Genomic DNA, 65,981 nt, shown 5'->3' with positions numbered 1-65,981 from the left:
TAACTGAAAGAGATACAGACACAATAAAAACATTCAAAAGAACAGTGAATCAAGTATCTGGGTTTTTTTTCTTTTTTTTTTTTTGAAAAAAAATAAAATAGACTCCTAGCTGGAATAATAAAGAAAAAAGAGAGAGAAGATTCAAATAAACACAATCAGAAATGACAAGGAGGAGATTAGCACAGACTTGACATAAATAAAAACAACCATCAGAGAATATTATGAACACCTGTATGCACAAGAACTACAAAATATAGAAGAAAGGATTCCTGGAATTTTACACCCTCCCAAGACTAAACCCAGAAGAAATTGAATTGCTGAATAGACCAATAACAAGTTCTAAAATGGAGGTGATAATAAATAGCCTACCACCCAAACAAATCCTAGGACCAGATAGATTCACAACTAAATGGTGCCCGACATAAAAAAGAAGACCTGGTATTATTTCTACTGAACCTATTTCAAAGAATTCTGGAAAAGGGACTCCTCCTCAAGTCATTTTATGAGGTCAGCATCATCCTAACACCAAAACCTGTCAGAGATATAACAAAAAATGAAAACTTTAAGCCAATGTCCTCGGTAAACCTCAAAGCAAATATCCTCAACAACACACTGGCAAACTGAATGCAGCAGCATATCAAAAAGCTTATCCACCTTGATCAAGTAGGCATTATCCCCAGGATGCAAGGTTGGCTCAGCCTATGGAAATAAATAAATGTGACTCTTCATATAAACAGAACTAAATACAAAAACTACATGATTATCTCAATAGATGCAGAAGAGGCCTTCGATAAAATTCAGCATGAATTTTTGTTAAAAAGTCTCAATGAACTAGGTATAGAAGGAACATTCTTCAAAATAAGAGACATCTAGGACAAACCCACAGTCAACATCTTACTGAATGGGCAAAAGCTGGAAAGATTTCCCTTGAAAACCTACACAAGACAAGGATGCCCTCTTACCACTCCTAGTCAACATAGTATTGGAAGTTCTGGTCAGGGCCATCAGGCAAGAGAAAGAAATAAAGTGTATTCAAATAGGAAGAGAGGAAATAAAATTATCTTTATTTGCAGATGACATAATCCTATATCTAGAAAACTCCAGCGTCTCGGGGCAAAAGCTTCTTAAGGTGACAATTTGAGCAAAGTCTCAGGATGAAAATTCAATGCGCAGAAATCAGTAGCATTTCTATACACCAGCAAGAGCCAAGCCAAGATCCAAATCAGAAACAAACACTTATTCACAATTGCCACAAAAAGAATGAAATACAAAGGAATACAGATAGGTGAAAGATTTCCAAAGACAAACAAACAAACAAACAAACAACAACAACAACAAAAACTACTGCCCAAAGAAATTAGAGATGACACAAACAAATGGAAAAACATTCCATGCTTACGAATAGGAAGTCAATCTTGTTAAGATGGCCATACTGTACAAAGCCATATGCAGAAAACTAGAACTGGACCCCGTCCTTATACCATATACAAAAATCAAGATGCATTAAAGACTTAAATGCAAAACCCAAAACTATCAAAACCCTGGAAGACAGACTCTACAACAGCATTCAGAACATAGACATGGGCAAATATTTCATGACGAAACGCCAAATGCAATTGCAATAAAAGCAAAAATTGACAAATGACATCTAACTAAACTAAAGAACTTTTGCACAGCAAAAGAAAATATCAACAGATTAAACACACAACCTACAGAGTGGAAGAAAATTTTTTGCAAACTATGCATCTGGCTAAAGTCTAACATTCATCATCTATAAGATACCTAAACATATTTACAAGGAAAAAAATTAAAAAGTGGTCAAAGGATATAAACAGGTACTTTTCAAAAGAAGATATACATGCATCCATCAGTCATTTGAAAAAATAGCTGAGCATCACTGATTATTAGACAAATGCAAATTTAAACCACAATGAGATACCATCTCACACCAGTTAGAATGACTATTATTAAAAAATAAAAAATAAATTAAAAAACAGATGTTGGAGAGGTTGGGGAGAAAAAGGAACACTTATATCTTTTGGGGAGTATAAATTAATTCAGTCATCATGGAAGACAGTGTGGTGATTCCTCAAAGGCCTAAATACAGAAATACCATTTGACTCAGCAATCCCATTACTAAGCATATGGCCAAAGAAATGTAAACAATTCTATGACAAAGAAACATGCATACACATGTTCATTGCGGCACTGTTCACAATAGCAAAGACATGGAATCAATCTAAACTCCCATCAGTGATAGACTGGATAAAGAATATGTGGTACCTATAGACTACAGAATTCAATGCAGCCAGAAAAAAAAAGATGAGATTATGTCATTTGCAGGGACATGGATGGATCTGGATGTCATTATTCTTAGCAAACTAACACAGGAACAGAAAACCAAATACCGCAGGTCCTTATTTGTAAGTAGGAGCTAAATGATGAGAACACATGGACACATAGAGGGAAACAAAAGACACTGGGGTCTATTTGAGGCGGAAGAGTGGGAGGAAGGAGAGGATCAGAAAAACTAACTACAGGGCACTAGGCTTAATACCCGGGTGATAAAATGTTCTGCACAGCAAAGCCCCATGACATAAGTTTACCTATATAAACCTGTACATGCACCCCTGAACTTAAAATAAAAAACATATTTTTAAGTGTAAAATACAATACTGTTAACTAGAGCCACAACACTGTGCAGCAGATCTCTAGAACTTATGCGTCTTGTTTCATTAAAACTTTATACCTATTGAACAGCAACTCCCAATTTCTCTCTTTCCCCAGTCACTGGGAGCCACCATGCTACTCTCTGATTCTATGAGTCTGACAGTTTTAGATGCCTTACAGAAGTGGAAGTGTGAAGTGTTTGCTTCTGTGTTATTTCACTTAATATTATTTTCTAAAGGTTTTTCTATGTTGTCACATATGCCAGGATTGTTAGGTCATACAGAAGATATATATATATATATATATATATATGAAATTATTATTATTATTATTTTTTGAAACAGAGTCTCACTCTGTTTCCTAGACTGCCATGCAGTGCCAGGATCTCGGCTCACCGCAACCTCCGTCTCCCAGGCTGAAGCGATTCTCCTGCTTCAGCCTCCGGAGTAGCTGAGATTACAGGCTCATGCCACTACCGCCTGGCTAATTTGTATATTTTTAGTAGAGGTGGGGTTCACCATGTGGTTTTAATTTCTTAAAACCTCTACATTGTTTCCATAGTGTCTGCAATATTTTATGTTCTCACCTACAGTGTACAAGAGTTTCAATTTCTCCATATCCAAGCCAACAATTGTTGTGTGTGTGTGCTTATGTGCATCTGTGCTAATAAATACATCCTAAGAGTTGTGAATTGACATATCATTACAGTTCTGATTTTTCTGATGATTAATTATATTGAGCATTTCATCATACAGCTGATGGCCTTGTGTGTAACTTCTTTGGAGAAATGTTTTTTTTCAAGTATTTTTCCATTTATTTTTTCATTTATTAATCAGAGTTCTTTTATCTTTTTTATTTTATTTTTTTGCTTCTTGTTATTAAGTTTTCACAGTTACATAAATATTTTGGTTTTTAACCCCTTATCAGATACATATTTTGACAGTATGTCTCCTGTTTCATATAATTACCTTTATACACTGTTGATTATTTTCTTTGTTGTGTAGAATATTTTTATTTGTTTGTTTCATACAATTCCACCTCTTTGTATTTTCTTTCTTGTCTGTGCTTTTCAGGTCATATTCAAAAATATTGTCCAGACCAATGTTATGAAGCTTTTGCTTTATATTTTCTTCTGGAAATTCTCTAGTTTCAAGTCCTATGATTAAGACTTGTACCCATTTTGAGTAGATTTTTGTGTAGTGAATAGTAAGGATAAAATTTTATTTTTCTGTTTGTGGATATCCAGTGTTCATAGTACCATTTATTTAAGAGGCTGATGTTTCTTCATTGAATGTACTTGGCACACTTGTTGAAGATCAGTTGATTATATAGTTGTGGCTTTATTTTGGGGTCTAAAACAGACTATTTTAATTACGGTAGCACTTAATATATTTTGAAATAAGAAAACGTGATGCCTCCAGCTTTGTTAGACTTTCTCCTCAACATTGTTTTGGCTCCTTCATGAGTCTTTAATGAGTATTCATGGCTCATTATGAATTTAAAAATAATGTCTACTTTTATAAAAAAATGTCATGGGTCTTTAATAGGAATTATATTGAATCCTTGAATTGCTTTAGATGGCACGAATGTTTAAACAGTATTGTTTCTCAGTCAACATATCTTTCCAAATTAGTGTATTCTTTAATTGCATTCATCAATGTTTTGTAGTTTTTGATACACAACACTTTCACCTACTTGTTTATTTCTATGTATTGTTTCTCTATAGGATATTTTTTCTTAATTTCTTTTTCTAATTGTTTTTTGTTAGTATACAGAAAGATAACTGAATTTTGTATGTTGATTTCATATTCTACAAATTTACTGAATTATTAGTTTTAAGAGTATTTTGGGGAGTACTTAGGGTTTTTCACATACAGTATCATGTTATCTTCAAACAGAGGTGATTTTCCTTTCTGTGTTATAGACTTTTATCTATTTTTAATTGTCTAATGGTTTCAGCTGGTACTCCAGTACTATGTGGAATAGAAGTAGCAAGAGTGGGGTCCTTGCCTTGTCATGATAAGAACATTTCAGTTTGTTTTTGTTGTTCTTGTTTACCATTGAATGTGATAAGCTGTGGGCTTTTCATAAGTGTTCTTTCATTTCTTTTATTTTATTTTTTTTGAGACAAGCCTTGCTCTGTCTTCCAGGCTGGCGTGCAGTGGCATGGACTAGATAGGCTCACTGCAACCTCTGCCTCCCAGGTTCAAGCAATTCTCCTCCTTTACCCTCCCGAGTAGCTGGTATTACAAGTGCATACCACCACGCCAGCTAATTTTTGTGTTTTAATAGACACGGGGTTTCACCATCTTGGCCAGGCTGGTCTTCAACTCCTGAACTGAGGTGATCCACCTGCCTAGGCCTCCTAAAGGGCTGGGATTACAGGTGTGAGCCACCACGCTCAGCCTGTTATTTCTTATTTTAAGGTAATTTACTTCTATTTCTATTTTGTCGAGAGACTTTTTTCTTTTTTATTCATAAACAATTTTTCAACTGTGTCAAATGCTCTATCTGCATCTAATGAGATGTACGTGTGGTCTTCATTCATCATTCTGTTACTGTGTATCACATTTGTTGATTTTTGTAATTTCAACAATCCATCATTCTAGGGATAAATTTCGTTTAGTCATGACGAATGAACCTCTTAATATGCTACGGAATTAAGCTTCCCAATTTTCTGTTGAGGAATTTTTCATCTATGTTTATTAACAATATTGGACTTTTTTCTCTTCTTCTTCTTCTCCTTATTCTTCTATTTCTGTCATGTGTTTGTCGGGTTTGTTATCAGTATAATGCTGTCCTCATAAAATGAGTTTGAAAGTGTCTTTTCTTTTCAGATTTTGGAAAGGATTGCAAAGAAAAGGCATTAATTATTTTTCAAGTATTTGGTAGTGCAGCCATCTGATGCTGGCTTTTCTTTGTTGGGAAGTTTGACTACTAATTCAATCTCCTTATTCATTATTGTTAGGTTCTGAAAATATATTAGTAGGTTTTATGATCTTATGAATTTATAAATTTCTTCTAAGTTGTCCAATTTGTTGGTTAATAATTGTTCATAGTAGGCTCTTATAATCTTTTCTCTTCTGAGGCATTACTTGCAATGCCACTTTCATTTTTTATTTTATTTGATTATTCAATTTTTAATTTTAGTCTAGCTATTTGACAATTTGTTTATCTTTTAAAAAAACTCATATCTTAGATTTGCTGATTTATTTTCCATTTTTCCATTCTTAATTACATGCATTTCAGCTCAAATATATATTGTTTCTTTTTTTCTGCAAACGTTGGGCTTAGTTTGTTCTTTCTTAGCTCTTTTATGTGTAATGTTAGCCTGACAATTTGGACATTCTTTTTTAATATAGTTGTGATTACTATAAACTTCTCTCTTAGGGGTGCTTTTGCTGCATCCCGTACATTTTGGTAGGTTGTATTTTTATTTTCACTTGTCTCAAATTTTTTATCTAATTTTCTTTTTCACTTGCTCTTTTATATATTGCTTATTCCACAGTGTGTTGGTAATTTTTAAAATAAGTTTGATTATCCTATTTTTGTTTCTATTATTGACTTTGAATTTTATTCCAGATGTCTAGAAAACATAGTTGATATGATTTCAATCTTAAATTCATTGACATTTGTTTTATTACTTAACATGTATATACCCAGTAAGAAAATTGCTGGCTCAACAGTGTAAAACCATTAGTTTATCTCTGCAGCTTCACCAGCATCTGTTTTTGTTTATTTGTTGGTTTGTTTGTTTTTTGTTTTGTTTTGAATTTCGAATAGTAGCGATTTGAACTGGTATGAAATGATGTCTCATTGTGGTTTTAATTTGTGTTTCTTTAATGATCAGCAAAGTTGATCTTTTTTCATGTTTGTTGGCCCTATATATATCTTCTTTTGAAAGTGTCTGTTCATGTTCTTTGCCCACTTCTTACTGGGGTTGTTTGATTTTTTTCTTATAAATTTATTTAAGTTCCTTGTAGAATCTGGATATTAGACCTTTGTCAGGTGGATAGATTGCAAAAACTTTCTCCCATTCTGTAGATCGTGTGTTCACTCTGATGGTAGTTTCTTTTGCTGTGCAAAAGATATTTAGTTTAATTAGATTCCGTTTGCCAGTTTTTGCTTTTGTTTTGGTCATAAAATCTTTACATGTGCCTGTTTCTTGAGTGTTATTCCCTAGATTTTCTTCTAGGGATTTTGCAATTTGGGGTTTTACATTTAAATCTTTAATCCATCTTCATTTGATTTTTGTAAACGATGTAAAGAAGGTGTCCAGTCTCAATTTTCTACTTATGGCTAGCCAGCACTCCCCACACCATTTATTAAATAGGGAGTCCCTTCTTTGTTATTTTATTTTGTCAAGTTTGTTGAAGATCAGTTGGTTGTAGGTGTGTAGTCTTATTTCTGACTTCTCTATTCTGTTCTATTGGTCTATGTGTCTGTTCTTGTACCAGTACAATGCTGTGCTGGTTACTGTAGCCTTGTAGCATAGTTTGAAGTCAGGTAGTGTGATGCCTCCAGCTTTGCTCTTTGTGCTTAAGATTGCTTTGTTATCTTTTTCCTTTTCATATAAATTTCAAAATAGGTTTTTTTCTAGTTCTGTGTACAGTACAAATGACAGTTTAATGCAAATAGCATTGAATCTCTAAATTACTTTGGGCAATATGGCCTTTTCCAAAATACTGATCTTCCTATCCATGACCATGGAATGTTTTTCTATTTGTTTGTTTCCTCTCTGATTTATTTGAAGCAGTGGTTTGTAGTTCTCCTTGAAGAGTTCCTTTGCTCTCCTAGTTAACTATATTGCTAGGTATTTTATTCTTTTTTGTGGGAATTGTGAATGGGAGTTCATTAATAATGTGACTCTCTGCTTCCCTGCTGTTGCTGTATAAGAATGCCAGCGATTTTCCCACATTGATTTCATATCCTGAGACTGCTGAATTTACTCATCACCTTAAGAAGTTTTGGGGCTGAGATGATGGGGTTTTATAGATATAGAATTATGTCATGTGTAAACATATGACTTCCCCTCTTCCTATTGGAATACCTTTTATTTCTTTCTATCCTCTGATTGCCGTGGCCAGAACTGCCAATACTATGTTGTATAGGAATGGTGAGAGAGGGTATCCTTGTCTTGTGCTGGTTTTCAGTGGAAAGACTTCCAGTTTTCACCCATTCGGTATGATGTTAGCTGTGGGTTTGTCATATATATCTCTTCTTATTTTGAGAAAGGTTCCCTCAATACTTGTTTTATTGAAAGTTTTTAACATGAATAAGTGTTGAAATTTATTAAAGGTCTTTTCTGGATTTATTCAGTTAAACATGTGGTTTTGTCTTAATTTCTGTTTATGTGATGAATCACATTTATTGATTTGCATATGTTGAACCAAACCCACAGACACATCTCACGTGCAAAGACACATATAGGCTTAAAGTAAAGGGATGGAAGAAAATCTAGAAACAAATGGAAAACAGAAAAAAAGCAAGGGTTACAATTCTAGTTTAAACCAACAAAGATCGTTAAGGAAAAAGAAAGTCATTACTTAATGGGGAAGAGTTCAATTCAACAAGAAGATCTATCTATCCTAAATACATATGCATCCAACACAGGAGCACCCAGATTAATAATGCAAGTGTTTAGAGACTTACAGAGAGTCTCAGATTCCCACACAATAACAGTAGGACACTCTAACACCCTACTGACAGTACTAGAAGATCATTGGGACAGAAAATTAACAAATGTATTAAGGGCCTTAATTTAGCTTTGGATCAAGTGAACCTGATAGATATCTGCAGAACTCTACCAAATTTAATAGAATATACATTCTTATCACCACATGGCACTTTCTCTAAAATTTATTCATAATCAGAAGTAAAACAATCCTCAGCAAACACAAAAACTGAATTCATGACAAACAGTCTCTTAGATCACAGCACACACAAATTAAAACTAAATATTAAGAAATTCACTAAAAGCCACATCAACATATGGAAACTGAAGAACCTGCTCCTGAGTGACTTTTTGGTAAACAATAAAATTAAGGCAGAAATTAATAAATTCTTTAACTAATGAGAACAAAGGGGCAATGCACCGGAATCTGGGACACAGCTAAAGCAGTATGAAGAGGGAAATCTATAGTACTAAACACCCACACCAGAAAGCTAGAAAAAATCTCAAGTTCATAATCTAACATCGCAACTAAAAGAACTGGAGAACCAAAAGCAAACAAACCCCAAAGCTCACAAAAGACAAGAAATTACCAAGATTAGAACTGAACTGAAGGAGATACAAACATCAAAAAACACGTGAAAATTCAATGAATTCAGGACCTCATTTTTTGAAACACCTAATAAAATAGATACACCACTAGCTAGACTAATAAAGAAGAAAAGAGAAAAGAATTTAAAAAATTAAAAACAAAAGAGCCAAACAAGGAAACCACTATTATTACTGGAGATAATTTAAAACATGTGGTACAAGTGCATTATGTGCAGGTTTGTTACATAGGTAAACATGTGCCGTGATGATTTGCTGCACAGATCAACCGATCACCTAGGTATTGAGCCCAGCATTCATTAGCTATTTTTTTTTTTTTTCTGATGCTCTCCCTCCCCCTGTTTCTCCTTCAGGTCCCAGTGTGTGTTGTTCCTTGCCATATGTCAATGTCTTCTCATCGTTCAGCTCCCATTTATAAGTGAGAATATGTGGTGTTTGGTTTTCTGTTCCAACATTAGTTTGCTGAGGGTAAGGGCTTCCAGCTGCATCCATATCCCTGAAAATGACATGATCTTGTTCCTGTTTATGGCTTCACAGTATTCCATGTGTGTATGTACTACATTTTCTTTATGCAGTCTATCATTGATGAACATCCATGTTTTGCCATTATGAATTGTACTGCAGTGAACATACATGGGCATGTATCTTTGTAATAAAATCATATGCATCCCTTTGGGTATATACCCAGTAATGGAAATGCTGAGTCAAGTGGTATTTTTGGTTTCATGTCTTTGAGGAATTGCCTCACTGTCTTCCACAATAGTTGAACTAATTTACATTCCCATCAGCAGCGTAAAAGTGTTCCTTTTTCTCTGCACCCTTGTCAGCAACTGCTGTTTTTTGACTTTTTAATAATTGCCATTCTGACTGGTGTGAGATGGTGTCTCATGGTGGTTTTGATTTGCATTTCTCTAATGATCAATGATGTGGACAGTTCATATTTACTTATTTATTTATGTATTTATTTAAGATTGGGTCTTGTTCTGTCACCCAGGCTGGAGTGCAGTGGGGTGATCTCAGCTCACTGCAACTCCCATATCTTAGGTTCAGGGGATTTTCGTGTCTCAGCCTCCCTGAGTAGCTGGAAGTACAGGCACCCACCACCACGCCTGGCAAATTTTTGTATTTTTAGTAGAGATGGGGTTTTGCCATGTTGGCCAGGCTGGTTTCGAACTCCTGACCTCAGGTAATCTGCTGCCTTGGGCTCCCAAAGGCTTTCTTTTTAACATATTTTTGTTGGCTGTATGTCTTCATTAGAGACATATCTTTTCATGTCCTTCGCCCAATTTCTAATGGAGTTGTTTGTTTTTTCTTCATAATTGCTTTAAATTCCTTATAGATTGTGACTATTAGAACTTTGTCGGATAGGTTTCAAAAATTTTCTCCCGTTTTGTATGTGTTCTGTGGGGAAAACCAAAATCATTTTCACCTGAAGTGGAAAATAATTATAAAGAAGAAAAATGTGTACATCAGTGAAGTAAATATCCTACTATATTTTGCTCCTGTAGAACCAAAGTCTTTTAGAGTTTTCTAATATTTTCTAAAGTTTTTATTTAGCACTCCCCCCAAGAAGTATAAAGCATCCTGGGAAATATTTCAATATAGCCAGCAATAATACAAGTATCAAGAAAGGGTTATCTGAAAATTCTTCCAAAATTTATGACAGATATAAGAATGGTGACCATCTTATTTTAATAGAAATGGAATGAAATTGAGAGTAATAATCAGTAATTCTCAATGCTCTGTGGTGCACTCAGTAGACTAATTAAAGAAACAACCAAGTTAAATCTCTGTATTAATGCTGAATATTTCAGTTTATTATTGATATCAGAAAAGTTGGCTGTTCAACTCTTAAAACAAACATTATACTCACCTTAGCAAGAGGAGCTACAACATTTTCTAAAATAAAACCTTACTATACTAAACATATATGTCATATGCTAAATATGACAATTTTATTCTATTTTGTGATTCTTAAGCTAAAAATAAAGAGTTTCTTACTTAATTATTTCCTGTAAAACTGTTCTAAAATCTGAAAGTAATAATCTTGGAGCCACAAGTTAAAGAAGATGGACAGCACTGTATTTTTTACTCTTTCCAGAAAGGTCTTTATGTCCGTTTGTTGTGTCATAGGCACAGATACAAAGGAAGGTGGAGGTGGAAGTTTCCCAGAGCTTCACTCAAGATTGTCACCTATAGAAGCTCTAAGTTTGAGCACAGAAGAAACTGCAAGAAACTCAGCAATCAGCTCCCCACAGGGAATGGCAGAGTCTATAAGCATTACAATTTAGTTGGGTTCCTGTCGTGTCTTCACGAGTGTCTGATTGTAGACAAAACTCTCACACAGACTTTTAAAAATTTCTCTGGATTCAAAAAAATTATTCAGTTCTTTTGCTGACTGCCAGGAGGTCAAGCTTGATAAGATATTCAGGACTAGATCCAGAAATTCATTATGTACATTCTCAAAGTTCACTTTGTCATGTGGCACTTGGACCACCTCGAAGTTCAATGCAGAAGGCTTCCTGTAGACAATGAAAAATCCTGTATGTGTGAGTCAACAGTCACCTGTCAGCCCTTCTCTGTGAGTTCCTCCAAAATATTCTTGATATTAAGCCAACGGCTCATGTTACGGTGCTGCCCCAGTACCTTCTCGTAGAATCCACAGCCAGCACAGCAGAGCTGAGGTAGCAGAATTGTGAAAACCCACTTCTCAGACACCATGATGGCAGCTCCTGCACACACTGCTCTAGAGGGTTTGAGTGTTTACTGAGCAGAGATAGAATGACAATTTAGGCACACAAGTTAAAAGTTAATTTTAAGTATTAAAGATTATTAACTTTTGTGAGTTGAATATTTATGGAGGAAATGAAACAGAAATACAATATGTCAATGAAAATTTTAAGAACTGTCTAGAAGTTGGAATTAAAATACATAAAATAGAGATAATTTTGTTACCTAGATTGGTGTCAAGAAAAATTAAATAATAACTTTTAGAGTTAATGTTTTACATACTGAAGCATGCACACATAAACAAATTTACTACCAGTACACAATAAGCTCAAGGTTCCAGATGGTTTAGGGGAATACTGTTTCACATTAGTTGCTCACATTGACTACCCAAAGATTTAATAATAAAAATACATTTCAAGACCCATAAGAACCATTTTGATAAATTATATATATTTAGTACAGGGTGTTCAGAATTCCAGAGAAAAAATACAGTAAGTTTTCTATGGAACAACTAAGAAAAGCTTTAGCAATGCTGTTGACTTATGAAGTGAGATGAAAGGTTTGGTAGGATTTACACAATGTTTCCCCCCCAAAAAAGGATTTCATAACAATTAGAAGAAATAGAAAATAACTAGACAAGATATTTGGAAACCTTTCCAATGGGTATGGATCACAGAGAAAGTTGAGAGCAGAAAACTACATAAGAAAGCTAACTTGAAACAGGAGAATGTAGTCTTAGATGACAAATTATGGATTTGAATTCTAGTTTATAGGTAAAAAAAAAAAAATTACTCAAATTTTAAAGGATGGTCATAAGCTCAAGCTTTTAGCAAGCAATTCTAACAGATAAACATGAATTGGCATATAAAGGCAAAATTTTAAAATGACAGAAAGATTAAAAATGTACCTTAGTAACCTAAGTATGCCATCCAAATGACCTTATCAAACATGAACTGATTATACTAAATGTGAGAAACTGATTGGATTTGTGATTATTTATTATATCTGAGATCAGAAAAAAATAAGAAAAAAACACACATGTTGATTTCTGTGAATAAGCAAAAGTTTGATAATGTCATTTGGAAAAATATTATGTCCACAATTAGCAGGAAGTTTTAGAAGAAATATAACCTTTCTGGCATTTTTTTTTTCTGCACTGATTGATTTAGTGATTAAAACCAACTCGATATAAATGTCTTTCTGGACTATGAATATGCAGATTTAGGTACATAAACAATGTTTATGGACCTTCAATATTCAGGGTTAGGCAAACAGGCAGCGTTTTCAGATAGGGAATGAGTAGCATTCCTCTGTCTACTCAGATAGCTATCTTTCTGTGAAAGGAAAATAAATCTCAGAGCCCCAAAATCACTACCATGGAGCTACCCACGGGTCTCCTCGAATGTTGGGCGCTCAGTGGGATGACCTACCTGTGGAAAAGAGCTGCCCACTTAGGGTCTCCTGAGAGCTATTATGTCACTCACTGAAGCTCTTCTCTGCTTTGCTCATCCACAATTTGATGTGTACCTAATTCTTCCTGGACATGGGACAAGAACTCAGGAATCAGCTAATGGTGGGACTGAAACATCAGTAACACAAGCACAGAAGCCTGGAACGAAGTTAGAGTGAAGAGCCAAGCTGGGAGCTGTATCATGCAAACCTGCCTCCCAATTTATTCCTAAATAAGACAGCTATGAAAATAAAATATCTAAATAACTCCCTCACAATTTTCTCACTAGGGTCTTCTTTGTGTGCAGCAAGATTTTTACCCTAAAATAGTTCTGTTGAATTTCACCCCAGCAATGTAAATTAAGAGTTAATCTTCACAGGTATGGGACAAAGGACAGAACTCAAAGTAATTCCTCTACTCACCTGAGACAAAAATGTGTACCTTACTGCTTCCTCTGCTCTTTCAATATTATCATATGTAAAATTGCAGATTCACTGAGCTAGGTGAATGCATAAATTAATATTGCTCTGCGCCATTCTCACAAAAGAAAGATGAGGAAATATAATCAGAAAAGTGGAAAGTCTTTTAAAAGATATTAAAAATGAAATATAGCATCTCACAAATAAACACAAGTAGCTATAAATTTTATGTTTAGAAACTACACGTAAAACAATAGATTTTTTTTAAAGTCTACTTATTTCCTATCAAAACCACACATGTAAAACATTAAATTATAAAACATTTGAAGTAAACTTAAGAAAATATAACACATATATTTTCACACATATATCACAATATATCACATATACTTGAGAAAATTACAGACATTAGAAAATGATTGATTTTATTTCAAAACATTAACAAAATAAAAAAATTAATGAAAACTAATAAAATATTTAATTCACTAGTGGTGACAGCAGCAGCAGCCCATAGGAAACAGCCACTGCAAAGATGCCGGCTGGAGTTGGAAGGCGCTGCTGAGGTTGCCTGTTCCACGGACTCAACAGGAGACAAGAACAGGCAGGAGCCCCATCCTTTTTTGAGTTAGCAGCATGGTAGCACCATGCTCCCACATGCTGCTGCAGCTGCCCAGTCGTAGCTGTGGACTTGGGCATCCCTGTATTTATGGGGGCTCAGGAAGCCCCCCTGCCCCTGAAAGCTCAGAAGTGCCAGTTACTGCTTCTCCCTATTCCCGGAACCTGCTCTGGTATGGAACAAAGTTGTGTCCAAGCCTGGGCACTATCACGAAGTGGCTGGGCATGTACATGCCTGGGGGAAGGCTGACACACCAGCCCCATGCCACCTCCAGACTTTGAGCACAGATGAACATAGGAAGGCAGCCAAGTGGGGACTGAGGGTGGCTCAGCAGCATCCTGCAAGTGCCCCTTGGCATTAACAGCCTGAGTGCCATATATGACTTGTTCATGGCACAGGAGACAGACAGGTTCTTGGGCAGTAAGAGGCAGATCCCTGAGAAGTCCCACCTTCGAGCTAGGGGCACCCTAAGGCCTAGGGGTTGATATGTCAGCTCAGGATGAAGGCTGCTGCTGGGAGAAACAACTTATGGTGCCCTTTCCATGCTCACCCATGTCACCCTATGGACCAATCAGCAAGCAGTTCCCCCCTTCTAATCCCACAAAAACCTCCAGACACAGTCAGACTCTAACAGACATTGGGATGACCTGCCAGTGCAAAGGAGCTAACCACAGGTCTCCTTGAGTGTTGGGCACTCATTGGGATGACCTGACTGTGGAAAGGAGCTACTCACTTAGGGTCTCCTGAGAGGAGTTATGTCACTCAAAGAAGCTCTTCTCTGCTTTGCTCACCCACCATTTGACTGTGTACCTAATTCTTCCTGAACATGGGACAAGAACTCAGGAACTACCTAATGGTGGGAGTGAAACATCTGTAACATAAACAGGCCTGAAACATGCTCCCCTACTTGCCATATTGCAGGTGGCAAGACAGAGAGAAGAGCTGTAGCCCTTTGGGGATCCCAGACCTAAGGTCTCCCTAGCCAGGGACGTGACACCCTATTTGGGGCTCTGTAGTTCCTGATGTCTCCAAGCTTCTGGGTGCCACCACATTCCACTCATCTAGATGTGGATTACTGCAGCAGAAGCTGTGTGCACTATGTCTGATCCAGCTGCAGCCTCGCACAGAACTGATACATGTGCTGGTGCCTGGAGCTGCCCACCTCTCTGCAGCAGTCAGCATGCCTGGCTGTGCACAGTAGCTGGACCTTGCACTCACTCTTCCACACACTCCTCACCACTTCATGACTAGCTTGATGTTGGCAGGTGTGGGATCCAGGCTAGTAGCAAGAGCCAAGCGCAGCCTGACAGGCCAAGTGGGTGGAATATGCCCAGCCGGTGCAAGCAATAGTTAGGCAGAAAGTGCCACCAGACCCAGAGGGTTCTGGCTGGTAAGCGACATCTCGAGAATCCCACGACACTAGGAAACTATAATAATTTGCTATATGAAGGTAGCCAAAATGATCACCTTAAATTCTATGAAGCAAGAATTTTCTCAATTATAAGCAGAATATAAAAATTAGTCATCATCGCAGAAATTTTGTCACTGTTCTTTCAGGAACTGATATATCAAACAATGCAGCAAGTGTAGTATATTAATGATTTGAGCAAGAAGACTCTAACACTAATGATTTAATGTGCATACATAGCCTTTTTCATCCAAGATTTGGAGACTATGTGTTCCTGAGGAAAAGATCATTGGTTGGTGAATAATTAACTGATATTTATTGAGACATTAAAAAGATTCAAACATATCTGTTAAAAATGTTTCAGCCTTCTAGAATATGAAAATTAAAATAAATAATATAGGTTTACATTTAATATTTAGGTTATTAGTGAGAAAAAATAAGAAATTAGAAATCATCATGTTTACTTCACACACATACACACAATCAAAAACACATTATACACAACCTAAGTTTGAATGTTTCTGATAATTAAGAATAATACAAATTATCAATTATTTTTTCTCATGTAGACTATCTGCTTGGCAGGAGAGGACAAACATGAAAAATCTACAGGTAAACTTCAGAGATATTAGGGGCTTGGTTACAGACAATTGCAATATAGTGAACATCGCAAAAAGCTCAATCACACAAATGTGGTGGTTTCCCAGTACATATAAAAGTTATGTTTACAGTATTAGTAAGTCTATTAAGTGTGCAAATAACATGATATCTAAAAAATAATGTACACACCTCAATAGAAAATATTTATTGCATAAAATGTTAAGTATCATCTGATCTTTAAGCCCCATGGTAATCTTTTATTACTGAAGGGTTTTGCCTCCATATTGATGGCTGCTGACTAATCAGAATAGTGGTTTCTAAAGATTGAGATGGCTGTGGCATTTTCTTAAACTAATGCAATAATATTTGTCACACTGATTGACTCTTCCTTTTATGAAAGAGTTCTCTTTAGCATGCAATGGTGTCTGATGGCATTTTATCCATTGTAGAACTTCTTTAAATTTGAAATTCATTATTTCAAACTCTGCTGCTGATTGATCAAGTATGTTTATGTAATATTCCAAATCCTTTGTTGTCATCTCAACAATGTTCAGAGCATTTTCACCAGGAGCAAATTTCATCTCAAGAAACCATTTTCTTGATCAATGCAGAAGAAGCAAATTCTCATCTATTCAAGTTTCATCATAAGGTTACAACAACAGAGTTACATCTTCAGGCTCCATTTCCAGTTCTAGTTCTGCTATTTTCACCACACCTGCAGTTGTTTCTTTAACTGAAGTTTTGAACTCTTCAATGTCATTCATAGGAATTTTAATAAATAAATTAACTTATTCAAAACTCTTTTTAATGTTGTTATTTTAACCTGCTTTCATAAGTCATGAGTGCTTCAAATATCTTCTGAAATGGTAAATACTTTACAGAAGATTTTCAGTTTACTCAGTCCATATCAATCACTGGAATTATAATTTAAGATAGCAATATCATTAAAATTGTATTTCTTAAATGATAAAACTTGAAAGTCAAAATTATACTTTGATCCATATGCTGCAGAATGGATATAATGTTATCAGGAATGAAAACACCTTTAATCTTGTACATTTTGATCAGAGCTCTTGCATTAGCACGTGCCTTGTCATTGAGCAGTAATATTTTGAAAGCAGCCTTTATTTTCTGAGCAATACATCTCAATAGTGGGATTAAAACATTCAGTATATCACGCTATAAACAGATGTGTTGTCATCTAGGCTTTGTTGTTCTATTTATACAGCAGAGGCAAAACTGCTTTAGCATAATTCTCAAGGATTGTTAGACTTCTTGACAAATAAACACTGTCTTCAACTTAAAGCCACCAGCTGAATTACACACTAACAAAAGAGTCAGCCTGTGCTTTAGAGCTTTAAAGCCAGGCATTGACTTCTCATCTTTTGCTATTAAAGACTCAGGTGACATATTTTTTTCAATAAAGGGCAATTTTGTCTACATTGAAAATCTGTTGTTTAGTGTGTTAATCTTCACCAATTATCTTGGCTAGACTGTTTAGATAATTTTCTGCAATTTCTCCATCAATGCCTGCTACTTTACTTTGCACTATTTTGTTATAGTGATGGCTTCTTAGAGTAAGTTTCATGAGCCAATGTTTGCTAGCTTCCAAATTTTTTCTGCAGCTTCCTCAACATAGTTCAGCCTTCACATATTAAAAAGAGCTAGAGTCTTTCTCTGGATTGGGCTTTGGCTTAAGGAATGTTTGTGTTGTGGTTGGTTTGATCTATCCAGATTAAATTTTCTTCACATCCATGATAATGCAGATTAACTTCTTACCATTTGTGCTTCACTAGAGTAACACTTGTATTTTCCTTCAATAATTGTTTGTTTCTGTATTCACAACTAGATTAACTGCTGCAAGAGGCCTAGGTTTTAGCCTGTCTCAGCTTTCAACATGCCTTCCTCACTTATCTTAATGATTTCCAGCTTTCATTTAAAGTGAAAGATGTGGTACTCTCCCTGTCACTTGAACACTTAGAGAGCTTTGTAAGGTTATTAATCGGTTTAATTTTAATGTTATTGTTTCTCAGGAATAGGCCAGAGGAGAATGAGAGATGAGGGAACAAGTGGTTCGTGGGGCACTCAGTAGACAAGCAACATGTATTGAGTTTGACATCTTATATGGGCATAATTTGTGACACCCCCAAACAATTACAATAGTAATATGAAATATCACTGATCACAGATCAGCATAATGAATATAACAATGGTGAAAAAGATTAAAACTTTGTGAAAATTAGCAAAATGTGTCACAGAGATATAAATTGATGACTCGTTATTGGAAAAATCATGTTAATAGATTTGTTTGGTTATAAGATTGTCACAAACCCTCAACTTGTAAGAAAAACTCCCCAAATATCTGCAAAGCGTAATAAAACAAAGTGCAATAAAAGAAGGTATGCTTATACTATGAAATATAATGCATCATGTTTCTGGTACAGAGTGATCAGAAAACCAGAGAACATAATTACCCCTCTGTGGAGCAATCAGAAAAAGCTGATGTGACAGATAACATACAGGTTAAGACAAAAGCTTTGGCAGGATCTAGGCAGAGTGTGGCAAACAGAAAGAACTCACAGTCAGTAGAAGAATGAGAAAAGGTCATGATATTTAGAAAGCATTTCGGTAAGTATGAATTTTAGGGTAAATTGTGTGCCAGAGATTATTTCTAAAAATTGGTTGAAATTGGAGACCTTATATAGCTTTATATAGTATATATGGGGATTTATTTTAATTTACAGGCAAAATAACTTAACCAAGTACTTAAGAAAGCCAGTCAAAATGCCAAGTGCCTTTTTTGTTTGTTTATTTTGTTTTAAGCCATCAACTCTTGCTGACAACACAGATTGACATTTAAAGTCAAGAGCTCACAGGTAGCAAAAATGATTAAAATGTATATTAGTAGGCTAAGTATGACACCATAAGGAATGGGGCTTGTCTTGACAGTAGTAAATGTGAAGAACAGAGATTGAATTTGTGATTACTGACTACATCTGAGACTAGAAGAAACGTACAAAAGCGGAGACACTGATGTGGTTTCTACATGAATGATCAAAACAAAAATAATGATATTAGATAAAGTGTGATACCAAACATGAATGGCATGTTTGGAAAAAAATATGAACCATTTGCAATTTGTGTTCCTTCAGTGCTTAATTTTTTAATAAGTCTTCTCCATATAAATAATTTTAAATTTTTGGAGACTAATTTTTTGGCAAAGTGATACCGTTTCAAGATATGGGTTAGATAATAAATTATCTACTCAACTATCGCTGCATCTGCCACTTTTTCACATTACACATTCAATGCACAATTTATAGCACTTACCTAACCCATCCCTTGATGATATGTAAGAGAGCAAAAGACATTATGACATAGTCCCTGTGCTCATGCAGCTCACACATTTATATTTAAACAAAGTGACTAACATTTATTTGTTATATTAAAGAAAGGGCTCCACGGAGGCCGGGCACAGTAGCTCACGCCTGTAATCACCAGCACTTTGGGAGGCCAAGGCAGGCAGATAACGAGGTCAGGAGATCAAGACCATTCTGGCTAACACGGTGAAACCCTGTCACTACTAAAAATACAAAAAAAATTAGACGTGAATGGTGGTGGGCCCTTGTAGTCCCAGCTAGTTGGGAGGCTGAAGCAGGTGAATGGCGTGAACCGGGAAGGCAGAGCTTGCAGTGATCATGCCTCTGCACTGCAGCCTGGGCAACAGAGCGAGATTCCGTCTCAAAAAAAAAAAAAAAAAAAAAAAAAAAAAGAAAGTGCTCCAACACATTCTCCAATAGAGATAGTCCATGGTGTTTAAAGAATACTTAGTTCAGAAAGCCAAACACATTTAATTCTTTCAGATAAAGCTATGTATGCTTCAACTGTTACTTTTTCATAAATGCTTAGAAAGTCAAAGGAATGCTAATTAAACCCGAACCAACTTTAATAGCTTCTCCTTGCTAAGAAGATAACCATATGGAATTTTTGAGAGAGGGAGAAAGGATCAGATATTTTATAGTTTCTGGTAATTTTTGTTTTTCTTTGTTGTTGTTTTGCTTCGGATAACACAGCGATGGTCAGACCACGTCTGCAGGGTACTTTCCTTTCACAGAACCGTATCTCTGAGAGGAAAGATTTAGAATTAGATGCTTGGAGAATGTTTTTATCTTCATAATAGCAAATTACTCACAGATGGTATATCTACTGCAATGTAAGTGGCTTGTTGACCTATCTAGTACTTCATCTGTGAACTGTCTTGACATCTCGAAGTAGTTATAGAACGATTAGAGATAAAGAACATAAGTAAAATTATAATATTATGAGGCTATGTATATCTCTCTTTTCTATGATTACAGTCAACGACACAAACGAAGTTGTTCGACACTTTGGACAAAGTAATAGACAAGTATTTTATGATCAGAATCGAAAGGAAGATATAGTATTCTTTTAACTATATTTTTGTCTATAAGTTAATGTGTGCATTCTGGGGGATAGTTCAAAGCGGCAGGGTTCATCTGCCACAACATACACGTATATGCTGTGAAAACAGGGTATCATCTTATATATTGAGTGTAGTGGAGTACCTGTGCAGATCATGTGTGTTGGCTGCATATTATTATGACATTTACATGGTGAGATATATGTCCTAAGAGTCAGGCTACCCTCTCCCTAGCGCGCTCGCTCTGCTCGCTCTCTCTCTTCTCTCCACTGGGCCGGAAAATGGCATATGACTATACGAGCACTTGCGGATGTTCCTGTGTCGTGGATGTCATTTGTAGGATCCTGTCAAATTGTATCAGACCCGAAACTCTTCGCGCGTCGCAGAACAAATCGTAGAGCTCCAACTCAGGTGGCTATCTTGTGATTTTGGATATATTGTTCTTGTGAGGCTGCGCATTGACGTTCTCCATGGCAATGACATATCTCAAATGATATTAATATACTCATGGATCTTAGGTACATGAAGATGCTGCAACAGTTTCTAAGTTGAATGGAGCCTTTTACCGCTGGAGGTCCATGTTCCGATATTGGCTTTACTATATGTATGCCCATTTTAATTGGACATATGCTTAGTTGTCATTGTGATTTTATTATGTAATTGATATCCGGGAAAGATCATATATGCTTGATATGTAATAGTGCTGAGATAAAACACAGTGTGCATGGTGTCTTATAGATTAAACAGTCAAAATATATATAATGGCTGTGTTGCGCGGAATGAATCTGGACAGCTTATCTCTGATGCGCTAATGGGTGATTGGTGAGCATGAGGTCATACAAAATTAGGTGCAATATTATTTCTAGCTTTCGCTAGAATACCTATGTTTAGCGGAAGATCACCATCTATGCTGTAACTAATGTAAATTGACTTTCTATATATTATATGATGTTCCCCAAACCATGTTACGTTATACCGTATATATCAGAAGTAGGCAGCACCTGTTGAATTTCAGACTGAATGATCTTATTTATATCACATAGGATGATACCGATTCTAGATGAGTGTGAGAATGAGTATTCTCATGTGTTTGATTAGCATTCTCTGATGGCCAGTGATGAAATTTTTCAGGTTCTGTTGGCTGCATAATGTACTTCTTGAGAAGATAGTCTGTTCGTGTCCTTTGCCACTTTATTGCTGGGGTTGCTTTTTTTTTTCTTGTACAATTTGTATTGAGTTCTTTGTTATTCTGGTATATAGGCGTCGCCTTGTCAGATGTAGAGAGTTTAGCGAAGAATTTTTCTATATCCATTCTGTAGGTTGGCCTGTTCACTCTGATGGTAGTTTCTTTTGCTGTACAGGATGCATCTTTAGTATTAATTATATCCCATTTGTCTAATTTTGCTATTGTTTGTTGCATTGCTATTGGTATTTTAGGACATTGAAGTCACTTGCCCATGCCTCTGTCACTGTGAAGTATATTGCATAAGTTTTTACTATTCTATATAGGTTTATATGGTATTAGGTCTATAACATATAAGGTACTAAACCGATACTTGATGAAGTAATGTTGAAAGGAGTGAAAGAGGAAGGGATCCAGATTCAGATTGACCGCATTGAATGATGAGTTGTTTCTCGCAGACTAACCAGGTTTTTGATATAAGATAAGGTAAGTTAGTTTCACCCTAGTCTGTTATTCGGTTATAGATAGGTTTTGATCTTAACATCTGAGATGGCTGTAGATATTGTGTGTAGGCTAGATATATTCTGACAGGGCACCTGTTTCTTGTTTCTCTGCTTGTTCTATATATCTCTTGTTGAGTTCAGTATACATATGTTCTTATGGTTTAGGTTTATTTCTTTTTTTTTTTTGTTTACGAGAATGTACAAGTGTTGTAATCTGTTGAGGCTGGGGTATGTTCTGACTGCATCCTAGTCGATGTGACTTTCAAGACCCATGCTTTTCATTTTATTGATTTTATGGCTCGTATTATGTATGAGTCATGTATATTATGTCGCCAAATACCTTAGTATGAAGAAGTAACAAATGTTGTATAGTGAATTTAATGGGTAGGGCACTGAACTCTGATATAACTACTTTTGGCAGTAAGATTTTCCATGACATATGATTTTCCTATCCATGAGCATTAATGTTTTCCATTGTTTGTGTTCCTCTTTCTATTTTATTGAGCAGTGTTTGTAGTTCTCTTGAAAGAGGTCCTTACATCTTTGTAAGTTGATCTCCAGGTACTTTTATCTCTTTCGAAGCAATTGTGCATGGCGAGATCACTCATTATTTGCTCTCTGTTGTTCTATTATTGGTGTATAAGAATGCTTGTGATTTTTGACACATTGATGTATGTATCCTGAGACTTTGCTGAAAGTTGCTTATCAGGCTTAGGAGATTTTGGGCTGAGACATGGGGTTTCTAAATATAAATCATGTACTTTGCAAACAGGACAATTTGCTTCTTCTTTTTCCTAATCTGAATACCTTTTATTTCTTTCCCTTGCCCTGATTGCTCCTGGACAGAATTCTCCAACACTATGTTGAATAGCCATGGTGAGAGAAGGCATCCCTGTCTTGTGCCAGTTTTCAAAGGGAATGCTTCCAGTTTTTGCCCATTCAGTATGATATTGGCTGTGGGTTTGTCATAAATAGCTCTTATTATTTTGAGATATGTTCCATCAATACCGAATTTATTGAGAGTTTTTAGCATGAAGGGCTGTTGAATTTTGTCAAAGGCCTTTTCTGCATCTATTGAGCTAATCATGTGGTTTTTGTCTTTGGTTCTGTTTATATGCTGGATTACATTTATTGATTTGTGTATGTTGAACCAGCCTTGCATCCCAGGGATGAAGACCACATGATTGTAGTAGATAAGCTTTTTGATGCGCTGTTGGATTCGGTTTGCCAGTATTTTCTTGAGGACTTTTGCATCGATGTTCATCAGGGATATTGGTCTATAATTCTCTTTTTTTGCTGTGTCTCTGCCAGGCTTTGGTATCAGGTTAGGAAATATTCTTTTCAAGCTGTATACAAAACTCAGGCATGCTAGTATTACTGTATGGCTGTATCACTTCTGTGAAACACACAAATTGTATTAAAAAGTTTATTAATAATACCAAAAGACCAATGTTATGTTGGAAGATTATATTTGCAATATATATGCCAAATAAAAGGTGAATTTTGCTTATGCAAGAAACTTGACCCTATCCAGAGAGGCCAAACAGATACTCATATGATTTGGTGGCAGAATATAATTTTTTAAAAATTTTCCTTGGGAATAAGTTGCCAGTGTGTAACAAATTTGAGAATGTACTGTTTATCTGGAAGCTACTAGAAGACATAAGAGAAATGACCATGAAGAGGAAAACACTAGACCTAAAAATTATACACTCAATTGAGCACAGTGCAAAAGAGATACTAATGACTAAGATAGGCATGTAATGCCTGGACAGTAAAGTCTTCACATTAGAGATTGTATGTGGGGAACTCTAAGAAAAATATCTCTGGAAAAGAATCTTTTCAATAGGTATGCATACACTCCTTAAAATAAAGTTAAGATTATGATATAATATGATACAGTATTATGTTAAGTAACAATGTAATAAAAAATTTATAAATAAAAAGCAAACCATGAAGTTGCAGGACAGAAAGGTAGACAAAAAATAATATTTGACTCTCCAGTGAATGAAGACTATAGAATATAATTACTGATTCCAAAGTATTGGTGGCTTGCAACAATTAAGAATGAAAGTAAAGGTGATGAAAGTTTTAAGGGAGGTAAAACTTAAGTAAGGGAATATACCTCAATAAATAATGAATAAACTTAATAAATCAAGAAATACCTGTCACAATACACTATGTTGTAGAAAATGGATATACTGTATTTTTATAGTCTGAGAGATTTTACAGTGTTTGTCTTTTTTGATCACCCCTTCAATATGCTTTAATTAATTAAAATCAACTTGGATTCTCATAATAATACATTAAGAATAAATGTTAAAATATTAAATTTTTAAATGAGAAACTCTGTTGTCAGTAACATATTCCAAGATTTAGTTACAATATGTATACCAAGAATATTCACTGAACCATTCTGATGGCTAATTTTAGGTGTCAACCTGATTGGATTGAAAAATGCATAGATAGCTGGTAAAGTAGTCTTTCCGGGTGTGTCTGTGATGGTGTTACCAGAGGAGATTGACATTTGAGTCATTGGACTAGGAGGAGAAGATCCCCCGTCAATGGGGGTGGGCATGATCAAATCAGCTGCCAGCATAGCTAGAACAAAGCAAGCAGAAAGCAATATAAGCTGGAATGCTGAGACTTCTGGCTTTCACCTTTCCCTCATGCTAGAGTCTTCCTTCTATTCCTCTTGCCCTTGGATATGAGACTTCAGGTTCTGTGGATTTTGATCTCTTGGACAGATCACAAACCAGTGGTTTGCCAGGAGCTCTCCATCCTTCAACCACAGACTGAAGGCTGAACTGTCAGCTTTCCTGTCTTTAGTCTTTTAGTCTCAGACTGAGCCATTACTGCCTTCTTTCTTCCCCAACTCACAGATGGCCTGTTGTGAAACTTCACCTTGTGATTGTGTATACACATGTATCCTATTACTTCTTTCTCTCAGGAGAACCCTGAGTAATACAAATGTTGGTACCAGGAGTGTTTCTAGAGGAACAGAATTTTAAGGATGGATTTTTAGGGTTGGTTTCGAGGTTTCTGGAGTTGGCTGTTACATCTGATTAGACTCCAAAATGCTAAGAACTGTACTTCAAATAATATGTAGAACACTGATAATCCTTAATGGAAACTGTTCAGAGAGTTATGCAAAATAAGTGCATTTGATACTCCTGATTCACCACTCTTGAGAGGCAAAGAGTTTAGTTGCCCTACTCAAGATTCCTTTGACCATTTGTGGAGAATCAAGAAACATAATCAAATTAGTTGATTGTTCCTGTGTTCACTGGAGAAACTAATAAAAGGAAGGGATGAGCTCAGTGATTCTACCTTCTGGCTCCAGAAGTGCATGCTTAGCTGCAAATCTCCTAAGATTGTCCTTGGTGAGAGTCTTATCTTCTGTAGGCAAAGGGTTGTAACTCTGGAAAATCAGATCACAAGCACTCGTCATGAGATTGACTAACCTACAAGGAAAGGTACATGGTCAGCCTCTCCTGGGGTCAACTGTTAAAGTGAGGGCATTGATTGGGAAAGAATGGGAACCTGTAACTTGGGATGGGGATGTTTGAGAGGGTCCTGATGAAGCTGGGGACACTGAGCTCCTAAATTCTGATAAGCCATTTTTGCTAAAGAAATGGACTTCCCCACCATCAGTGGTGGCAACATTTTCTCCCCAACCTAGGATTAATTCAGCCTTTCCAACTTTGTCTGAGGATATTAAATTTACACTTGCTGAGGTGATAATAATTATGCCCTCCCCCAAGGGAGTTGTCAGGCAAGACAATGCTGATTCTACTCAAAACCCATACCCATCACTCCTCTTTACTTCCAGATCTGTAACTAGACTCAAGTCCCAGCAGACCCCTAGAGGTGAATTTCAGAGTGTGACCCATGAGGAGGTGTACTACATTCCAAAAGAACTACTTGAGTTTTATATTTTATGTAAGCAGAAACATGGAAAAGAGGCATGGAAATGGATCTTAAGGATGTGGGATAATAGTGGAAGAAACATAAAGTTGGATCAGGATAAATTTATTGATATGGATCCACTAAACAAGATTATCTATTTAATGTTGCAGCTCAAGGAGTTTAAAAACGTTCTAATCGTTTACTTGCTTGGTTAGTTGAAACATGGCTCAAAAAAATCACCCAGTGTGAGCAAGCTGGAAATGTCTCATCTCCCCTGATTTAATGTAGAGGAAGAGATCCAAAGGCTTAGGGAGATTGAAATGCTGGTGTGGGTTTGTCACTTTAGACCTACTCATCCCAACTGAGAGGGCCCAGAAGACATATACTTCATCAACACCTTGCAAAACAGATTCGTGAGAGGAGGAACCTCATCCTTGAAGAGTTCTGTAATTGCTCTTCTCTGTATGCCAGATCTTACAGTGGAAACCACAGTCACTCAGCGGGAAAACAAATGCAATAGGAATAATTGGATCACAATTATTATAAGGTGGCAGGGACCAAGTGATAGCACTCAATTGTCAAAAGCAAGGTGGGCATAGTTACTATATTAGACAGCAGAGTTAAAGCAGCAATCAGAATAGTCTGACTCATATAGACCTCTGGCCCTGGCAAATTATTTTTATTGCTTTTAAAAATGAAATAAATAGGAAGCCTAGCACATTTTTACTTAACTTCTAGATGCAGCAAATTTCCAGGTTAACTGGACAAAATATTAATTTGAATTACAAAAGAGGAGAGTCATGGCTATTCAATCAATTTCCAGATTTGAGGCAGTTTATAGACCCAGAATCCCTTGTATAACATGAGGGCTGGATATCCTTGAGGAAGGACCCCCACTACACTACCAAAAACTTGTACGGTTAATTTTTCTCCCATCCTTCTTTAAGGGGACCTCCAGTCTTTCGTCAGACTAACTGCATTGGGGAACGGAGACTGATCAAAACTTTCAGGCCCTACTGGACATTGGCTCTGAGCTGACATTGGTTCTAAGGAACACAAAATATCACTGTGGCTCTCCAGTTAGATTAGGGACTTATGAAGGTCATGTAATTAATGGAGTTTTAGCTCAGGTCCAAATTACGGCGACTCTAATAAGACCCTAGATTCATCCAATGGTCATTCCCCTAGTGTCAGAATGCATAATTGGAATGAACATACTTAGAGGCTGGTAGAATCCCTACATTGGCTCCTTGATCAATAGGGTCAGGGCTCTTATGGTGGGAAAGACCAAATGGAAGCTGTCAGAACTGCCTTTGCCTAGAAAAAGAGTAAATGTAAAACAATATTGTGTCCCTGGTTGGATTGCAAAGATTAGTGCCGCCGTCAAGGATTTGCAAGATGCAGGGGTGGTGATTCCCACCACAGCCCCCTTCAACTCTCCTACTTGGCCTGTTCAGAAAACAGACAGATCTTGAAGAATTACAGTAAATTATTTTGAACTTCACCAAGTGCTGGCTCCAATTGCAGCTGCTGTACCAAATGTGGCTTCATTGCTTGAGCAATGTAACACATCTCCTAGTACCTGGTATTCATCCATTTATTTGGCAAATGCCTTTTTCTTCATTCCTGTGTGTGGGGCCCACCAGAAACAATTTACCTTCAGCTGGCAAAGCCAGCAATATGCCTTCACTGTACTGCCTCATAGGTATATCATCTCTGGCTTTGTGTCATAATCTTGTTCCCAGAGATCTTGATTGCTTTTCTCTTTCACAAGGAATCACATTGGTCCATTACATTGATGACATTATGCTGATTAGACTGATCCAGTGAGTGAGAAGTAGCAGCCACACTGGACTTATTGGTGAGACATTTGCATGCCAAGTTATAGGAAATAAATCTGACTAAAACTCAGGGAGTTTCTACTTCAACAAAATTTCTTAGGGTCTAGTTAAATGAGCCCTGTCAAGATATTTTTTCTGAGGTTACAAGAAGTTGTTACATTTGGCCCCTCCTTCAACGAAGAAAGAGACACAACACCTAGTGAGACTATTTGGATTTTGGAAGAAACACGTTCCTCATTTGGGTGTGTTACTCCAGCCTATTTATTGTGTGACATGAAAGGCTGTCAGTTTTGAGTGGTGTCAAGAACAGGCAAGGGCTGTTACAGGTACAGGCTGCTGTCCAAGCTGGTATGCTACTTAGGCCATATGACTCAGCAGATCTAATCATGATTGATGTGTCAGTGGCAGATAGTGATGTTATTTGGAGCCTTTGGCAGGCCCCCATAGGGGAATCACATGGAGGCTTCTGGGATTTTGGAGTAAGGTCCTGCTATCTTCTGCAGATAACTACTCTCCTTTTTGAGAGACAACTCATGGCCTGTTACTAGGTCTTGTTAGAAACTGAATGTTCGTATATAAGTCACCAAGTTACCATGCCATCTGAATTACCTATTATGACCTAAGTGCTTTCTCACCTATCTAGCCATAAAGATGGACATGCACAGCAGTGCTCTATCATCAAACGGAAGTGGTATATATGTGACTGGGCTCAAGCTGCTTCTGATGGCACAAGTAAGTTACATAAGAATGTAGCTCAAGTTCCCATAGGCCCCACTCCTGTCATCCTGCTTTCTCTCTCCCAGCCTGCACCCATGGCCTCATGGAGTTCCCTGTGAGCAGTTAACAGATGAAGAGAAGACTATGACCTGGTTTATAGATGGTTCTGCATGGTATGGAGGTGTGATGATTAATACTGAGTGTGAATTTGATTGGATTGAAGGGTGCAAACTATTGTTCCTGGGTGTGTCTGTGAGAGTATTGTCAAAGGAGATTAACATTTGAGTGAGTGGATTGGCAGAGGCAGACCCACCCTTAATCTGGACCCACCATCTAATCAGCTGCTAGCACAGCCAGGAAAAAAGCAGGCAGAGGAATGTGGAAAGACTAGACTGGCTTGAGTCTTCTGACCTCCATCTTTCTCCTATGCTTGGTGCTTTCTGACCATAAACTTCAGACTCCAAGTTGTTCAGCTTTTGGACTCTTGAACCTACACCAGTGGTTTGCCAGGTGCCCTTGGGCCTTTGGCCACAGACTGAAAGCTGCACTGTTGGCTTCCTCACTTTTGAAGTTTGGTTACGCAGACTGGCTTCCTTGCTCCTCAGCTCACAGGCAGCCTGTTGTGGCACTTCACCTTGTGATTATGTGAGTCAATACTCCCTAATAAACTCTTTTTCATATATGCATGTATCCTGTTAGTCCTGTTCTTCTAGGGAATCCGGATTAATACAGCAGACACCAAAAGTGGACAGCTACACCACTACAGCCCCTTTCTGGGACATCCATAAATAGCATTGAGCAATGCACCTGGTTGTGCACTTTGCTTGGAAGGAGAAATGGCCAGATGTGTGATTATATACTGATTCATGGGCTATAGCCAATGATTTGGCTGCATGGTCAGAGAACTTAGAAGAAGCGTGATTGAAAAATTTTTGACAATTAAGTCTGGAAAAGAACTATGCAGATTGACCTCTACGTGTGGTCAAACACTGCGACTGTATTTGTGTTTCATGTGAATACTCAAGAAAAGGTGACCGCAGTAGAATTTTAATAATCAAGTGGTTAGGATGACCTATTCTGTGAACACCATTCAGCCTCCTTCTCCATCCACTCCTGTCATTGCCCAATGAGCTCATGAACACAGTAGCTATTGTGGCAGGAATAGAGGTTATGCATTCAGCAACAAGGATTTCCACTCACCAAGGCTGACTTTGTACAGCTATGGCTGAATGTCCAAGCTGCCAACAGTAGAGAAAAACACTGAGCCCTTGATATGGCACCATTATTCAGGATAATCAGCCAGCTACTTGCTGACAGGTTGATTCCATTGGACTTTTTTTTTCCTCAAGGAAAGGGCAGTTGTTTGTCCTCACTAAAATAGACACTGAAGATATGAATTTGCCAATCCTGCCCTCAATGCTTTTGCCAAGACTGTCATCTGTGGACTCACAGAATACCTTGTCCACTCTCATCGTATTCCACGGAGCATTGCTTCTGACCAAGGCACTCACTTCACAGAAAAAGAAGTGCAGCAGTGGGCTCATACTCATAGAATTCACTGGTCTTGCAATGTTCTCTGAGGTATTGCATCAGCCTGAGGCAGTTGGCTTCCTGAATGGTGGAATGACCTTTTGAAGTCACAATTACATCACCAGCAAGGTGACAATACTTTACAGGACTGGAGCAAAATTTTCCAGAAGCCTCTGTATACTCTGAATCACTGTCCAATATATTCTACAGTTTCTCCCATAGCCAAGGTTCATAGGTCCAGGAATCAAGCAGTGGAAGTGGAAGTAGCACCACTCACCATTACCTCTAAAATAAATTTTGCTTCCTGTTCTCACAACGTTAAGTTCTACTGGCCTAGAGGCCTTTAATAATCAAGTGGTTAGGATGACCCATTCTGTGGACACCACTCAGCCTCCTTCTCCATCCACTCCTGTCATTCCTCTCAGGAAGGAGCAATGCCAACCCAAGTAGGCACAACAATGACTTTATTAAACTGGAAGTTAAGATTGCTACCTGGCTACTTTGAACTCCTCCTTTCTTTCAGCCAACAGACTAAGAAGGGAGTTATCTTGTTGACTGGAGTGATTGGCCGGGATTACTAAAATGAAGTTAGACTACAACTCCATAATAGAAGTAAGAAAGTATTTCTGGAATACAGGAGATTCCTTAGGGCATCTCTTAGAATTACCATGCCCTGTGATTAAGATCAATGGGAAATTACAACAACTAAATCCAGGCAGGACGACACATGGCTCAGACCCTTCAAAAATAAAGGTTTGGGTTAGTCCAGCAACTAAATATGACCACCAGCTGAGGTGCTTGCTGAAGACAAAGAGAATACAGAATGGACAGTAGAAGGTAGTTATGAACACAAGCTACGACTGCATAAACAGTTGTAGAAACAACAACTGTAATTGTCATGAGTATTTTCTCCTTATTTGATTAAGAATATGTTTGTGCATGTACACACTTGTACGAAGAACATATCTTTATTTTATTTCCTTTCTTTTTTCTTTATCATGTAACATGATTGATTTATTTCATATTAGCATTTAAGTGTTTTTAACTTTATGTAATAGCATTTAGGTTAAGGATTAATGTACTTCCAGTTGTGGAAATAGTAGTTGTATTATGTTAAATGTAAATATAATCTTACTATTTTCTGTATTTGATGATTCATATGATTTCAGCAGATGTGTATTAGTGCCACGTTGACAAGGGATGGACTTGTGATAGTAAATGTTAGGTGTTAATTTGATTAGATCGAAGCATGCATAGACAGCTGATAAAGTACTGTTTCTGGGTGTGTCTGTGAGGGAATTGGCAGAAGAGATTGAAATTTGAGTCAGCAGACTAGGAGAGGAAGACTCACCCTCAGTGTGGGTGAGCACCATCAAATCAGCTCCCAGGATGGCTAGACTATAGCAGAAGGAAGAAAGTGGAATACGTTGGCTTGTTGTGTCTTCTGGCTGTTATCTTTCTCTCATACTAGAGGCTTCCACCTGTTCCTCCTGCCCTTAGACATGAGACTTCAGGTTTTTTGGCCTTTGGACTCTTGAACTTAACACTAGTTGTTTGCCAGGTTATCTTGGAATTTCAGCCACAGGCTGAAAGCTGCATTGTCACCCTTCCCTGTGTTTAAGGCTTTTGGTCTCAGACTGAGCCACTACTAGCTTCTCTCTTCTCCACCTTGCAGATGCCCTATCATGGGACTTTACCTTGTGATTGCACGAGCCAATTGTTTTTAATAAACACCCTTATATATACATATATCCTATTAGTTCTGTCCTTCTGGAGGACCCTGACTAATACCACCATTATCATGTATAGTACCAAAATAACTCATATGTCTATAAGTTGTCCCTGATACATTTGTATAGTAAAGACTTCTCATTGATTCAATAACAATGAGGGAGTTTTTCTTATGCTCATATAGGAGAGGAGTCTGTATAGAGTACAAAGTAAAAAATTAGCTGGGTCTTTTTATTATCTCTACTTGGTTGTAGTAAAACAACTGTGATATTGGAATCTTTTTTGGATTTTTTTCTATGTAGTATATACATAAATTTGGTTTAATTAATTGTAGTATATTTATGTAATGGAATATTATAGTATAAAATGAACAAACTACAGTGATATGCAAAATGTAAATAAATTAGAAATCATTGAAGAAGTTAGACATAGGATATTTTTTAATTACTTTATTGCCTTATTTACACAGATGCAAAGACATACAGATTTCACTCATTAGCCAGAGATGGGAGAATCAGGAGTCACATCTCTGCCATTTGAGTAACATGTCGACATTTATCAGCCAAATGCATACCTCCAAAGTAAATTACAAAGACTTCCACTTTCTAGTTTCTGTTGTAGTAGTATTTGTCATTCCACGGTCGGTGTAAATATTTCATTTACTTTTCCAACAACTAACTGGTAGGAACAACAGTTATAACCAGAAAACACATAGAAGATAATGTAATTAGAAAGATAAAAGTTAAGGTGCTAGAGCTTTTAAAACTTAGTGTTAATTTTTAACAAGAAATCTCAAGATTTTCACTGAAGGGGATATGATATTGCATTCATATTTTGAGGATAAGATGAGAGACAACATTATGTGAAAAGTATTTCTTTACTTTCATGAATATTTGGTTCCTATATCTGGAGCTGGAAATCTAAAATAATGCTACTGTTTGTAGAGCCCCTACACATTTACTATTTCCCACCACCATGTGAGAATAGCTGTATATGGAAAAAGAGGAGTACAGTCCTTTTTGGAGAGGGTGACATATGGAATGATTTACAAAACTTTGATATACTCAGTAAAACAAGAGAGGAGGTGACTGCAGGGCAAAGAAGAGAAGCAGAGTACACAAGAAGGCTGTGAATTTTTTAGTAGTGCTTTCAGTTGGAATGTAATGACAGATAAGATGAATAATATATTTCTTAATATAAATAAGAGCATAGGTAGTACATAGCTTGAGTTTAAAACACTAACACCTGCATAGAACGTGAAGAAAACATGAAACACATGAGAATCTTCCTTATCTTTATAAAGAATCAAACTGCTTACTTCTAACCTAAATGCTACAATCTTACTTACAAGTATAATCATCCTTTTCTACTCCTCCTCTTCCATTAAATGGATTTCTGTGCTGAGTTTCACTTCTATTAAGGCCAGTCTTCTGGAGATACTCACCTTACATCATACCCATCCTGCCTTTTTTCTGTATCCATAACTTCCGTTCCATAATAATTCTTTCCCATTTAAAATCAGAAGTAGATAATTTATTTTTAATAGTACTGACTCTGGGCTCCATCAGTTTATGGTAAATTGTTCCCCAATCACTATCAACAAACATAGCATTGTAAAATTATATGATCTACTTGTTTCTGCTCTCTTATTGGTAAAATTTGTCTAAAACTAATATGATTGTTAATGATGTTTAAGAATGTATTGAGTTAATACATTGCACTTAGACTAACATCAAGCATTTAACATAAAACAATACTACAACATAGTGGGTCTTGATCTTGATGCCACATTTTCATGCGATGTCTTCAGGTTGGTATTGATTTTGATGGCTTATCTTTACGTTTCATGGATCTTAGAACCATTCAAGTTTCATGTTATTTCCTTTTATTTTCCATTCACAACTTACTTTTATGGGAGGTGTTTATGCATTTCATCTTCTTTCCTTACTTTCTATTGTGTAATTCATTTTGTGTTGCTGTCATTTCATTGAAGTCGCAAACATGCCAGAATAAGTAAAAAACGTCTTCAAGTCAGATTTCAAATAATATTTCAGTCATTTTATTGACACAATGTAAAATTCAATACTATTTTACTCTATCTACTAAAATTCTTATTTTGATTTATGACTCACTATAGCCTCACCATTTTCTCATATTTTTTACTTGTTCTCTCCTCTTTAGCAGGTATGACAGTCTGTTTCTATCTAGTAAATGTACATGTTTTTATTTATTCATTCGTTCAGTCAATATGTATCAAATTTGTTCTTTGTGCCCAGATGATCACTAGGTACAAAGAATGTGGAGACAAATGAGATCGGTCCCTACATTCTCTCTCTGTATTTTATTGATTGATTTGTATCTAATTAAAAAAGTGATAAGATGAACAGAGTAGTTAAATTTGGAAAGAAAATTATGGGAATTATACAAACAAATTTTGAATGATTATGTTTCAATGGTTTTAAAAGAAGTTGTTGCAAAAATTAGTTTATTTCAGTATTTTCAAGTTGTAGCCTATAATTTAGAGTTCAGCTCAGATGCTTCTCAGGTATAACCAGTGTATGGAATTTTTTTCTTGATTTTTTTCATGCTCAGGATCACATCAATGAATGCAAAATAATCTATAAATTTGGTGAGTGTAGGTTATTTGCCCAGCTGCGTCATCTAATACAGCATATTATGAAAACATTGCAAAATGACGTATACAGATTGATAGAAAATGTTTTTTATCATGTAAATACTGGGACTTCTCATGTTTGAGACTGATTTTATTTAGGCTACCTAGACTCTAGAAGACTAAAAGATCAACATTTAATTATTGGCTGGTTATCAGAGACTGGGAAAGCTCACAAGGTTTCAGATGGCTCAAATCTTGTCTGACTCTGAGGTTATTCTCATCCTTAATTGAAACACAGATGTTTTTTATGAAAAATTAGAACACTAGTTACGCGTCTTATGCAACAGTATTCATGACTCTTCAAATTCAAATTAACACTGTTTGCAATATGTTCTAACATGTTTATTGTGGGCAAGTTTTGTGAGATCAAATTTGAAACTTGCTTGTTATAATGCTGATCAAAGATCCACATGGAATGAGTGTTTCTAAGTTGGAAAATACATAGATAGAAAAGGAAAGATTAGTTTAGGGCTTTGAATTTATAACTCATGAAAGAAGAGAAAACAACCTCTATGGAAGGAAGTTGTAAATAATATCCAATATCATGTAGCCAAATTGAAATCATAACTATCAGGCCCCAAATCTAATTGCAGTGGTGAATTGATATGATTTTTCAACGTACAAGCTCACAGATGTCTCTAATTTGCCTACTGTTATATCAGAAAACTGAGTAGAAATGAGTGAAACTCTGAGATTTAGAGAGCTATATTTCAGCAGACACAGACAACTTAGAAACTTGTACTCCCAAAACTCCTTGAACTTCTTTTATGGGCTCAATGATACCCTCCTTATCTATCTGAAGACACTAATTTTGTATTGTGTAAGACTTTGTAAGCACTTAGCATGGAATAATGTTCTAGCAAGGGAATCCACAGTTTCCATAAGATCCAACTCTACCACTTCTCAATGCTTCACTTCAAGAAGAGAATTGCAAAGTCCACTCACATATACAGCAACACGAGGCACAATTTTGTCACTTTGATGGACTGAACAAGAGGCTCATTTTCATCTTAAATAAAACTATTAAAATAATATTTTATCAGGCCAACTTTTATAAAGATGCATGTATCCACTACTTTGAGGTTAATGTGTTGGTCCAAATAGTTAATTATGTCATTATCAGGCATTTGGTTGAATAACTAAAGCCTAGATTTAACATAGCTTATAGTAAATAAAGTTGAAATTTGATAACATTATTGATATTCTATATGAAAATCACCTATAGGCTGAGGGAAATGGGAATGTTAGAGGAGATGTATTATGTGCAATATGTTCAGAATCCATTTCACCGTCTCAGTGGCATTAAAAAATGCATCCATGCTAAACATATCAATATCCTTGAAAATCTCCATTGTGTTTTTCTTCTGTAGGGTAGAGATAAAGTGAAAGATGCTGCAATAAAATTGGGATCCACAATTTCAGGGGAAATAATAGACACCAAAGATGGTAGAGGCTAGTTGGGTTATATTAACTACAAAATACTTGATTTGGAAAAGTACCAAATCCAGCTACAGGACCAAACTTGTAGAGTGTTTCAACTTACAGGTAACTGTGGCATTGCCTAATTGCTCACATTACTTTTCAGAATAAAATGTATGAACAGCCTACAATGATACTGCTTCATCTTTTTTGAATATATGAAGTAGATATCCTATGTGTACACACCCATATATCCTATATATCTTATACATGCATTGAACGTGTGTGTGTGTGATTAGATATAGACAGACAGATAGATAGATGATAGACAGATGGATAGAGAAATAGAGAAATAGACTAGATAGATAGATAGGTAGATAGACAGACAGATAGATAGACAGATAATAGATAAATGGATAGATAGATAGATAGCTACATGAATACACAGATACATACATAGATGATTATGTTGCCTACAGACACCTTGTGACATTCATCTTATAACTCAGAAATTCCAAGTTTTCTTCCTTTGTCTGTCGTAGAGGCCAAAGTTAAATAAACCTTTAACAAAATATAGTAAGAGAATCTCGGCATTTTGGAGCAAAGCTGTCACCCATTTTCCTGAAATATCTTCTCCATTAGAAAAACAGTCTCTGATTGACTCTCGAGTTCTGGTGGATACTTACTATTCATATTTGTCCATAGGCACCAAGAACCTATGCTACCTGAGATGACTGTTCTGTTGTGAGAACAAAAAAATATATAACAACATTAACAGCAGTATTCTACTGTTAATGGACATACAAATATAAGAAAAGGACTGAAAATTTCAGAAAACAATTAAATCACTTTAGCAAATGGATAAGTCTCTCATGGAACTGAACAATATTTTAAACCAATCTCAATAAGCCTGCCTAGAGATTCATGGGGTGATTTCCAATTTCATAGAACAAAATACAGGCTTACAGTCCCACTCAGGAGTGTCTCTTAAAAAATCTTTAAGCAAAATCCTTCTAATGGGCAGAATATCAAGCAGGACATCTAAATAACTGTATTTTTGGGGCGGGGGAGGAGCAGAGAATGGCCTGTGTTACAGCTCTGCAGAATCACAGGTAGTACCTAATGAACTGACTAGTTTTTAAGGACATGGAAACAATCTCAGTGAAAAGTTAATGGAAAGAATATTTTAGGTAGACATATGTGGGCTAACCTCTTGTAATTGGCAGAAATCACTTAGAAGACATGCACTCTAGGAACTGCCTCAGCAATAAGGTGAATTGAATAAGTAATCCTATGGAACTCAGTCTTTTCCTTCAGACCTCCAGAATTTGATCGTAAAGTTTATTTTTAAAAAGGAGCCATGCTGTCTAGGACAGAGACTATATATAAGTTTATGACATGGACTTTATCCCACCAAGGTTGATCTGGCTACTACAGCCGCTACATGCTCAAAATGTTAATAGCAGATGTCAACCTGACCCCTCCTCAGCGTGGCCTCATTCCCTAAGATTCTAGCCAGACACAGGTACATCACGTACATCACCTTTCATCACACAGCATGCATTCTTTATTTCATAGACATATGCTTAAAAAAAAAAAAAAGAATTTTCCACATCTTCTCTTTGTTATTTTTGGTGGCATCAAAATCTGTGAACATGAAGGACCCATAATCAAATCATGATATTAATCTCAACATTGAGTATGAACAGGAAATATATTCACAGCAAAGGAAATGCAACAAGTTCTAATGTCTATGAAATGTGCTGATTTTCTAAAATTCCCCATTATCTAATGAAGATCCTGAAGTTCTTACCTGAGAGAAAAAACTGATTTTATGGTCTTAAAAATGAAGTATGTGCTTTAAATTAGAATCTGATAGTTGATATTTTCCATATTTTAGTTTAAGTACATGGTTCTAGAATTCAAGGAATTTAAAAGGGAATGGATTCTCTCAAAATATGCTCTATTATTTTTCATAGACTTTTTTTTTTATTAATGCAACCTTGTGGCAATTTGAAGGTTGTCAATCACAACAGAGGAATATGGGATCCAAATATGGGAATATGGAATTTGTATTAGCTAGGGATTTGGCCACAGTTTACTTAGATTGGAAGCTGAGAGCGCTGCTTGATTATTTTGAGCTACTGTGTTTTTTATTTTGGCCAGAGAAGCCATTACTCTCCTGGCTGTGGTTATTGATCCAAAATACCAAAGATAAACTAGGATGCTAAAATTTGTTGAGTATAGTCTAAATTATATCTAATGTCTGCATTTACAATAACATATCTTAATACCTTGGTATTCAATAATAAAAATCAGTGAAAAGTAATGGCAAGTCATTAAGACAAAACATTGTCTTAATTACATTGATTTGAAAATGATGAAATTTTGGATAATTCTACCAGCTAAAGAACTTTGACCAGAGGAAGTGCTGCCAGAGAATAAGGGACACATGCAATATTTACAAACAAAATAAGTTAAACAACCAACTTCAGCCTCCTGGTTAACTCTAAGGATGATCTTATAAGAGCTGTGCAAAAGCACTCTCGCTGATGTGACCTGGCGTCTGCTTTGTCAGGGATGAGATTTTCCACATGTGACTCATATCTCTCTTTCTCTCTCTCTCTCTCTCTCTCTCTCTCTCTCTCTCTCTCTCTCTCTCTCTGTGTGTGTGTGTGTGTGTGTGTGCGTACGTGTGTCTGTGACTATGTGTGTGTATCCATGTATATCCTGCAGTTACACTGACTAATCCAGTTTGCATTACCCAGGAACTTTTGCCAGCTTGTCTTCTAATGATATTCAGACAAAGAGAGATAACTGCAGAACATCAAAGAGAAGGAGGAGAGAAAGCAGCTCCTATCTTACCCGCTCTTTCTTTACCTTGGCCTCGCCTTGTTTTCAATGGCTGTATCTCTTTGCAACCCCATCTCTTACCATGTTATCTTGTTTGCGCAGTTCCATTTCTTAAGGAACTCTAAAATATCACTTCTTTTACTTTTCCTTTCCAACCTAGGGTTAATGGAGAGTTTCTTCTCCTGATCAGTCATAGTTCCTAGTTTATTTTCTTACCTCTGCCAACATTACTGGGAATAGTAACATCCTAAAGCTGAATTATTATGGGGATATACCTGTGAATAAAATAAAACCCCTAAGCTTTCAGGCAAAACAAAACAAACTCACCAGAAAAGAGACCCCAGGCAGATTCAGTGGTTTTGGCAAGGCAGGAAATTAGTCACACCTCATTGCTCCCCTTCCCTATAACTGTCACAGGACTTTATGTTCTAATAATTCAGCAGACACCAGTTCCTGAAAAAAAAAAAAAAAAAAAATGACTGAAAGATTTTTCCACCAACGTTGACGGACTGTCTGACGTCATGACTAGACTCCCCTCCTTTACTGTGGCTTCTCTAGGAGAGCTGACCGGACTTACAAAGCATTCTTTCCTAAGCAATAAAGACTGACCACAGACTGGTTCTGACCAGCCCACGATGACTGTGCACAAGGCGTTTTATGCCCTCTGATTGACTTTTTGATGTAAACAGACAAGTTTCAGTTCATGTTAAGGTTAAGTCTCCTTGCCAAAGTGGGCATGGGATGAACATACATATTTGTTCACCATACATGTGTTTGGTCTTCTTCATTAATATTCCTAGGATTATTATATATCCTACTGAATATGGATGCATAACTGGTTGGGTCCTGTTAGGCATAAAGCCCAGCCTCTATTTTTTATCTCTGAATCATACACTTTTGGTATTAGCTGGAGACTCTGTTTCCTAGCCTGCAGATTGTAACCCTTGGTAACAAATAATTCTCTCCTTTTTCTTCTCCCACATATCTCATGGTGTTTTGTTAACATACTTCCCTGAAGTTCCTAAGTGCCTATCTAGCTCCTAAGCTGACAATTTCAGTACAATCCAGTAAACTATTATTATCCATGCATATATTTTAAAAAGTCAATTGACTGGAACAATTGAGAGGGGAAAAGAGACAACCAAATCTGACTCTTTAGGATTCAATTTAAGCCAAGTGTTGAGATTATTCCTATTTGGAAATGAACATATTATTCCCTTTGTCCAGAAATCATGATACAAGGGCTTTGAAAAGATAGTTTTATGTAGACTACTGCCACTAAAAATACACGCTGCACAGAATTCCATTTGAGTTTGCCTTCTCCCCTTCTTCTCAAATGCCAGGCTTCAAAAATAAATGGAGTATTGCACCTATCTTTCATGTTTGTACACTAAATAAAATAATTGTCTCAGATAGCCTAGAAACAAGCTTAAGGCACTTATTCAAATTCAGAGCAAATACTGAGAAAGCATGAAAAAAAAAAAAAGAAGCTGATAACCATTTACACAACATGATTTTTTTTTCTAAATGACAGATGAAGAAGATAATCAAGCATAACATACGCTAAGGTCTGAATGTGCCCTCCAAAATTCATATATTGAAACTTATTTGCCAATGTCTTACTATTAAGAGATGGGCCTTTAAGAGGTGATGAGGTCATGAGGGCAGAACCTTCATGAATGAAATTAGGAGCCTTATAAAAGGGCTTGGAAGAAGGGGCTTCTTCTCTTCCACTCTTTGCCATGTAAGAACACAGCATTGGCCCACTATTTATCTTCCATCTTTTCTGCCCTGTGAGAACACCAAGAAGGCACCCTCTATGGCCTTCAGCCGATGCTGAAACTCCTGGTGTCTTGATCTAGGACTTTCCAGCTTCCAGAAATGTGTGAAAATAAATTTCACTTCTTTATAGATTGATGAATCTCTGTCATTTTTTGTTTATAGCAGCAGAAACAGGTTGAGGCATTATGTGAATCCCCAAATGAGAATATTTGAAATAAAATAAGAATGTGTGGGTAATAAATACTAGATCAAAAATCCAATTATGAAACAAAATGATAAAAGTGATAGGTGAGATGTTAAATTTTTGAGAAATAACACCTGAAAGAATTCATAAATAAATTAGAAACAGAAAGCAATGCTTATGACATTAAAGTGAATTTGCTAATTGAAATTATTTAAGGCAATCTCAATGAGCTAAGAATAGTAAAAATAATTAAAAGAATTAGAAAATAATACAGAATGAGGATGATCAAAATATTTTAAAGTAGTGACAATTGAAATCTGATGTCCCAAAAGTAGAGAAAAAGTGGAACTGAAAGTTATCCTAATAATCAAACAAAAATTAATTTCTAAAATAAAAAAAAATGAATACTTTAAATCTTGGAATAGCTGTGTTATAAAGACACACTATTAGCTGGGAAAATGTATACAATTTATAAAAATATATTAAAATTAAGCTTCTGAGTTTAAAATATAATGATTTTTTTCTTGTCAAAATGGAAACTTTTTTAAAAAGGTAGTAATTTGACAGACCTCAAAAGTTATTTAGTAACATTTAAAGCTAGAAGACTGAAAATTATTTACACAGTTCTGAAGAGAAGAAAGTGAGAGCTAAGCATGTGATACTAAGATTTAGATTTTGTTCATTCTCACATAAAGGCAATAAGTAAATATTACCAAACTTGATCTCAGAGAATTAATATCCATGAGTNTTTCTTGTCAAAATGGAAACTTTTTTAAAAGGTAGTAATTTGACAGACCTCAAAAGTTATTTAGTAACATTTAAAGCTAGAAGACTGAAAATTATTTACACAGTTCTGAAGAGAAGAAAGTGAGAGCTAAGCATGTGATACTAAGATTTAGATTTTGTTCATTCTCACATAAAGGCAATAAGTAAATATTACCAAACTTGATCTCAGAGAATTAATATCCATGAGTCTTTATCAAAAGCAAATTCTGTATGACATATTCAAACCAGAAAAATTCAAAACATTCTAGAATAATCTCTGATTCAATGGTGTACATTGAATTCCTTCAAATATAGCAAAAAGACCAAAGAAATGTGAAGCAAATAAATGTCAGAACTATTGACAAGTTATAATTATGATATAAATCATATAAATTGGGGATGAAATTACTTCCATAGCAGAAATTTAGCTAATAGCTAAAATTAAAATGCATGGTTAAAAATAATGACAAAACTATGCATACATATATCATACTATTTCTTAATCTTAGAGACATCTATCAGAGAAAAAAATATAAAGATATATATCTAAAATTCAGTAGAGATTAGAGTTCCATTTCAATATCTTTCAGCTAAATTAAATAAAATTGTGTTTAAAATTTTATTTAAAAATCCATAGATAGTACTAATCCATTAATGTGGATAACCTCCCCAAAAAGGTTGTCACACTGGCCCTTTGCTCTTGCTGGTGGAGGGCAGAGGCCCCATATGATGAGGCAAAGGACTCACTTTAGCTGTTAACACCTAAGCTGTCCACAGATGGCTGAGCTGAAAGAGCATTGTAACACATCTTCTGGAGCTTCAGGGGGTCACAGGCATCTCTACTTGGATGCTGCCTTGGGGCCCGCACAGAGTGTGCTCATGCTGGCACCCAAAAGCAGCTGGCCAGGTCCCATACTCGCTTGCCTAGGTGCTCCTTCCCATAATGGGTTGAGCCAGGCAAGCTGAGTAAATGGAGTTTGTTCTGGTCAGTGTCCGAAGGTGGTTGTCCAGTTCCTGCACTTGCTCATTCCCGGTTCCTGCACTTGTTTGCTTGCACGCTCCCTCCTGCAAGCGGTATGAGGACAGGCTGAGTAAATGAGACACCCCTGTCATGAGTTCCACAAAGGGGTCAAGAAAATATCCTGCATCAGTAGGTTAGACTTTATAAACAGTGGTACTTTTCTGGAGGTTTATTAGTGACTGCTTTTAAGATATACAAAATTCACTCTTGTCATTGTGTTTACATTCATCTCCACAGCTGTGCCTTTGACCTTTAAGTGAATGATGCCATTAGGCTGGTGAGCAAATATGGGAACTCACACCATACAGACCTATGATAAATAGCTTTATAGATCCCATTACTTACACCATAAGTGATACGTGCTTTCTTTTTGAGATGACCTACTTTGTGGAATGGATGAGAATGAGATAAGGATTTCATTCAAGGTCAGGCTCAAGATGATGAACTACAAGCAGCTCATGTGTGTTGCCCTCAGGAAGGGGAAACAAAAGGTTTAGTGAGCCCTAACCCTGCAAGTGAATCATTTGAGAAACCATGTCGGGATCCATCAAAGCAGCAGTGAAACACAGAGGGCAGAGAGGAGCAAAGTTGAGCACTGACCTGTCTAGGCTTAGAGCAGAGCAAGGAACACCTCTCCAACATGAGAAAGGAAGAGTGAGTGACAGCTCCGAGGGGGATTCATGCTCTCCATAGGGACCTGTACAAGAATAGGAACGTGGAAATCCCTCTTTCCCCCTCCCCAGCACTCCTGCAGTGTGCTTCTTGTTTGAGGCAGAGAGCCACCGAAACATTTTTCCAGGTGAACTTACAAGGAGATCTTATAAGCTTTGAGCCCAAGAGAAGACCAACAATGATGTCACAGGTAAAATAGAAGACACAGTTGTGGTGCCTGGGAGCAGTGAGATTAGTCCCTTTGCTGGAAGGGGCTTAGCACCATTTTCCAGCCCAGCTGTCCTGCTTTGACCCAAACTTGGCTGGCTACTCCACCAACCCAACTACTAGTAGCCAAGTGAGCAATGGTTACTCAAGATTCCAACCCACTGGTCACATTTTAGTGTAAACTGAGCTGGAGTGCATAGTCTCCTCATGTCCCAGGAAACACCCAGATGACAGGGCATGTGACCTCACTAAACCACATCAATTATAGCCAGGTGAGCAATGCCTCTAGAACTTCTGACCCAGTATCCCTGCATCTGTATGTACTCAGAGCATGCAGCATTCCATTGGTCCAGGAAATACCTAGGTGAAAGAGTATATGAGGTTGCTCACCTCCATCACTTGTAGTCAGGCGGGCAATACATGTCAGAGATTCTGACCCACCGGTCCTGCTTCTGTGGGAATTCAAGCAGTAGGTACAGCCTCTTGTTGTCCCAGGAAACACCCATCCAGGAGGGCAGGTGTCCCCCAGAATTACTGCTGCTGATAGCCAGGTAAGCCAAACCTGCTAGAGCTTTCTGCCCAGTAGTTCTACTGCTGTCTGAATTTGCTGGGCAGCACACTCTGCTATTGCCTTGGAAACACCCAGACTATAGGGCAGACAACTACACCCACCCCTACCTCCAATAGTCAGATGGGCCATAACTGTTTAGAGTTTCCAATCAGTATCCCCCTTTCCATCCAAACTCTGCTGACAGGTGTAACCCTGGGCTGCCCCAGAAAGCATAAAGACAACACTCCAGGGCTGGCCTGTCAAGGATATGGCTTGTCTGCCAACAGTGGCCCCTGCCTGAGAAAGCCCCATGGACTGGAACAATCAACAATAGAAACAAGGATATGGAGATTGTAATTAGACACAAAACACAAACAGTCCACTCTTCCAAACCCAGGAGTGGACTAGAATTGAAGCCAGTCAACTAAACCCATGTAATATCATAATCACTCACAGAAGAAAAAAGCAAAATATTCGATACAAAGGACAGCAACTTCAAATAATAAAGGAATATTAGTTCTCACAAATGAGAAAGAATGAGTGCAACAAGTCTGGCAACTCACAAAGTGAGAGTGCCTTCTTCTTTCCAAATGACTGCACTAGTTCTCCAGCAAAGTTTGTTAACCAGACTGAAATGGCTACAATGACAGAAATAGAATTTAAGATATGGATAGACATAAAGATCAAGATTCAGGAGAATGTCAAAACCCAATTCAACAAAGCTAAGAATCACAATAAAACAATACAGGAGCTGAAAGATGAAATAGTCATTATAGAAAAGAATGAAACTGATCTGTTAGAGCTGAAAAACACACTACAACAGTTGCATAATGCAATCACAAATACTAAGGACAGAATAGGCTACACTGAGGAAAGGATCTTAGAACTTAATGATAGGCTTTCGAAATAACGCAGTCAGGCAAAAATAAATAAAAATAAGCAATATCTGAGAAATTTAGAATTATGTAAAGAGACAAAATATGCGACTCATTGGCATCACTGATAGAGACAGGGAGAAAGCAAGCAACTTGGAAACTATATTTCAGGATATCATCCATAAAACTTTCCCAAACTAACTAGAGAGGCCAACATTCAAATTCAAGAAATGCAGAGAACACCTGAAAGTATGCAAAAAGACACCCATCCCCAAGACACATAATCATCAGATTCTCCAAGGTTGAAATGAAATTTTAAAAATATGAAAGGTGGCTAGAGAGAAGAGACTATTCACCTACAAAGGGAACCTCTTTAGGCTAACAGCAGACTTTTAAACAGAAAATCTACAAGCCAAAAGAGATTGGGGACATATACTCAGCATTCTTCAAGAAGGAAATTTCTAAGCAAGATTTCATATCCAGCCATATTGATGCATAACGAAGGAGAAATAAGAATCTTTTCAGATAAGTAAATTCTGAGAGAATTTACCACCAAACCTGACTTTAAAAAGATCCAGAAAGAAGTGATGAATATGGAAAGGAAAGATGATTACCAAACACTACAAAAGCATATTTAAGGACTGAGATTATTGACACTATAAAGTAACCACACAAACTGGTCTGCATTATAATGAGCTAAAAATGCAATAACAGGATCAAATCTGCACATATCAATACTAACCTTCAATATAAATAGGCTTAGGGTCCCTCAAAAGGCACAGAGTGACAAGCTGGATAAAGAAGCAAGACCCAGTATCATGCTATCTTCAAGAGATGCATGTCTCATGCTATGACATCCATAGGCTCAAAATAAAGGGATGGAGAAAAAGCTACCAAACAAATACAAAACAGAAAAAAGCAGAGCTTGCAATCCTAATTACAGATCAAATGGATTTTAAGAAAGGCAAAGAAGAGCATTATATAATGGTAAAGATTCAATTAAACAAGAGAACATACCTTAAATATGCATGCACCCAACAATAGAGCACGCAGATTTGTAAAGCAAGTTATTTTAAATCTATGAAGAGACTGAGATTCCTATACAATAATAGCAGGAGATCTCAATACCCCACTGACAATATTAGACAGATCATCAAGGCAGAAAATTGACAAAGATATTCATGACCAGAACTCAAAACTTGACCAAATAGACCTAATAGACATCTACAGAAGTCTTCACCCAAACCAACAGAGTACACATTCTTCTCATAGCCATGTAGCTCATACTTCAGAATTAACCACATAAATAGACAAAATACAATAATCAGCAAATTCAAACAAAAAAACAAAATCATATCAACCATTCTCATAGACCAAGCACAATAGTAATAGAAATTAATAGTAAAAAAACACTCAAAACCATACAATTACATGTAAAAGAAAATAAAATAAAAAATTTACTACTGAATGACTTTGGCAGAAATAAAGAAATTCTTTGAAACTAAGGAGAACAAAGATACAAAATACCAGATTCTCCAGAATACAGTTAAACAGTTTTAGAGGGAAGTTGATAGCATTGTATGCCCACATGAAACATTTTAAAGTATTTCACATTAACAAACTAGCATCACAACTAGAAGAACTAGGGAAGCAAGAGCAACTCAACCCCAAAGATATCAAAAGAAAAAAAAAATCAGTCACAGCTGAACTGAAGAAAATTGAGACACAAAAAAACAAACAAAAAAGTCAATGAATCCAGAAATTAGTTCTCTGTAAGAATTAAAAGAAAAATACACTTCTAGCTAAAGTAAAAAGAAATGAAAAAAGAGAGAATATCCAAATAATCACAATTGCAAATGACAAAGGGGATTTTCCACCAACTACATAGAAAAACAAAACAAAGCAAAAATCAGAGCCTAAAATGAAAACAATACTCCAGGCACACAAATTAGAAAATCCAGAGGAAATAGATGAATTCATAGACACATTCAGCCTACCAAGACTGAACGTGGAAGAAATTAAATCCCTAAACAGACTAACAGCAAGTTCTGAAATTGAATAAGTAATAAAAAGTCTGCCAACCAAAAATAGCCCAGGACCAGGTAGAGTTACAGTCAAATTCTCCCATATGTATAGAGAAAAGATGATTCCACAATTTCTCTAAACTGTTCCCAAAAAATGAGAAAGAGGTATTGCTTCCCAACTCATTATATGAAGACAGCATCATCCTAATACCACAACCTGGCAGAGACACAAAAAAATGAAAACCTCATCCCAATATCCTTGATGAACATAAATGCAAAAATCCTTAAAAATACCAGTAAACTAAACGTACAAGCATATCAAAAATCTAATCCACCATAATCAAGTAAACTTTATTCATGGGGTACAAGGTTGATTCAACGTATGGAAATCAATAAATATGGTTCCTCTCATAAACAGAACTAAACACACAAAAAAAGATTGTTTCAATAGATGCAGAAAAGATTTTCAATAAAATTCAACATCTCATCATGTTAAAAGCCCTCAATAAAAATAAGCATTGAAGGAACATACATCAAAATAATAAAAGCCGTCTATAACAAAATGACTGTCACCATAATATGGAATTGGCAAAAGTTGGAAGCATTCCCTTTGAAAACTGGCACAAGACAAGGATGCCCTCTCTCACCCCTCTTATTTAACATGGTACTGGAAGTCCCAGCTAGAGCTATCAGACAAAGGAAATAAATATAAGGCATCCAAATAGAAAGAAGAAAGTCAAACTCTCCATGTTTGCAGATATCTAGAAAACCACAGTCTTTGCCTAAAAGTTTCTTGTTCTGAGAAACAACTTCACAAAGTCTCAGGATACAAAACCCAAGTTCAAAACCAGTATAATTTCTATGTGCCAACATCCTTCAGGTTGAGAGCCAAATCAGGTACATAATTACATTCAAAATTGGCACTAAAAGAATGAAATACTTGGGAATACAGCTAACCAGGTATGTGGAAGATCTTTGCAACGAGAACCACAGAGCACTCCGCAAGGAAATCACAGAAGACACAAACAAGTGGAAAAACATCACACTCATGGATAAGAAGAATCAGTATCGTTAAAATGGCCATACTCCCCAAAGCAGTTTACCATATTCAATATTATTTCTATCAAACTACCAATGGCATTCTTCACAGAATTAGAAAAGAAAACTGTTTTCAAATTCATATGGAACCAAAAAGAGCCCAAATAGCCAAGGCAATTCCAAGTAAAAAGAACAAAGCTGGAGGCATCGCATTGCCTTAGTTTCAGCTGCACTACTGGACTATAGTAACCAAAAGAGCATGCTACTAGTACCAAAACAGGCGCATTAAACGAGTGGATCAGAATAGGGAGTCCACAAGTAATGTTTCAAACCGACAACCATCTGATCTTTAACAAAACTGACAAAAACAAGCAATTGGGAAATTATTGTCTATTAAATAATTGATGTTGGAATAATTGGTTAGCTATATGCAGAAGAATGAAATGGGGACGCTTCCTTTCACTATATACAAACATCAACTCAAGATGGAAGAAAGATAAATGTAAAACCTAAAACTATAAATAGGCTGGAAGATAACCTAGGCAATACCATTCTGGATATAGGAATTGGCTAAGATTTTGTGGCAAAGGTCCAGCTTAAATTTTCACTTTAAGCTGGTGCCAGCTATGTTCTGTGTACAATGCTTTAACTTACATCTGGAAAGGGCACTGTTAGTCAATCTACCTTTCCAATTAGTAGAGTGGCCACAAGGATTACAGTACTGATTTCTGTGAATTTGAGCAGGGGTTTTGAAAATGTATTGTCTGTTTTCATGCTATTAATAAAGACATACCTGAGACAAGGTAATTTATAAAGGAAAGAGGTGTAATTGATGCACAGTTTCACATGGCTAGGGAGGCCTCACAATCATGCCTGAAGGCAAAGGAGGAGCAAATGCACGTCTTCCCTGGTAGCAGGCAATATAAGGTGTGCAAGGGATCTCCCACTTATAAAACTGTCAGATCTCATGAGACTTATTCACTGTCATGAGAACAGCAGGGGAAGATTCACTCCCATGATCCAATTGCCTCACACCAGGTTTCTTCCATGACATGAGGGAATTATGGAAGCTACAATTTAAGATGAGATTTGGGTGGTGACACAGCCAAACCACATCAGGAAGTAAGATCGATGTTTCTTCTGTGAGATTTTTGACTATTGATCTTAGAGAAAATAAAAACCCCATCTCCACCTAAATTTTGTGCAAAATCTTATCTTTCTTGTGAAGGTAAAATTCTCTCTATTACCAAGGTGCAGTGTCATACAGGAAAAGAAAATTTTCACATATACTTCTAACTGGAAGCAGTAAAGAAGTTTCAGAGACATCGGTAGGTTGATTCTTTCTTTTGACAAGTAGAGCTGTCTAGTCTCCTGAAAAAATCAATATGATTCTAATACTTATGGTTTAAATGCATTATCAGTGATCACAAGTAAAAGCATGAAACAAAATTGGATCAGAAAATGAGTAGATGATAAAGAGTAATTCTTCTCATGGTGCATGAACTGTTACCTGACCAGCGTAATTTAACCAACCAGAAAAGTTGTTTGCAAATATACTAAAATATTCTTTGGATGGAAGCCCAAGAGAGTCCTGAGCTCTTTGCTTTTGAAATAAGCAATATGTCAATTTATAATCAAAAATTATTAATAAAATGATCTTCATTTCTCTTAGGCAAGCATTGAGTACTATTTTCTTCATGTTGATACCTTCCATTATTAATAGAGCTAAGGAGAAATTTCTTAGAAAGAAAATACCGAGTAATATATTTGTTTTATGTTTTTGTTTTGTTTTCTTTAGGTGGAATTTCACTCTTGTTGCTCAGGCTGGAGTGCAATGGCACTATCTCAGGTCACTGCAACCTCTGCCTCCCAGATTCAAGCGACTTTCCAAGTAGCTGGGATTACAGGGACATGCCGTTATGCCCAGCTAATGTTTGTATTTTTAATGGACATGGGTTTCATCATGTTGGCCAGGCTGGTCTTGAACTCTTGACCTCAAGTTATCTGCCTGCCTTAGACTCCCAAAGTGCTGGGATTAAAGACATGAGCCAAAAATACATTGTAATATATTTTAATAGAAGATAACACAATTAAACTCCTGTGATACTTGCTTTTACATTAATGCAAAAGGGCTCCTCTGCCTTACTGATGTGCAGATTACCATGCGATTGTGACACTAGCTGCAGATCTTTAGTTTGAAGTTTAGCACAATAGTGAACATCAGTGGTGATCTGTCAGAACCCACTGTAAACTGGTGGTGGTGGCCACCATAAGGGGATCCTTTGCCTGTGCAAAGGAGACGAAAGACGGAAAAGGCTTTGTATTGTGCTTTGAGTGCCAGAGCAGAATCAGACATCAAGTCAATTTCTAACGTTCTTGACTCCAGTCTCTGGCTCCCAGACAGCATCTCTGAACATACCTGGGGCCTGGGCCAAACAGACAACCTAAAAGGAATGCGCTTTGACAAGGTCCTGTACTGACTTCAGATCTAGTCTAGCAATGTTACAGTGGTGGTGGCCACAGGGTTGCTGGCATTTCTACATTCACAGTTGCAGGTGGCTCAGCACAGAGGGAGAAATTCCATTTGTTTGGAAGAAAGTAGTGAAAAAGAGCGAGAGTCTCTGCCTGATAATCCAGAGAATGTTTGCAGATCTTATCCAAAATCACGAAGGCAATACTTCTATGGGTCTGCAAAAACCACAGCATTATTGCATTTGGGGCCAAAGTCTCTGAATACATGGAAAGCCATTCTAAGAAAGACAGGCAGAAACAAACTCAGACCATGAAGACCACAATAAATACCTTAGTCTTCAATTTGCAGACATCAACGGACATCTAAAACCATCAACACCAACCTCATTAAATTAGTCACCAGGGACCAATCCTTGAGAAAGAGATATTTAGTCTTTCAAAAAAATATCAAAATAACTGTTTTAAGGAAGCTCAAAGAAATTCAAGATAACACAGAGAATGAATTCTCGCGAGCTATATAGACACTACATTCTAGCACGAAGAGACCGCGAGAGAGTTACTCAATGAGGAGACAGGCTCGTAACTGGCGCAGCCTGGTGGGAGGCCGAGACGGGCGACTCACGAGGTCAGCGCGACCGAGACTCTGAGTCCTGGCGTAACACGGTGAAACCGCGTCTCTACTAAAAACAATACAAAAAACTAGCGGGCAACGTGGCGGGCCGCCGCTCGCAGTCCCCAGCCTACTCGGAAGGCTTGAGTGCATGGGAGAACGCCCGCACGCGCAGGAGCGACGAGCGTCGCAGCGAAGGCGTGCACGATCCCGCCACGTGCACTCAGCCCTGCGCGCGAGTGCAGCACGCGGAGCACTCCGTTCCAAAAAAAAAAAAAAAAAAATTATAAAAAAGAATCCAGCAGACATTCTAGAGTGGAAAAATGCAATCAACATGCTGAAGATTGCATCAGAGTCTCTGAATAGCAGAATTGATAAAGCAAATGAAAGAATTACAGATGAACATGGTAGCTCATGTCTGTAACCCCAGCCCTTTAGGAAGCCAATGGAGGAGGATCATTTGAGTTCGGGAATTTTAAACAAGCCTAGGCAATATAGGGAGATCTCATCTCTACAAAAAGATAAAATGATTAGCCAAGAAAGGTGATGTGAATCTATAGTCTGAACTACTCAGGAGGCTGAAGTGGGAGCACCACTTGAGCCCAGGAGGTCAAGGTTGCCCTTAATTTTTATCAAACTACTGAAAAACAGCCTGAGTGACAAAGTGAGACCAAGTCTCCAAGATAATAATGATAATGATAATAATAATAACTTTGTTATGCTTGAAGACAGGCTAATTGAAAATATGCAGTCAGAGGAGACAAAAGGAAAAAGGAGTAAAAAATCAATAAAGCAGTAACTCATATCTACAAGATTTAGAGAACAGCCTCAAAATGACAAATCAAAAAGTTATTTGCTTTAAAGAGGAGCTAGAGAAAGAGACAGAGGTAGAAGGTTTATTCAAAGGGATATCAGAAAACCTCCCAAACCTAGAGAAAGGTATCAACATTCAAGTTCAAGAAGGTTATAGAAAACCAAACAGATTTAACTCCCCCCCAAAAAAAACTACTTCAAGGCATTTAATATCATCAAATTCCCAAAGGTCAGGAGTGAAAAAAAATCCTAAAAGCAGCAAAAGGAAAGAAAATATAACATATAATAGAACTACAATAAGTCTACTGGCATACTTTTCAATAAGCCTTACAAGCCAGGAGAAAGTGACATGATATTTTTAAAGGGTTGAAGAATAAAACTTCTACTTTAGAATATGTCTGGTAAAAACACCCTTTAATCAAGAAAGAGGAATAAAGACCTTCTGAAACAAACAAAAGCTTAAAGAGTTAATCAACAGCAGACATGTAGCATAAGAAATGCTAAAGAGAGTTCTAGCTGAAAGAAAAGGATGTTAATAAGCAAGAAAAAATAATCTGAAGTTAAAAACTCATTGCTAATAGTAAGCACACAGAAAACACAGGATTCTGTAACACTGAAATTGTGGTGTGTAAACTTTTGATGTAAGAAGAAAGATAAATGATGAAACAATCAAAAAGGATAATGACAACTTTTCAAGACAGACAGTACAACAAGTCATACAGAGAAACAAGAAAAGCTAAAAAATCAGAGAGATCAAGTTAATGTGTAGAGTTTCTATTAGTTCCCTTTTGCATGTTTGTTTGTTTATGCAATCAGTGTTAAGTTGTCAATGGTTTAAAATAATGTGTGATAAGATAGTAATTGTTAGCCTCATGATAACCTCACATAGAAAAACATAACACTGAAACCAAAATAAATTAAAAAGCAAGAAATTAAAGCATAGTACCAGAGAAAATCACCTTCACTAAAAGGAAGATAGAGAGTAAAGAAAGAAAAAACTAAGACCACAGAAAAATTATAAAACCTATAACAAATCGGAAGGAGTAGGTCTGTACTTATGAATAATAACATTGAATGTAAACTATTAAACTCTCTGATTACAAGACATAGGGTGAATGGATAAATGAGAAAACAATACCCATTGCTCTGTTGCGTGCAAGAAATATACTTCAGCTATGAAGACACTCATAGATTGAGAATAAAGAGATGAAAAAATATACTTCATGCCAATGGAAACCAAAAAAGAGTAGGAGTTACTATACTTATATCAGACAAAATAGATATCAAGACAATAACTATAGGAAAGACAATGAAGTACACTATACATTAATAAAGTAGTCAATTCAGCAAGACAACATAAAAATTTAAAATATGTATACACTCAACACTGGGTCACTCAGATATACAAAGTAAATCTTATTAGAGATAAAGAAAGATATAGACCCTAATAAGATAAGAATGGAAGAATTTGATACCCCATTTTCAGCACTGGACATATTTCTCAGAAAAAAAATAAAATAAAATAACAAACAAACATGGGACCAAATCTGCACAATCAGCCAAGTGAACCTAACAAATATTTACAGAACATTTCATCCGGTGGCTGAAGAACAGATCATTCTTGACAAGACACCATATATTAGGTTACAAAACAAATTTTCAAAAATTTAGAAAAGAAAGTGAAATAATACTAAGCATTTTGTCTAAACACCCTGGAATAAAACTATAAAACAATAATGAGAAATTTTGGAAACCATATAAAACATAGAAATTAAACAATAGGTTTTGAATGACTATTGGATCAATGCAGTAATTTTTAAAAATTAAAAAGTAAATATAATAAAATCATAAGATGCTAAACCCTACAGGGATCCCTGAACAGCCAGGCTACTAAAAAGATACCTGTAAGGCTGACAACAAAACAGAAAAACCTTCAAATAAGTAACCTAACAATGCCTCTTTAAAAATAACGAAAAGCAAAGCAAAATGAAGCAGAAAATTAGTGGAAGAAAAGAAAGGATAAAATTCCAGAGCAGACAAATACGATCTACACTCCTTGACATTTAAAAACGCTGCAAAATCATCCCATGCAACACCAAAAAGTTGGTCTTAGTTCTTGCGACAGAAGAATACAACAAAACTTGATAAATCCCTAGCTACCGACCTCAAAAAGACAGACGAGAAGACATAGATAAATAGAATCAGTTATGTACAAGGAGACATTATAGATTGATACTGCATACAATTCAAAGGATGCATTGTGGCTACTATGAATCCACTATTAAATGCTGAAAATTTACACAAAAATTAGGCAGCAATGAACAAATTCCTAGACGCGTGCAGTCTATCAGATTGAACCATCAAAAAGACACGAAATCTGTCCATGCTTATGTCCTGAATTAGGATTTTTATGGATTTAGTTCCTAACATTTTAAGATCCTTCATTTATCTTGAGTTAATTTTTGTATAAGGTGTAAGGAATGGGTCCAGTTTTTGGTTTTCTGCATATGGCTAGCGCAGTTTTCTGTACACCATTTATAATAGCGGAATCCCTTCCCCATTGCTTGTTTGTGTCAGGTTTGTCAAGATCAGTAGGAGTAGATAGTGTGGTGGTTATTTTCTGAGGCCTCTGTTATGTTCCATTTATCGTATATATCCTGTCTTGTTTAAGCACACATGCTGTTTTTCGGTTAACTGTAGCCTTGCAGTATAGTCCTGGAAGTCAGGTAGTATGAAATGTCCCAGCTTTGTTCTTTTTGCTTAGGACTGTCTTTGCTATGTGGACTTTTTTCGGGGTTCCATATGACGTTTTAAAGTAGTTTTCTCCAATTATGGTGAAGAAAAGTCAATGGGTAGCTTGGATGGGGATATGCATTGAATCTATAAATACTTGGGTCCAATATTGGCCAGTTTCATGATATCTGATTCTTCCTACCCAATGAACATGGAATCGTTGTTTTCCCATTTGTTTGTGTCCTCTCTCATTTCCTGAGCAGTGAATTTGTAGTAAATCCTTCTTGAGAAATGTTGATCCTTAACGACAATTTCCTTTTCCCATGTGGTTATTTTTCAGTACCACTCTTTTAAGCACGATTGGTAGATGATATGGTATGTTTACAACCGAAATACATACACGAATTCTTGCCTCTTCTGTTTCTCTCATACTAAATCATGCTCTGTAAGTACTGATAAGGACAAACATTCAATGTAGAATATGTTTTGTCAGCCATCTTTATTTTGTATGCTGAGACATTCTTGAAGTTCGCTTATCAGCTTAAGGAGATTTATTGGGATGAAGATAGTGAGGTGGTTTTCTAAATATACAATCGTATCTTCTGAAAACAGATATCATTTGACTTTTTCCTATTTAAATACCCTTTATTTCTTTATCTTGCCTGATTGCCCTGGTCAGAAAAATAGCAAGTAAACAAGATCAAAGTCATATCCTACGGAGAGAAATCCCAGACCAATCACTTCACTGTTGAATACTTCCAAACCATTAAAAATTTTTTTTTTTTTTTTTTTTTAAAGCAAAACTAATAGTCAATACCTTTCAAGCTCTGCAAAACAGAATAAGAGGAACACTTCCAAACTCATTCTCTGGGGCTAACAGAAAACCAGAAGAAGACCCATTGGAAAAAAAAAAAAAAAGATAGAGAACTACAGACTAATATCACTGATAAATATTGGGGTAAAAATCCTGAACAAAATAGTAATAAATCCAATTCAACAGCATATTATATAAAAATCATTCATTATGACCAATTGAGATTTATCTCAGTGATGCTAGGAAAATTAAGTATATGCAAATCAATCGATGCAATACATCTTATCAATTGAAGGACAAAATCCATATGAACATTTCAATGTATGCTGAAAATGCATTTGATAATGCTTAACATATCTTCCTGATGAAAGCTTCAACAAAATGAGTGTACAAGAAACATACCTCAACGTAATAGAATCCATCTATGACAGACCCAAAGTTAGTATCATACTGAACAGGAAAAAACTAAGTCTTTCTTCTTAAATCTGGAACTCAATAAGGATTCCCACTGTCACCACTGTCATTCAACATAGTCCTGGAAGTCTTAGGTAGAGCCAAAAGACCAGTGAAAAAAAATAAAGAACATTAAAATTTGAGAGGAAGAAGTAAAATTATCCTTGTTTGCAGATGATATGTCTTATATTTCAAAAAACCTGAAGGCTTCACCAAAGAAAAAAAATTAAAACTGATAAATAAATTCCATGAAGTTGCAGATACAAAATGGACACACATAAATGAGTAGCGTTTCTATATACCAACAGTAAGCAATCTAGAAAAGAAATAAAAATATAATCCTATTTGCAAGATCAACAAATAAAATTAAATGCCTAAAATTTATCTTAACCAATAAATTGAAAGATATCTACAATAAAACCACAAAATATTGGTGCAAGAAATTGAAGAGGACACAAAATAGAAAAAGATATTTCATTTTCATGAATTAGAAGAAGAAATTTTATTAAAATGCTTATATTTCCTATTAATTCTACAGATTTGACACAATGCCTATCAGAATACCAATTACATTCTTCACAGATATAGAAAAAAAAAATCCCTAAGATGTATGTGAAGTCACAAAAGACCCAGAATAATCAAAGATATTTTGAGCAAAAAGAACAAAACTGGAAGAATCATATTATCTGACTTCAAATTATACTACAGCATTATTATATTATACAGCATGGTAATGACATCAAAAGACAAACATAAGTCAATGGAACATTATTGAGAACCCAGAAACAAATCCACACATGTAAACTCATTTTTGAGAAAGTTGCCAAGAACATGCATTACAAAAAAGGCAGTCTCTTTAATAAATGGTTCTGGGGAAAACAGATGTTTATCTACAGAATAATGGTATAATCCCTACTTCTTACCTTACACAAAAAATCAAATTAAAATGGATTAAAGACTTAAATATAAGACCTCAATCTATAAAACTAATACAGGGACACATCGGGAAAACTCTCCGGGACATTGGTCTGGGCAAAAAATTTCTTGAGAAATACCCTAGAAGCAGAGGCAACCAAAGCAAAAATGGAAAAATGGGATCAAAAGTAGAATTATGTAGCCAAAGAGTATCTTCACATTTAATGTGAAAACGTTATTCCAAGTTGCACTTCATCAAAAAAAATTTTCTTAGATTCATTTAAGTTGTAAATCTTCTCTGGAAAAAGAACTCATTGACGTAAAGTTTATTTCTCTAAGTATCAGTGACTTTTGCTGTCTTCTATGTGAATTGCCTGTTCATTTATGACCTATATTCATATTAGTCTGTTTGTTATTTTGATTGATAATTTTACTAGTTTCACCGTACAATGAACCACATCTTTTGTTACATGTTCTTGTAGGATAGATTGGAAAAAAATAATTTGACTTATGCGAAAAATGTTAAAAGTATGCTACCATGGTCAGTATATTAGTTCTATACTAGCAAGGCTTACAGTAACCAAAACAGCATGGTACTGGTACAAAACAGAGGTGTAGACGCAATGGAAGCAGAACAGAGGTGCCCCAGAAATTAAAACCAACAGCATCTAGCAACGCATTGATCTTTGACCAAACCTAAGAGAAAGCAAGAAATGGGGAAAGGATTCCCTATTTAAATAAATGGTGCTGGGAAAATTGGCTAGCATGAGTAGAAAGCGAAAGTGGATCCTTTCTTACCTCCTGATACGAAAATGAATTCAAGATGGATTAGAGACTTAAATGTTAGACCTAATACCATAAAAACCTAGAAAGAAAACCTAGGTACGTACCATTCAGGACATAGGCATGGGCAAGAACTTCATGTCCTAAAAACACCCAAAAAGCAACGGCAACCAAAAGCCAAAATTGACAATGGGATCTATTAAACTAAAGAGCCTTTCTGCACCAGCAAAAGAAACTACCAATCAGAGTGAACCAGGCCACCTACAGAATGGGAGAAAATTTTTGCAATCTATCTCATCTGAGCAAAGGGCTAATATCCAGAACTACGCAAAGAACTCAAACAAATTTACAAAGAAAAAAAAAACAAACACCCCATCAAAAAGTGGGCAAATAAGGATATGAACCAGACATTTCTCAAAAGAAGAGCATTCATACACGCCAACAGACAATGAAAAAATGCTCCCATCATCACCTGGCCATCAGAGAAAATTGCACATCAAAAGCATGTTGAGAATAGCATCTCACACCAGTTAGAATGGCAAATCATTTAAAAGTCAAGAAACAAAGATGCTGGACAGGATGTGGAGAAATAGGAACACTTTTACACTGTTTGGTGGGAATTGTACTAAGTTCAACCACTATGGAAAACAATATGGCGATTCCCTCAAGGATCTAGAACTAGATGTACCATATGACGCCAGCTCCCATTACTGGGTTTAATCCCCAAAGATATCAACCATTGCTGCTTTATAAAGACACAATGCACAACGTATTGTTATTTGCGGCAACTAATTCATAATAAGCAAAGAACTTTTGAAATCAACTTCAATGTCCCATCAGTGACAGACTGGAATTTAGAAAAAAAAATGTTGGCAACAATATACAACCATGGAAAAATTACTAACAACCAAAAAAGGATGGAGGTTTTGTTGTTCCCCTTTTGTAGGGAACAATGGGATGCAGCCCTGGGAAAACCAATCCATTCTTAGCCAACTAACCACAAAAGAAGAGAAAAACCAAAACCGCAATTGTTTTCTCACTCATAGGGTGGGAACCTGAAACAATGAGTCAACTTTGGACTTCGGGAAGGGGAACATCACACCAACCGGGGCCTATTAGCGGGGAGTGGGAGGGGAGAGGGATGCAATTGGGAGTTTATACCTGATTTTGTAAATGAAACGAGTTGATTGGGTGCTGACGAAGTTTGAGGGGTGCAGCACCCAACAAATGGCACAAGTTACATGTTAACAAACCTTGCACGTTATGCACATGTACTCTAGAACTTAAAGTATAATAATAAGAAGAAATAAATTAATATATATACCAATTATCTACGTGAGTTAAAAATTCTGTTGTAAACTCTTTCTATAATTCTCTTAGTGTCAAAGTTTTAATATGTTTTTAAGTTTAGTTTATACCTCAACCTGGAGGATGTTTCTTGTGCAGTTTGAATGACGGTCTTCTTACTAATAAAGGCAACTGTTGTTGTTGTTTAACTCAAAAGTTTTGATCATAAAGTGCTTTGCTGATTTGTAGCTTTCAGAAGGGCCTGGAATATCCCTGTGACTATCTCATAAGATTGTTGTAATTTTTGTATTTTTTGCATTATTACTGATTATGGTTAACCACAGTTTGCAGAGATTTAAAAAATTGTTATTATCCTATTTTTAATCATGCCAAATTATGTAGTGTTTTCATATTATGGTTATGAGAAGAGTGTAGCAACAGTCTTCTGAGGAAAGAGAGAAGGAATAAGACATGCTCATCTAAATTATAGCTACATAAAAATAATAATTATTAGTGTAAACTGTCTTTTACAAACATATGTTCAATGTCACAACATACCTGAAAAGTAGTTACTGAAAGCAAAACCTTCCCTAAATGGCTCAATTTTATAGCAAGAAGCAGATTGATGTTGCTATTTTTTTCCCGTTCCACATAAATTCTACTGGGAAATGCTTTAATGTATGTTTTAGGGGAGAAAAAGTTATCCTGACTCTGGATGCACATTAAAGTTAAGTAGCGCTATTTGTCTCCCAAACCCTGAAGGAGTATATGAGAGTAGTAACATGGTTTGGCTCTGTGTCCCCATGTAAATCTCATTGAATTGTAATAATCCCCATGTGTTATGGGAGGGACCTGGTGGGAGATAATTGAATCATGGGGTCGGTTTTCCCTATATTGTTCCTGCGGTAGTGGGTGAGTTCCATGAGATCTGATGGTTTCATAAGCGTCTAGCATTTCCCCGCTGGCATTCATTTCTCTCTTGCCTGTCGCCATGTACGATGCCATGTACAACATGTCTTTTGCCTTCCACCATGATTGTGAGGCCTCCCCAGCCACATGGAACTGTGAGTCTATTAAACCTCTTTTTCTTTATAAATTACCCAGTCTGGGGTATGTTTTTATCAGCAGTGTGAAAACTGACTAACACAATTTTATAAATTTCTTTGACCTTGGCTTCAGGCAAGGTCACAGATGAGATCTCAACAAATTCTAAAGTATTTATTTTAGACATATCTGACTACAGTGCAATAAAATTTTTTTAAAATAATAATTGATTAAAAAAGAATGCACCACTATTCAAATTACATGTACAAAAATACACACATTTCAGTGTTTCATACAGTGTAATATACTGAAATGATTATAAGTGATTCAATTTTTTCCCACTTCTTCTGCTCCAGAAATATGTATTTCCAGAAGAAAAAATGACATTGATCAACATATGCAGACTAGCATAAAATGAAGACATTATGTCCACCAAGTGTTAACATTAGAGGGAATTCTATGATTAGATCCTTGTAAAAGCTATGAAAAAAAGTGACTTTTGGGAGGAAACCAAATGAGACATAGTCCCTGGAAGTACAGAATACAATTTAGAGTGCAGTGAATTCCGGCTTAAAAAAACTAAAATAAAACAAATGTAATGGAACTAGAGATCTCCCTAGACTAAAGCAGAGTCAATTAAAAAAATTGTGAAGACATGGTCTTACATGCAGAGTTCATAAATCAATACCTGTTGAAAATTTCCTAAAGAAAACCATATAAGAAAATAATCATATACAATAGAAAGATTTACATCCAAGATTTGCAGATAGAGAAAAACGTCAGAATGAGATGTTTGTGTTTTATTTTTATTTATTTATTTATTTTTTGAGATAGGGTGTTGCTGTATTGCCCATAGTGGTATGTTTTCAATGATATGATTATAACTCATTGCAGCTTCAACCTTCCCAGCTCAAGCAATTGTCTCACCTCAGCCCCCTGAACAGGTCACAGATTCATGTCACCATATCCAGCTAATGTTTTCAATTTTTTTGTAGAGACGAGCTCTCGCTATGTTGCTCCTGGGCTCGAGCAATCCTTCCACTTTGGCCTCTCAAAGTTTTGGAATTATAGGTGTGTGGCACTGAAACTGGACAGAATAAAAATTATAAATAAGCACAATTTGAATATGCAGAGAAAAAAGAGTCACTAACATAAGACAAAGATGGGATGGGTTAGGAAGCATGAATTCTAAAAACCAAACAAACATAATGCAATACTACCTTACTCCTGCAAGAATGGCCATAATCAAAAAAACAAAACAGTAGATGTTGGCATGGATGTGGTGATCAGGTAACACTTCCACACTGCTAGTAGGCATGTAAACTAGTACTAACACTATGGAAAACAGTGTGGAGATTCCCTAGAGAACTAAAAGTAGAACTACCATTTGATCCAGCAATCCCACTACTGAGTATCTATCCAGAGGAAAATAAGTCATTATATACAAAAGTTACTTGCACATTCATGTTTATAGCAGCATAATTCACAATTGCAAAATCGTGGACCAATGCAAATATATATGATGGAATACTACTCAGCCATAATCAGGAATGAATTAACAGCATCCACAGCAACCTGGATGAGATTGGAAACTATTATTCTCAGTGAAGTAATTCAGGAATGGAAAATCACACATCATATATTCTCACTGATATGTGGGAATTAAGCTATCAGGATGCAAAGGTAAAAGAATGACACAATGGACTTTGGGGACTTGTGAGTAAGGGTAGGAGGGGGTGAGGGGTGAGGAATAAAAGACTACAAATAGGGTGCAGTGTCTACTGCTCAGGTTATGGGTGCACCAAAATCTCACAGATCACCACTAGAGAACTTACTCATGTAACCAAATACCACTTGTACCCCAATAACCTATGGAAAAATAAACAAAATAAATAAAATAGATATTTTATTTTTGAAATTAGAAATTGGCTCCCTAAGTATATGAAATATTGCCCCCAAGAGAAATCATCTAATGCTCTAGACACTGCCAAGAAACTGATGAAAACAAAATTTTTTTTTGTCAACAACTTACATTAGAGCTGTCCTCATCACCTGCTTTTCTTCTAAAGCTCCCATGTTTCTAGTTGTTTGCTTGATCTTAACAACTGATTCCATGCTTTTTTGAAATGTTTGTGATCTGATTCAATGTGTTTGTTTCCATTTTTATTTCATGCTATCCCAACTCTTGCAACTTGCATGTCCTCATTATGATTGATCAATTCAACTACAAAGATCACCTTATCTGACCAAGGACTATTCATTAATTTTTACTAGTTTATCTGACCTTGGCTAACCTTATATCCTTTGGCAGTCACTCTGAACCACAGTCATGATGACTCAGGATTGTAGATCTCTTTCAATTAACAACTATTTTTTTTTGTAAAATATCTCTACCACAGAAGAATCTATAGAAAAAAATGCAACATGAAAAATTGAGGACAGCATATGAACAAAATTCTGACTGGATTATAAACCAAGAAAGTGATTAATCAGATTAATAACTAGGGATTTACAATAAAATCACTGACACATTTTTATATTTTGCACTGATAAAATTAATATTTATTTACAGACCAAGCACCAGATAACTGGCGACTCCAGGGCTGGTTTGTTGGGCATATGACTGGTGATAGCGGAATGGTACACAGGGGCCCAGAAGAGCAGATTGAAACTTACTAGGATCTCAATTCTTATTATACTTTTGGATATTAGGAAACAGACCACCAGTGGGACTGAAAATTCTGTGGGCCAACTCTAAGCTCATCTTTGTTGGAAACTCTATATGCCCCAACTTACAAAAACCTTATTTTCTAAAGAAAGCCATGCCTCTTACTCATCTGAATCTAAGATTCAATGGCCAATGGTACAAGAACTTTGGGGATACTAACAAATGAGCAATTTGAAATTTGTTTACCAGTTTTCGATGGATTGTTCACCAGGTGCAGATAAAGTTTTGTGATGTTGAATCAGGACCCTGTGAACATTCCTCATTTGCCAGCTGTCTGAGTGGTAAGCTTCATCAATAGAGAACACTGGAGTGACTGCAAGAGTATGGAGGCAGGAAGACACTTCCCTCCCAAGGTCCAGCTCTTCACTGTTATTCAGTAATTTTTATGAAGATTATTGGGTTTTAATAATATGTATTTTAAAGAATATACTTAAAATATACTTAAAGAATATAAGAAGGACATTTTCAATTAGCGTATTTGTTTTATCTTTTAGGAAATGTAGCATTCTGCTCAGGAATCAATATAGAAAACTCCTACATATACAATTTGTCCTTGACATAGATAGACTCAGCTTTATATGTTATTTTCAAGACTAACTTCACAATTATTTGATTTTTGCCTTCAACCTCTGTGGTGCTTGCACATTCCTGTCTTTAAGTATCATATTCAAAATAAAAATAAAAGAGATTATCACAGAGATGAAGAATGTTACATACATTCAGTCATTCTATGTGATTACTTAAAGTTTATGTGTTTACATATTGTTAATGGCTGAGACATTTAAAAGTTTGCTAAATCAATATCAAAAAGACAGATGAACAGTATTATTATAATTTTTTGAATTTAATATACTTTGGGATTTTGATGACTGTCTATCAAGTATACCTTTATATGTACATATTTTCCTCAGTATACATGTATATATCACTTTACATAAAAAGACTTTTCAAAATTAAACCAACCAAAGTGAAAGTATTCTTTGATCTCCTATGGATAGATATAAATTTATGTATCTGGCTATGTGGTCTAAGAATTGCAAAGAAGATCTATTTTGACAAAGTTATTAATACATTTCCAGATGATTTTTTTTAAGAAAATATAAATAAACTAGTATTTAGCTTCCATAGTACATGTTGAGCTTCATTATTGACTTAGGCTAATATTTACATGTAAGGTTTACCCCTTTAAAAAAAAACATATTAAAATAATTAAAGAGCATTAATACATTATGTTTTTCCTTCCTTGTATTTCACTATTATTGACTATATATTCAGTTTAATAAAATATTCAGGGTATATTTCTTTTCTAGACATTATCATACTTAGTTTTATCACCAATTATTGTTAAAAATATTATTTATAGATGAGCACTGTAAAATTATTTGCCATGTGTCATAAATTATTATTATACTTTTTTTTCATTCAACTGTTCAGATATATCTCATCAGACAAAAGAACTGCTCTTAAGTTGGTTTCTTTCTTCTCTGTGATTTGCTTTTCAATTCTTGTTCTGAATCTAAAGGCTATAATGACCAAAATTTAAAGGCAAGATTTAGAGAGCTTTTGTCATTTATCATGCTTTCTCCAGCATAGACTTTAAAAGTTATTGTACAGAATATTTGGTTCTTTGTTCAATCTACAATTTATTTTTTCTGTGTTATGAGAGGATAGTAAGTAAAATGACTATATACATTTCTGGTTTGTATATCCTCAGTATGCCAGGTATTAAAGTAATTGGAAGTATCTGACTTGACAAGGTAAGGCTAAAAAGTGTGACATCTTAGTTCAGAAGAGAAATCTTGTAACCTTATAATCTAGAGGGACAGGACTAAACTTTTTGGGCTCCATCTATCATTCCTAACTAAAAGGAACTAGCTTCTCCTTTTGTTTTGTGTATTACTATCCAATTACAAAGGGTCACCACTAAGGCAAAAATGGCAACTCAAGCACACTTAAGGCCATATGAGGAAAATATCTTTAGAGTTTCTAAACAAATAGCTTACCAAGTTCCATAGTTTTAGACAGGAAGCCAGTTATGACCATCTAGCATTTTTGAAACAAAGAATATTTTCATGAGGAAATATTGTGTAATTCATATAGAATGTGAACTTAAACTTCTGTGTAACACAAAAGACTTGCCTAAACACCATGCTAAGAGACTTGGCCAAGTTTAGCTCAGCTTATATGTGCACTAGGTGATGGATTTGTCCTGAAAAGTGACCCCAGCCTTCATGTTGAGACTTTGCTGAAAATAGCATGAACCTGCCAGACTGCAAAATATACGCTATTTAGCTGATGTTCCTGAGCAATTAGCAATTATTTTCCACTTCCTTTTGATGTAATATTCTATTTTCATATAGTCCTACTAGTCCCTTGTTTTCCTCATTTTTGTTTCCTCATATTTCCTTTTTATTCATATCAGTTTTCTCTTTATAAACCTCATTACCTTTGTTTCCATTGGAGTTGAGCTCAGTTTATACAGTAGTCTCTATCCCCTACTTCAGTAGTCAAAATAACATCTGCCTTGCAATCTTTAACAAGGACCTCGCTTTGATTTTCTTTGACAGAAACACATACATTCTGTTTGATTGTATTTTGTTTATACAGAAGATGTTGTTAAAATGCACAGTGAAAACATCTAGTCTTTCTGATTTCAAATCAACAGATTGAAATTCCAGTGAATCTTAAATTAATCTTCGTATAAGGAGTAAGGAAAGGATCCAGTTTCAGCTTTCTACTTATGGCTAGCCAGTTTTCCCAGCACCATTTATTAAATACGGAATCCTGTCCCCATTTCTTGTTTCTCTCAGGTTTGTCAAAGATCAGATGGCTGTAGATGTGTGGCATTATTTCTGAGGACTCTGTTCTGTTCCATTGGTCTATAGCTCTGTTTTGGTACCAATACCATGCTGTTTTGGATACTGTAGCCTTGTAGTACAGTTTGAAGTCAGGTAGCGTGACGCCTCCAGCTTTGTCCTTTTGACTTAGGATTGTCTTGGCAATGCGGGCTCTTTTTTGGTTCCATATGAACTTTAAAGCAGTTTTTTCCAGTTCTGTGAAGAAACTCATTGGTAGCTTGATGGGGATGGCATTGAATCTATAAATAACCTTGGGCAGTATGGCCATTTTCACGATATTGATTCTTCCTATCCATGAGCATGGTATGTTCTTCCATTTGTTTGTGTCCTCTTTGATTTCACTGAGCAGTGGTTTGTAGTTCTCCTTGAAGAGGTCCTT

At 36.1% G+C, this 65,981-nt stretch overlaps 1 long non-coding RNA gene across 1 annotated transcript; it reads right to left on the bottom strand.

Annotated features, from left to right (window-relative positions):
* Nucleotides 1-32,581: 32,581 nt before the first annotated feature.
* Nucleotides 32,582-60,987, bottom strand: LOC108536931 (uncharacterized). The gene is made up of 3 exons (XR_001887667.1): nucleotides 60,944-60,987; nucleotides 39,302-39,427; nucleotides 32,582-34,004 (listed from the first exon to the last, which is right to left on the bottom strand). It is a non-coding gene; the product is annotated as an uncharacterized LOC108536931 (long non-coding RNA).
* Between the last annotated feature and the right edge of the window lie 4,994 nt (nucleotides 60,988-65,981).

Source organism: Rhinopithecus bieti, unplaced genomic scaffold, assembly GCF_001698545.2.
Source record: "Rhinopithecus bieti isolate Rb0 unplaced genomic scaffold, ASM169854v2 scaffold_14002, whole genome shotgun sequence".
Lineage (NCBI taxonomy): Eukaryota > Metazoa > Chordata > Mammalia > Primates > Cercopithecidae > Rhinopithecus > Rhinopithecus bieti.
Note: the sequence above shows the minus strand (reverse complement) of the source record. Positions and strands in the feature narration are given on the sequence as shown.